Raw genomic sequence first — 72089 nt, forward strand, 5'->3', positions numbered from 1 at the left:
TACAAACATAAACATTAGGGTTGGTCAGGTTGTTTATACATATGTATTAATAAGTTTTTTTTTTTTTTTTAATATTGTAATGTGTTGGTATACTTGATTGAATTGACAGTTTAATATTTGAGGGTAGTTAATGAATATAATTAAGCTTGACATCAAGTTAATTAATCATCCATTATTGGTTGTATTGGTGGTTAGATTGTTCCTTCCTTTGGGTACTATAGTGTTGGTGCTATCTTTTCAATTGCTTTTGACTCTCTTGGTTTTTTTTCATTGGATAGTGACATTCATCCAAACATACACTTAATCCTTGATTAAGGATTCTTTATCTTTTAATTTCTTTAATTATGCGCTTACTTAATTTTTTTTATCATTGATATATATTTTTTTATTGTTAGTATGATAAAAACCCACACTTTGACCATGGATGGTGAAGCAAACAAATTATGGATTTTTTTTATAGGGGCCTCTTTTGTCATAAGTGGAATATATTATTATAGTCGATTGATTTTAGGATTGTTTGATGGAGATTTTTATCTTCTCAATTAAATAATAAACATTCTCTGTCATTATTATGATAAGTTAAATTAATGTTTTGGTTTAAAAGATTATAGTGATTCTTTTTCAAAATAAATCAATACTTGATAATTTAACATTTAACTTACTTTCTACCTTCATCGATAAAATTCAATTAATTAAGACATATACATGTCATTAACAAAATATGATACTTACTTGATTATTGAACTAAAAAATATCATATTTATTATTTTAGAAGTTTTAATTAAATTTAGAAAAAAAAACGTTTTTACCTGAAAATTGACATTTAAACCAACTTTAAATCTTATCATTTTTAAACTTTAAATTTGATAGATTGTATCAATTTTAATCTAATAAGACTTAATTGAATGTGAAAATTGATACAATTATTTCAATTTGAGACTTAAATTGATAAAATTTAAAATTTAAAATTAAAATTGATACAATCTATGGATGAAATTAAAAGTTAAAAGGTTAAAAATGATATGATATATCAAGTTTTGGGTTAAAAAAATGAGGTTGTTCCATAAAATTTTATACGAAGTTCATAAATTCTCCCTCTCCCAAATCTCCTAAATTGTGCGGTTGTTATGAGAAGTGGTTAGCACATTATTAAAATTAATTAACATTACCAAATTTTAATGGATATAAAAATGAGGTAATATGGTTAAGGCATGGCAATTAATTTGTGTTAAATATTGAAGAGGTTGGGAGTGGGAGAGGGTCAAACGGTGCGTTTGAGAGTTGTTGAGTGCCGACGGCCGACGCTGTCAACTTCGGATAGTAAAAGCAAGAACGAGGGGGGGATCCCTACGGGGTTCACGAAACGAAACGTGGCCGCTTGCTTTGACACGTGTAAAATCTCTTCATTACCTACCTTTCTCTCACCCAGCCCAGCCCAGCCCAGTTAATTTTATTATTATGATTGTTTTTTTTTTTTTTAATTTTTAAAGTAATTTGTAAATTAGAGAAAGAAAATAAATTTTAAAAAAAAAAAAGTGGTGGGAGGTGGTCCCCTATGGGCAGTGAAACGTGTGGGTGAAGTGGGGACCACTGTGTCCGCTTTTTCATCTCATCGGATGCGCTGCTCCTCCACTATACAAATGCAAATGCGAAGGAGTGTGTTTGATGGGGTTGTGGGCCCCTATCCCAAACTCCACAACGCTCCCTTTGCCCCCACCATCGTTCCCACGCACTCACTTCCATCCCAATTATCCTACGCCCTCCCTACCATTTTTCTTTTAAAGTAAAAATAAATACATTTTTTGTTTCGGATTTTTAGTCTAATTTTTATTTCGCATCTTTTTAATACTACATTTTTATCCTTAAATTTTGAGTTTAAATTTATATTTTTTAATTAAATTTCAATAGCTTCCATCCTTTAAAATTTAAGTTTCATTTCAATTTATTCTCTTCAACTTCAAGATTTACACTTTTAATATATTTTTAATTTAATATTCACTTTCAGTATCTTATATTAAGGCTTATTATTATTTAATTTAAATAGTTAAATTAATTATAATTAAATTAGTCTTCACCAATATTGTTATTATTATTGTTATTATTAAGGCTTAGTATTATATAATTAAATTATTATTATTATTATTGTTTCTCTAGATCGTGTTAAAGCGCAATTTGTTACTAAAGAATGGATTCTCAAATTTAGGAAGAGCTTAAATTCATGAAGTGGAGTGGTCTTCATTTGAAGTGCAAAGATAGAAGTCGAGAGGGAGTTTCACATTTAGAATGAGCCTAAATGATTGTTCACCAATACTCTTACACTTAGCGAGATCATAAGTGATAATTCAAGAAGTTAAATTATCCGCGTGTCACTGTATTTATTATGTTTTTACATATAAGTACAACGTTGTAATTATTTGACATTATATTGATCAAAATATCGTTGTACGGGTACACTGTTCCCTAGACGTAGGTGGTATTGTATTGAATTGAGTTACTAAACTCCGTTTCTTTTCTGTTTTTAGTTTTATGTGCTTATCTTTGATGTCTCTGAAATTGTTGTAACATTTTGTGTAACAAATTGTGTCGTGTGTCATATGACTTTTATTACCATTGTTATAAAATAAAATTAAAAAAAAATCACATCATGATTATTTTGTATTAGTTAATTGACATCAAATATCAAAATGAGCATCAGTAAAACTCCAAGATAGAAGGTAAAATATTGAAACCTATAGATTAAGTGGAAACTATATTAAAAACTCAATAATAAACGTCTAAGCCTAGGAAGCAAATGAAAATCTTACTTAAATTTTAAAGAAAAAAAAAAAAGATAACATTTTAAGCTCATAAATCAAATAAAAATTAAATTCAAAACACCGTAAAATTTATTGCCCTCTTTTCACTTTCAATCCAACGCACACCAACTCCCAACATAGGTTGTATCTTCTCTCGAACCCATTTCCATTATAACTTCTACGGAAGTATTATACTTCTTTGGTTCATATTATAAATTTTTCTTCTTAAATATTTGCCAACCCCACATTAACGTCAGTGGGTCTTATCCTATTTTTAAAAACGTGTTGATGTGACATATAATTAGTGGAAGTAGTATGGATATTATCATAGTATAGGAAAGTTTTCCCATATTATGTTTGTTCAATTAACCTCCTAAAATTAATTTTAAATACAAAATTGAAAGTTAAGTACCTATTTCACACAATTAAAATTTCAAGACTAAAAATGAAAATTACAATTGTATTTGTTGGGGTTTGTGCCCTAAAGTCTCGTGTCATGTAGTTTGTAAACAACTTTGTACAACACTTGTGATGTATAGTATATATGATATTTACCTCACTTTTTGACTTTGCACATTTAGATATTTTTTATTTTACCACAAACCAATAAACTTAATATCCCTGAATGTATTTATGTAACTTAAGCATTTATGTAGTGACATACAAGTAGATCATGTCTTAAGTGACAACCAAAATAGTCTGTATTATATGGATATAGGAGGGAAACCTTATCTTGGTAATACTATGGATGCGGCCCGCTTTGTGGAATTGTTACAAGTCTTGTGACTTGTTACAGATGGTTTGATCCTGATCATTCGTGTAGTGGACATGCGAGTGGAGGCGTCCTATACAAAGAGTTTGTATAAGACCTAACCTCGAAGTGTTAATGTCTCGTCATATAACTCCGTTCATGACTGAGAGTTCACTTCACTAGAATGATCATAGGTAACATGACCTCAATCCTGAGTGAGGTGGGAACTCTTGCCATTGGGGGCAGTCCTTTGATTTGCATGGGTACGAGTGGCCAGAGCGCCGACTCAAACCTACCACTTTGGGGATTCGTCTGATTTGGAAACTAGGAACTTATCTTCATAAGATGAAGTTCACTCTTTCCCCAAAGCGGGGATAAGTAGATAGATTGTTCTCTTAAATGTTGATCCCGGGGCTTGAACGATGTGGCGTCATACACCTTCTCATGGCCGAGAGGTGTTCATACATAGTAGGACTATGTTGTATTGTTCATTAGAGGGATCAGTGGCACTTAAGGAGGAAGATGTAACTACATGAACAAAACGGTAAATTGATCTACTGTAATTACGAGCATCTGTGAATGATCGTCGTACTGATGATTGGTTATATCCAATGGACATAGAAATGTATCTATGACAAGAAGAGTTCAACTGTCAGTCTTTAGTGGAATGCCTGACAGTTAACGGATGGTGGATATCGTGACTAAAGAGTTTAGTCAACTATTCACGTACCGTTGGAGCTTTGAGCCATAGGTTCATAAGATCCCCTTGGTAGCTTGGATACAAGTTGTGAGTCAGTTTTTGGTCAGTTTAAAATGTTCAAATTGACAAGTGAGAGTTCGATTATATATGATATAATTGAATTAGTTAATTATATATGATATAATTAACTTTATGTATGAGATACATTAATTTGGAGGAAATTTGATATAATATGATTTATATCTAGTGGAGGAAAATACTATAATCAATACATGATATTAATTCATATGTTATAAATATGATATGATCACATTCATTGGACGGTTAAAAGGGAAATGAACGGCGTCTCTTCTGTTTTAATAACGGATGAGTAAGTTGGAAGATCACTTTGAGACGCATAAATAGCTCACGATGTGTCAAGCATGAGATGTGCGGACATTGTATTAAAAAGTGTGTCATCGCTTAGAAAATTTGTGCATATACGATAGTGTCTGCACGACCGCTTATCTATACGATAGTGCTAAGCGATCGCTTAACGATTACACCCGCGCATGCTATTTACTAAACGATTGTTTGTCTTTTCCTAAGCGATCGTTTAGCTTCTAATATTTACTAAACGATTGTATAGATGATCGCTTAGTTTTTCTACATGATCGTTTAGACGATCACTACCTTTTCCTACACGATCGTTTAGACGATCGCTTACCTTTTTCCTACATGATCGTAGATTTCACTTAAACAATCAAGCATTTTGTCTATACGATAGACGAGCTTATCTCCCACTTGCTTGGTCGTTATATACGATCTCTCTTCCTCTTTCCCTCTACCAAATCCGAACAAAGCGACCATTTGGATTCTCACTCCAATAATACTGAGGGCTCTGAGTGGTGTTGTCATCTCCGTTTCATTTTGTTCGTGTGGAGAATGTTGGAGGTAGACGATTGGGTCTTAGATTTGCTGTGAAGAAGAAGTCTTCAATTGGTATGATCTTTTGATCTCTTTAGCATTATGAATGCATTTTAGTATGTTTGAATGTATATGTGGAATTTCTGTCACAATGAATTAGAAAGATTCGCTTCCGCTCGTAGGTACTCTTGAATAAGAGTTCCTTCAGTATTTTATTTTCTAAATAACTAGACTTGTGTTTTAAACTAAGTCAAAACTGTTGTGATGTATGCCCTAAAGCCTCGTAGCTAATCTGTTATTTGAAATAATGGTTGATTATTTTATATATGCAATTATCCATATGAAACTTGAACAATATATGGTAGATACAAAGGTGGATCATGTTCAAGTAATAACCTAAATAGTTTACAATATATGCATAAGGTTGGGTGTCTTGTCATGTGACACTACGGATACGGTCCACTTTGTAATTGTTACCAGAGTTGTAAAGTGTTACGAATAATTTGATCATAATCAGTCATGTGGAGACATGTGAGTGAGGTATCCTATACAAAGAGTTTGTATAATACTGGATCGCAAAATGATTAATCTCTCTCTATAACACCTGTAACTTAGATTAACATTTCACAAGATGACCATGGATGACTCAACTTTAATCATGAGTGAGTTATGAACTCATGTCTTTGAAGACAATCATCTGATCTGTATGGGTGAGAGTGTCCAAATTTTCCGACTCAATATGCCTAACATTTTGGGGATTTGTCTAAGTAGGGAGCTAAGAACATAGCTACACAAGATAAAATTCCCTTATTCCCGTTTTTAGAGTAAGTAGATAAATTGCTTCATTAAGTGTTAACTCCGAATTTTAAACAATGGGACCCCTCTCTCTCACTGGCCCAAGAGGATTTTGTTTATAGTAGAACTATAAACAGGTTGCTGTTCATTATAGGATCAATGAGGCTTAAGGAGTTAGATATAACTACAGAGGTGAAGGTGAAACGATAATTTTGACCTAGCCGTAATACGAGCAATTCGTGAAAGGTTGGCTTACTGCTGATTGGTTATATCAATGGACACAGAAATATATCTACGGTGCAAAGAGTGCAGCTATGGATCTTTAGTGAAGTGACCTAGAATTAATGAATGTTGATTAATTTAATTAAAAAGTTCAATTAATTAATCTCGTATCATTAGAGCTTCTAATTTGTAGGTTTATTAGGTCCTATTGCTAGCTCATTAAAAGTAAAAGAAGAATCGTCTAAATTTGGATTAATTTGAAATGGCCAAATTAAATAAAAGAATTGACTATATGAGATACAATTAATATAATGTATATAGATACATTATGATATAAAGTTAATTTTGAATGAGATTTAAAATTATACTTTATTTTATGAGAGAGATAAATATTTGAATAATATTCAAATATTATTTATATGAATGAGATTCATATAAAACTATATGTTAAATTTAATATGAATGAGATTCATATTAAAACTATAAGTTATATGAGGTAAGTAAATATTTGAATAAAATTCAAATATTATTTATAAGAATGAGATTCATATAAATATATAGGTTAAAATTAATACGGATGAGATTCATATTAAAACTATAAGTTATTGCGAGAATATTATCTGGATATGATTCAAATGAAATTAAATATATGATATTTAATTAATTTATTAATTAATATTTATTTAACTATATATATATATATATATAAGGGAGCTATTCTCCATATTGGTGGTTGGGAGCTGTTTAACTCATTTTCCAACAATTTCTTTCTCACCCTCACATCAAGAAAACTTCATGTTCTTCCCAAGTTTTCTTTCATCTAGATAAGAATCCCACCATCATCGATATTTGTCCAAATAATAGCAAGAAAACCAAGTGGTGCATCTCACTCAGTGTTCGTGATTGATCGTGGGATTTGAAAGAAGTATTGAGTACGTATCTATTGGTGAGGTCGACGCAAAGAGAGGGATTATGTCGAAGACGGTCTTCAAGAGGTATCCTTCCCATTCCCTAAAAACATGTTGTAGAATTAATGCTTATCATGTATACGTTCTATGTATTTTATTTGTTTTTCAAGTTTTCCAACATAAATTTCACTGGCACATACATGCGTTTATGCGCTTTTGCCGAGGAATTCGATTCCTTCAAAAACTCTATTTTTTATTACTATACTTTAACTTCTATTCATTTTTTCTCTTTGTATTTTCAATTGTATACTTTTAATTCATATACTTTCAATAAATTTAGTCTCTATACTATCGTCAATCTTAAATCTAGTCATTTAAGTTTAACACTTGTCAATTTTGATTAAATAAAAAACTAATTTCATGTAAAATTAAAGGTATTATGTGAATATATTTGTACAATATATAAAATAAATGTTATCTCGAAAGCAAGATTCAAAATATTGAAGTCGATGGAAATATCAAGGTCCCGATTTTATCGAAATATCGATATAAATTTCAGAAAACTTTTATAGAAATTGATGAAAATTGTTACAATTAGTCGGTGAAACTTTGATTATCGTCGAATTAGACTGTAATTGATCACTTTTAATCATCATTTCTATAAATTAAGGCAACATTTAGATTTACGTTGTAAAATATTTGTGTAAATGTTGATGCGATAATATAATATTTTTTTTAAAAAAAAAAAAAAGAAAAAATAATTATAAAGTAATATCAAATATTGGGAATCAATTACAAAGTTAAAGAACATGAAATATTTTTATATAAAATAATTGTATATTATTTATTAGAAAATGAAGTGGATATAAAAAAAAAATCGTACATTAAACTAACACAATATAACAAAATAATAATAAAAATAGTAACATTAAATATAATAAAGATATAAAAAGCATAATATTAAACATAACACAATATAATGGAAAAGAAAGAAGAAAAAGAAAAATCTACAAATAGATAGACGGGGCTTGAGAGAAAATGGGATGAATATTAGATAACTTATATTAATTCAAGTATGAGGTGAAATGATGTGAAAAATCAATGAAAAATATTTGAATGAAAATATATGATTTTTTGAAAATAAAGATTTTGTATGATAAAAGAGAAAAAACTTCCCTTAAACTAAGATAGAAGACAAACAAAACCTTTGAAATTTTAATTTCTTAATGGAAATATCAATGAAAATTTTAAAATTTAGAGGAAAATCGAAATTTCATTCTTACCGAAATTGAAAATCTGAACTATATTGAAAAATATGATAACCAAATTGAAACAAAATAGAAGTGTGGGAAAAAATGTATTAAATATATATATATAAGTATTGTAATTAAGATGTGGAGTAAGAAAAACGAATCTTAAACTACAAAATTGATAATAATAAATACTATGTTAGTTGAGCTACTCTGTATTTAATATATTAGTGTATATTATAGTAGTTGTTATTATTATTATTATTATTATTATTATTTGGAATGGTTTGGTGAAGGAGAGGCATGGAGTTGTCAAGGCTGTTATAGGTCGAGCTGTCGATTCAACTGACATGCTTTGTTTCAGAACAAATCACATTCACGTCGCCCACAATACTCATTTTCGATTCCCTCAAATTACACAAATTTATTACTCTCTTTCCACACACACACGCCCATCTAGATTGATGGATACCAAATTATCCTTTACTTGTCATGCAAAATGGTTTTGAATAACACAAAAATCCTTCATCTTTCATGATTAACACCCTTTTAAATAACGATTTTAATAATCGAATAAAATTTTCATTCATTTTTTTTTTATAAATCCAAATCATCGATTTTTTGGACTTTCTTTTTATAAATCCAAATCCCCAAATTCAATAGGTGAATCTCACTACAACTTTAAGTAATTTTTCTATTTTAATATTCCAACTAATCGTACATAGTATTTCCAGATATTTTGCAGATAATCTTCTTAAACTTTCTTATTTCAATTTTCATTCAAATATAATTGTATGTGTATAACATAAACAGAGTTGATTGGACATTAAAATATGACTCGAAGAAAAATTATGTAAGATTTGAGAATATTTGCAGTTCGTCCCAGTCTTCATCCTGGTCGAGACTTTACTAAAAAAAATAATAAATCACTGAAGTCAATGCTTAGTAAAAAAATATTAACATTTTCTTTTCAATCATGGTTGAAGTGCATTAGGATGAGTCACTACAACAATTAGTAAAAACAATATGCTACTTGTTAATGATGATAGATCATAGATAAAAATAGGGAAAATTAAAATGATATTGCCCTTTTATAAATTATTTAGGAAAATATTATTGTTTTAAAACTATTTGTAAAAATATTGTTGTTTTTTTTTTTAATAACAGGTCGAATTTTGAACCCTCGACCTTGCCCTTTCACTTTTCATTTGTAGGTCGAACTTTGAACCCTCGACCTTGCCATTTCTTTAACATTATTATTTTGAGTCTGTTTCATTATCATTCCAGAGACCTTCCTCTATCAAAAGATCGTATTTCTAAATTTTTATAAGTTCCCCTGGAATTCCTTCCAAAGCTTGTTGAATAATTTTTATGGATTTTGTCATCTCAACAAGTCTGACTAAATAACGAGCTAATGAATCTCCTTCTTTTTGCCACTGAACTTCACAATCAAATTCGTCATAACACTCATAATTATTTGATGTGTTAAAAATAATTTTATATTAGGAGAGAGTAAGAAAGAGGAAGGGTAAGAGAGAGAGCGAGATTTTGAGAAAGAGAGATTATGAGAGAGCGAGAGTACACTTCAATTTTTGGGTCATCCGTACAAATTTCCTTTTTTTTTTCTTTTTTAATTATTACATATTCCACCTTCTTCTTTCTTCCTTTTTTTTCAATTTTCCATTTTATAAAAACAATATCTAAAAATATTTTATTATTTTATTTAAACTCTAAAAATAATAAATTAAAAAAAATAATATCTCATAAAAATTTTAAAAAATGTAAATTAAATATCTCATTTATATAAAAATAATTACAAAAATCGATGTGTCCCACAAGGCGGATGTCGTCGATTTTGAGCTGGTTGTCGTCGTCGACTTCGAACTTGAGGTTGCTTGGGTTCTTCTTGATGTTGCTCTGGTACCTCTGCAGGCGCTTCATAATATAAATATTCATTATGCTCTCCACGACCCCGACCATGTCCATGCATGTATGAAGACGAAGGACCAGCCTTTGAGTCATAATGTCCTGAACCAAATGCTGGCATCATCATCATCGGACTAACATAATCAGTTTGATTCTGCGCCTGCATCATAGGGGGCAACTCTTCCACATTATGTGCAACCTCATCAAACTCATCCTCTTCCCGAATAGGTTCTCTACGTCTAAGAGCTGGTGGAGGAACAATAGGTATATCGTACATATAATGAATTTTCTCCATATAGCTTTGGTTGTCACTACATATAGCAAGAACCTGGTTCGGATCATTCACAACCTCACGGAGTCTATTGTTGTTCGATCTCTGTGAATTATAAAACAATTAGACAATATTTAAAATAAATTTAAATTAAAAATAATTAGATAATATTCATTCATTTATCAAATGACCCACAACTGCTTCCGGACGAGTGACGTAGCACCTTGTGATATTATTATACCAATGAATATATTCTGGAGTGACATCTGTGTCAAACTATTCAAGAGAAACCCCCACTGATTAACCCCACCCATCATTTGTAGTATATATGCTTGCACATATCTTATGACGATTTCCTCGTCTGTATCATCTGTGAGCTCACGAAATTGTGTTTCTAACCATATTAAACTTAATCTTGATCCTTTAATCTTGTCGCCAGTTGGGGTCGCACCGAGGTACAGTTGACAAATTTCTGACCAGTCATCGTACATCACTCCGGTGACTGGCTCACTGTCAACAGGTAACCCCAACAACACTTCTATGTCTTGTAGAGTGATAGTGCACTCTCCAACAGACATATGAAATGTATGCGTCTCGGGCCTCCATCTCTCGACCAAGGTTGTGATCAGATGTCAGTTCAACTGAATAAATCCTAATATGGCAACCCCATAGAATCCAGATGTGCGCAGTAGCGGTAGTATTCAAGGGTGGAGCATGATAGTACGTTGGAGAATTGTCTCTCGATGCCTGCAAGATATTTCTCCAGTAGTACGATCTCGCCATACAACAGATGATCGATGAATGGCCTGGTCGTACAAAACATCAAGATCAACAGGTTTTGGGTTTAAAGCCATGATCTGAAAAAAATATATATATATATTTATTTCTCAATTAAAAAAAAATTGTTTCTCAATTAGAAGAATAATGTACAAATTAATTAAAATAATAATGTACAACTTAATTAAAAAAACAATGCACAACTTAATTAGAAGAATAATGTACCACTTAATTAAAAGAATAATGTACAACTTAATTAAAAGAATATTTTAATAATGTTCTTTTGAGGCTAGTAAATTCCACACTGTTAAGTAAATTCTTTTGAGGCTAGTAAATTCCACAACTTAATTAAAATAATATTTTAATAAAGGAAATTGAATATACAATAAAAAAAGGAGGATCTCGCTCATGAGCAGGACCTTACTCATGAGCGAGATTTCCTTCACCTACTTATCTTTTATTGTATATTCAATTTTTTTATTATAAAGTTATACATTATTCTTTTAATTAACTTGTACATTATTCTTTTAATTAATTAATATATTTAATATATATGTGTGTATATATATATACTATTCTTTTAATTGACTATAATTGAATAAGTCTGAAAAAATATGGTCAACCTTGATTTTATTATCAAGTAAATTAAAAAAAGGTGAAATAAGTAAATAGAATAATAGAGAAAAGTGAGGGTAAATTCACTCAGAATATGCAGTGTGCGGGTAAAGAATAATGTAAAGTGTTATTGATTACAATAAAAAAATTGAATATACAATAAATTATAATAAAAAAATTGAATATACAATAAAATGAATATATAATAAAAAAAATATTTATTTTTCAATCCCTAACTATTTGGAGCCCGTTTTAGTAACGAAAGATACTTCCTTCGATTATGTCCTGACTGATTACAAAATCCACATCGTTGTCAAGTAGCTGGTTCGTTCCAATCCATCTCGTTGTGATAACGTGAACTTTCAGTCTACCAGGTTTTCTCAACAACGATGGATCATGATGTAAGACGGGCATATTAGGGTGCGTGATCCAGTAATCTTCATGCGATACAGGTTGAAATTAAGGAGAGTAACATTCAGCATACGTTGACAATTTGTAATAGTCCTCAATAAAATCTTCGTAGTTCATGCTAAAATGTGAGTAAACGACCATAAAATGCGAGCATGGAATGCCAAATGCTTGCCACTTGTTACATGAATAGTACCGCTCAGACCCGTTTAGCCTCAATATTTGAACGTTTTCTCCTTTGGCATTGAGATTATGACGTCCGGTCTTCACATGAAACACACCTTCATACCGATCGTATGATTGTACTTCATGTTTATTAGATCGTGCAGCCCATTTATTTATTTTCTCGTGTGCGTACATGGATTTTTACTCCACTTAGTATTATAAAATATGTTTGAAATAAATTATTAATAAAATATATATATATATAAAATAATATTACCGGGTGTATTTATCTTGACGTTGCAATGCATCCTTTATTTATTCTCTTCTTTTCTCGAAATAGTTCACGTATTTGAAGAATGTTATCTGAGCAAGAGCATTTATAGACAACATTCTAGCTCCTTTGAGGACTTCATTTATGCACTCTGATAGATTTGTCGTCATCCACCCATATCTTAATCCTCCATTATGTGCTCGAGTCTATTGCTCTTAACTAATATTGTAAAAAAAACTCAGACAACTCCGATTTATTTCTTTGATATCTTCAATTGCTTTGTTAAACTTTCGAATTTGAAACTGATACCCGACACGATAAACATAATTTTTCAATGAATTAAATTTATATTTTTTTATTGAAGTTGCTGACGATATGTCGTAAGCATAAACGATGGTGACATTTCGGTCCTGTCCAACCATTTGTTGGGTTGTTCACTACTGTGATTATATCAGCATGTCGACCTGAAATTAAACACACCTCTTCGTGTGTTACAATTTCTCTCAGGTGCTTTAGGAACCATCCCCATGAGTCTGCGGACTCTTCATCAGCAACGGTAATTGCAAGTGGAAGAAAATGGTCATTCGAGTCAACTGATGTAGCAATGAACAGTTTCCCTCTATATTTGCCATACAAGTGTGTACCATCTATCTGAATTATCGGCCGACATTTATTGTATTTAGTAAGCGTTTATTTAACTCTCCATTCTACATGTGTTCCGGGATTGGTCTGCTTAATCATATATAACCACCCAGGCAACAATTTATAAGACTCATCCCAATCACCGAACATGTTAGCCAACGCTTTTTTTTTTCCCTCCCATTCCCTATGGTAAGGAACATGATATCCAAACTTTTATTTGATGTCGGACTACAGTTGTGCCACACTGATAAATGGTTTTTCTCTTACGACGTCACAAAACTCCAGTGCAATCATCGATGAATCCAATTGCACGTGACTTTGACTTAGTTCTGAATAAAAACATGTATGCTGCTCGTCATACTTAGTGATCTCGAATAAGCCATGCGATTTTTTATTTATTGCACGAAGTCTCCACTTGCAACCTTCCTCCCACTTCTTACACCGAATTGTCCAAATCGTCGGTGTAGATTCAACAACCTCGTATGGTGCGTGACACTTTATTGCAAAACATTTGACCACGTGTTGTAGCATTTTCCTGTCTTGACAAATCATCCCTTTATACAATTGCGTATTGTCAACATCCACAAGAGTTACAATTGGGTCATGTTCCCGAATGCTATCCAGTACATTTATATCCAAAGCATTGAAAATATCTGAAAGCATCTCATGTTCACAACCATCGAAATCCAACTCTTCAAATTCGTCAGTCGTTTTTGTTCTGAAGTCTCTGTACAGGTTGTTAGCTGCCATATCTTCATTATCACATGGTGATGCAACTGACTCTGGATCAGGATCGATACATTAAGTTGGATCTTCAAACTGGTTAAATGACGTATCAGGATCCATCCCTATCCTATTTACATTTACATACAAATGCACTACATTCGGCACTGGCATTGCCATTGAGAATATCAAGTTCATAGCTTGTGCATTCGAAATAGGAAATGGCATAAACCTTATTGATCCTGATGGTTCTAGATTGGGATGTTTATATATTATTTCTATCTGATTTGCTCCCATATCTACACTAAGTAACATCCCAACTATTTGAATGAATTGTTCAAATACAATTCCACTCCCACTTGGTGGTTGGTCATACTCAACTCCATCAATCATATTACCATTTGTAAACAATAAAAATCCCAAGCATTTGCCTACCATTTTCTAAAAAAAAAAAAAAAAAAAAGACAAACATCAATTTTTTGTATTATACTTTTTATAATAAGTATATTAAAAAATATTAAATTTTTTAGTTTATAAACATAAACTTTTTAAGTTTTATGAACATCAATTTTTTAAACATAACAATAGATTAAACTCTTTATAACTATTTTTAAACATAACAATAAATTAAAATTTTTATAACTATTTTTTAAAAATAACAACAAATTAAACTTTTCAAATTAAAATGTGGTAAACTATTTAAACTATATTTTCAAAGTTAATACTAGAAAATATCAACTTATCACAATAAACATAACAACAATATTTTTCATATGAATAAACTAAAATTTTCAAACTATATTAAACTTTTGAAACTATACCAAACTTGTTAACTATCACAATAATTTTGTATTAAACTATAAATATCAACTTCTTAAACATAACAATAAACTAAACATTTTAACACTATAAACATCAAAGTTAATACTATATAAATCAAATATCATAAGAATAAACTAAACTTTTCAAATATCATGAGCTCAACACACAGATTCGACGGTAGTTCTCTTTTTTCTTTCAAAAAGTGACAACGTTCACCATTTTTTCCTGTTATTTGTTATATGACAACAACTACAAAAAAAAAAAAAAAAAAAAAATAGAATCTATAAAAAAAATAATATAAGAACAAAAATAAAATTTATAATTATTCTTAAAAAATAAAAATTTAGTAGAGTAACGAACCAGTATAGTTGTGTGAGAATAATTTGTATTAAACGAAATACAAGAAGAGAAATGGATATGGAAATGGGAGGAGAGGAAGATGATTTCGAAGGCTTATTTTCGAAGGCAATGAGGGGGCAGTGAGCTATAAAAGGACAGCGAGCAAATCAAGGGGAGAGAAGTGAGCAAAACCAAGGGCAGTGAGCTAAAAATTATCGAGGGAGTGAGTGAGCAAAAATGAAGAGGATGGTGGTTTAAAAGGATGTAGGTCGAGTGTTGAACACTCGACCCACGTGTTTGGGGTGGTTGAAGAGGCATTAAGGCAATGGCAAAAGGGCATGAATGCGTCAATGAATGCAGGGAATCGGAGCAGAAGAATCAGATCAGTCAGTCAATGAATGTAGGGGAATCGGAGCAGGGGCAACATGGTGATAGGACCTCACACATTTTTTCAGACTTATTCAATTATAGTCAATTTTAATATATGCACTTTCATTAAACTTATTCAACTATAGTTATTAGTTGTAACAAAATTTTGTTATTGTTGTTATTTTTTCATTAATGATTATTAGCTTTTTTTCTCATTGGTCATGTATATATATATATATATATTTCTATGGAAAGTAAATAAAGTAAAGACAATTATGAGCGAGATCCTCGAGCATTTCTTTAACAAACTGTCTTCCCTCACGAGATTCAGCCCACACTTCTAGCAAGATTCCCTTATAGAGCGAGATCCCCATCACAAAATTAGCAAGATTTCCTTCTAGAGCGAGATTCTCAAGCATTTCTTTAACAAACTGTCTTTTTAGCGAAGCTCACGAGATTTAGCCCACATTTCTAGCGAGATTCCCTTTTAGAGCGAGATCCCCATCACAAAATTAGCGAAATTTCCTTCTAGAGCGAGATCCTCAAGCATTTCTTTAATAAACTGTCTTCCTAGCGATGCTCACGAGATTCAGCCCACATTTCTAGCGAGATTCCCTTATAGAGCGAGATCCCCATCACAAAATTAGCGAGATTTCCTTCTAGAGCGAGATTCTCAAGCATTTCTTTAACAAACTGTCTTCTTAGCGAAGCTCACGAGATTTAGCCCACATTTCTAGCGAGATTCCCTTTTAAAGCGAGATCCCCATCACAAAATTAGCGAAATTTCCTTCTAGAGCGAGATCCTCAAGCATTTCTTTAATAAACTGTCTTCCTAGCGATGCTCACGAGATTCAGCCCACATTTCTAGCGAGATTCCCTTATAGAGCGAGATCCCCATCACAAAATTAGCGAGATTTCCTTCTAGAGCGAGATTCTCAAGCATTTCTTTAACAAACTGTCTTCTTAGCGAAGCTCACGAGATTTAGCCCACATTTCTAGCGAGATTCCCTTTTAAAGCGAGATCCCCATCACAAAATTAGCGAAATTTCCTTCTAGAGCGAGATCCTCAAGCATTTCTTTAATAAACTGTCTTCCTAGCGATGCTCACGAGATTCAGCCCCACATTTCTAGCGAGATTCCTTCTAGAGCGAGATCCCCATCACAAAATTAGCGAGATTTCCTTGTAGAGCGAGATCCTCATCAAAAAAAGTTTCATCCACTTATCTTTCCTTGTCGATGGTTGAAGTTTCAATTTACGTATCAAAACTTCAACTTTCGACAACTTAATATACAAAATTAGCGAGATTCCCTTCTAGAGCGAGATCCTCATCACAAAATTAGCGAGATTTCCTTTTCCTTGTCGAGGGTTGAAGTTTCGACATACATAAGTCGAAACTTCAACCCTTGACAACCCTAATATACATATTGTTTCCAAGTTTTTCTTTGTTTGTCGAGTTCTCAACGTTCGACCTCTATATTAATCGAATTCTCAACCCTCAACTTCTAGTCTCGAACTCCCAAAACAACAATATTTTTCTAATAAATTTTGAAAACAACAATATTAATATTAAATGTCCGATAAAAGTAATATAAGTGGATTTGAATTATATATCACTACTTACAAGTTTGCTTAGCTCAACAAGGTAAATATTATTTTTTCAGTGTTTTTTCACGAATATAATATAAACTAAATTTGTAATGAAAAGACAAGAAAGAAGTCACATCTTATATGTCGTACTACCTATCGTGAAGGACCTTTAGTAACTCTTATTTGAACAATGACATGACTAAATTGGATTTTTGGCTTATCAAAAGTATTTACCTTTAGCTTATCAATATCATATGCCTTTACGATACAAATGTACTATTATCGTCTATGTCATACATGGTGGCAATGATGAAATAATCCATTTTCATTACCGTGATTATTTAAAGAGGAAAGGACATTTGAAAACGCTATTGAAATAAATTCAAGCACACTAAACTTTTCAACTTTGTGTTAAACACAATCAAATTATCTAAGCCAAATTTTAATCAAATTAATTATTAATTTTCAAAACTTGACGTGCATTTTTTAAATTAGCTAAAAATAAACAAAATTAATAGTCAATTCTCTCTCCCTCCAACCATCCCTTTAAATTTAATATCATAGATAGTTGCTTATCCATTTTAGCATTGGATTTTTGGCTTCTGTAGCTGATATAACCTAGCCTTTTCAAGAAAATATACCCTACTCCCACAAATAAATATAACTAAAAAAGAAAAAAAAAAAAACAAGAGAAATATATTAAAAAAGATTAATAATTTGCGATACAATTATTTGTTGAATAGACGAACTGATAAGGAATGTTTATAATTGAAAATTTCAGTTGAACAATAATTTCAACACTGTTGACAAAATCTATTTTTTATTTTTCAATGACAGATTTAAACCAATAATTTGAAGAAAATATCTAATATTATATATATAATAAACTATGAGGAAAAACATCTTGAAATTTCTATTTTTTTTCTTACAAAAATTCATAATTTTTATTTTGTTGGATTTCAATAATTTTTTAAACAAAAAAATTTCGACATTGAGATTATTACATGTTTTATTAATAGAGATGTGTTTGAATGAATAATCATATAATTTAATTTTTAAAGTTACCAATAATTTTATTTTATATAAGATTAAGTAGGAAAATAAAACTATTGAAATAGTGTATGTAAATAAAATTTGTCCAGATGGAGCAGATGTCTCGAGTGTCGAGGCCTTTAAATCCTCACTCTGTTGCCGTACAGTGCCATGCAGGTTTTGACTTTATACCATATATATCCTCTCTTTCTTCAAACACCAAAACGCCGCCGTATTTGCATTTGCAACGATTGGGAAATAAACTGACCGTTTCATCCATTCGCCAGCTGATGAATATGTTAATAGAATAATTTTTAAACTTTCGTTGAATTGATTCACCCTGAAAATAAACCCAATGTTTGATCAAATTAAGTAAAAAATAAATTTAAATAAAAATCTGATTTGTGCAGCAATAAATTAAATTGGGTTTTATTTATTTATTTAATTTTTAACCTGTAGTGGAAAACGACAGGGGTTTCCTCTTCTTGGATACCCTTATGGATTCTGTTCCCCAGAAATTTGTGTCTCTATTTTCAACACAATCCAAATTTACTGTCTTTTCTCTCTGTAAATTTATTTATGAATGAGTGTGACAACCTAAGCTATTCCCTCTTTTGTCCTTTGGATTCGTCTTCTATTTATTGTTTATTACAAATCTCTTTCTTTCTATCCATTGTCACACTTGCTGTATAAAGTGATGAAACAATTCTTTTATTATTATTAAAGGTATTTGGCAAAATGGGGTTAATTAGAGTGTTTATTCAACCACCATTTAAAAAAGTAAGTTAATTTAATTGGCTGTTACATAAATATATAAATTCAACTGGGGCTAGTGGTCCTCATGCTAATTCAGAATGCAAACCTTAGAGTTGGTGCAAACCAAACAGCCACCATGAGAATTAAAAAAAAATAAAAAAAAAATAGAAAAAGTATTACGTCAGCATTTCCTCTCCATTAATGTTTATAGTTCAAGGAAAAGCTTCTACTTTCTTTCTCACATTAATTTCAAAGACGGATTCCAAATACGTATTTCCCCACTTTATATATATATACACCACTCCATATAAATTTATTGAATGGGGCATCCATCCCCAAACTGTCATTTAATAATTGTTTGACGTAGTTTTGAAATATATGTATTGATTTTAAAATATAAAATAAAAAACTTAATAATTATCTATTTTAAGAATCTTCATTGAAGTGCTTTGTAATTTAAATTTACCAAGTCAAAATGTTCCAAATATGTTACAATAATTTGGCAACTTTATAGCCACCCTTGAAAAGAGAGGAATTGAAGTTGTATAACGTGTAAGAGAAGCATTGGTCAAAATTTGGGGGATATAGAGAGGCAAAAGAAAGAAAAACTACATGCTACCAACTGTTTATAGAAAAAAGGGAGACAAAAGAAGAGAGGAAAAGAAAGAGGTTGAGTTGTGGCATTGTGGGTGTGATATCAATCTTTAATCTTTTAATTATAAAAAATCAAACTTTAGCAATGGATTCCTTGCTTCAAACGCTCTCATTTACATTGACATAGCCTATTATAACAATGTGGTCATCGATAGTTTTTTTTTTACTACTATGGAATACCATACATTCTTTTTGTTTATATTATAATTTTGTCTATATAAATATTTGTAGATTTCATCTTAATGTTAGTAGGCCTCATCATATTTTTTAAAGTTCATTAATGTGATACACAATAAATGGAGGTAGTATAATTTTTTCCTCATTATAGGAAAAATTTTCAAGGTAGTCTCTTAATAAATGTTAGACGTGAATTTAAAAACTTATCGAGATTTAAATTGAAACGACCTCTAAAATTGAAGGGCATGAACTGATATTTTCTCTAAAATTAAACCAGTTAAAAAAAAGTTTTTTTTTTTTTTTTTTTAAAAAAAAAAATCCATTAACACCAACCAATATGTTATACCTTTTTCGGTCTCATGTTTTGAAACGTTACACATTTAACATTTTAAGTTTTGAGTTTGGTTTTAATTTGGTCACTTAGTTTTAGAACGTTACAAATTTACTATTGAGATTTAAGTCTTATTTCAATTTGATACCTATAGTTCAAGATTTTTGCACTTTTAAACTATGTCTGTTAATTCATTTATAACAATCATAATTAATCAAGTTTCATTATTTTTCATTAATATTAAAATTTCATTTCATAATTATTTTAAAACAAATTGAAATCAAGATGGAAAATGAGTAGTTAATGAAAAATTGAATTTAGAAGTGTAAAATATTGAAATTTGGAGACTAAATCAAAACAAAATTCAAATTTCAAAGATAAAAATATAATATTTATAAGACGTACAAATTAAATTGTAACTAAAATTAAATTTTACGAATGTATAACCTTTTGAAATTCAAAAATTAAATTGAAATTATACCCAAAATAGGATAAAAGTATTTCCCCTAATTCTTTCATATATTCAATTATATAAAACTTTTAAACACGTTGTGACTACTTTTGATATAATTTAACCATAAGGGAAAAAAAAAAAAAAAAAAAAAAAGTAAGAAGAGAAGAAGCATGTGGTTGATAGGCTGGAGTGGAACAGAAGTTTATTCAAACATTCAATTGCGTTTGTCAGAAGTTTATTAAACCACTTCCAAATCGCACCCTCTTCCTATTCCCCACTTGCTTTTATTTCTTTCTTTATCATTTCCTTATTTTTCATTTTATGTTTATCTCAATTTATTTTCTTTACTTTTTAATTTTCATTATCATTATCATTTTTTTGTTTTTGTTTTTTATTCTAAAAAATGTATACACCTTTTTGAAAAATGTATTCCACTCTTCTCCATTTTCCAAAGACACGATAAACAGTTTCACAAGTGAATTCAAATTAATTTTCTGGCACCCTATTAAAAGCTTCCCAATGTTTAAACAAAAATGACAATGTGTACAATCAAAAGAGAGAACACGTGAACATGGAAATTATAATTTTTTTTAATATCACTTCTAATTAATTAGTTGATATTTGGTGCTAAGTTTGTTTTCAAATTATGTTTCTTTTTTATTAAATCTGAAAAAAATAGAAAATACCAATACTAGAAAAATAAGGAAGTTTAAATCTCAAAGCAACTACTGTTAACCGTTTTTTTAGATATTTTTTGCTCGAATTGTCCTTTATTTGTCTATTAAGAAAAATCTCCCCATTTTCCTATAAGTCTATCTCAAAATATTAATAAATAAAATATGAATTTCGAATACCCTAACAGACACATTTTTTCTCCAACGCATACACTAACATTTATTTCAGCGAACAGTTTCAGAAATTTTAAAAGCTTTATATTTAGTCTTAAAATGACAACAAACAGATAAAAGATTAAAATGAAAAATACTTTATGGGTCTTTAGATTTTAGTACTAATTTCTATTTAGTCTCTAAATTTCAATACACTATGTATCCTTAATTTTGGAGTTTGTTAGGTTTTAAAATGTTGCAATTTTATTTTTCATATTTGAGTTTTGTTTCAATTTGGTCCCACATCAAAACTTTTTTTTTTTAGTAAATATTCTCTTAGTTAAATGTCTATACAACTTCATTTTTCTTGCTGATTTTGAATTACTTCAAAAGATTGATCGACCCGTTCAATAGAATTTCAAAAGACCGAATCAAGTCCATTTTCGAATGGTCAATCCTATTGTTTACTTGAATTGCCTCGTGAGATGTTTCTTGGATCTAAAAGAGAGTACTTGAATTTTTTCAATAACTAAAAATTAATTTAAAAGAATTAAAAGACTTACAATTAATTGAGTTTCATTGTTTTTTCATTATTATTAAAATTAATTTTGAAATTTCATTTCACAATTATCTTCAATCAATTAATATAAAGTAAAAAATCAAAATTAAAAGTGTGAATCTTGAAATAAGTGGATCAAATAAAAATTAAATACAAAATTCGGAGACAAAAATGTGCTTTTTTAAGGATAAAATAAAATTAAAATTTCCTGTTATCTGATATATTTTCTATAACATAATGACTAATTCATGTTGAAATTACAAATCAAATCATACAAAAGTGTGCTGTGAAAAAAAAAAAGAATAAAAAAGGTAAAATCAAGTAAAGCGTGAGTAAGCCTTCCCGGTTTAAATTCATACATTAAAAAACAAAACAACTTGATTATAGTTTAACGTCACATCCAACTTTTCTTGATTGAATTTCAACCATAACAAAAAATTGTTATAAAGAATTAGATTAAGATTTTAAAAACATAAAAGAATTATTTGGAAAATTGCTACAAAAGTAAAGATGAAGTATTAGATTTTACATTTAAAGAAACAGAATTTATGGTTAAAAAAAATAGCCGAAGCAAAAATATGAAACAGTAGAATAATCAACTAAGAATGCAATAAAAACAAAAGAGGAGAGAGGAAAAAAAGAAAAAAAAAAGAAAAAAGAAAAACCGGCCGACAATAATATTAAACTTAGACAAGGATTAAGTTCAAAATTTGGAAGCATAAAAATGATAAAAAAAAAAAAAAGGATCTAATATCTTAAACGAAAAAATTCTAGATGAAAATTTGTGGAATTAATCACCCTCTTGTGAAAAATTAATATTCATATCTACAAATCCAATTACCGAAATAAAAAGAAATCAATCCGAAATGAAAATAAAATATAAATTAAATTTCCTGCAAATCAGTTTATTTATAAAAATTAAGATGCTTAATCAACCCACATTAATCATTACAACTATGCAAAAAGCACGAAGGCGTTAATTAATTAAAGCAAAATTTGGATTATGTACACGATACATCTCACGCAGCTTTTAATCGCAGCCGTATGTTGGTAACTAAAAGATCAGAGAGCAGAAATTTAATGTTAAGGTGGGCCAGGCGGGGAAGGAAAATAGGGGATGGGTTTGACTTAGGAGAAATGGACGGTTGTGATGGTGGGGATGTAGAGTAAAAGCGGTGTAGAGGAGTGTAGCCGAAATGACGGGAAAATAACAAAGAGATGAGCTGTAGAGAAGGAGTGACGGTGGTCCATAGTGGCAGCGTAATGTAAATACTAACAAATCGAACTTTCTAAACTATCGGGTACAGCTAAGGTGTAGCTTCTTCAGCAAAACAGGCGCGGGGACTGGGAGGGACTCATCCGTCATTATTCCTTTTATCCCATGGTCAAATCTGTCCAACTAAATCTCTCTCTCTCTCTCTTTTAATTTAATTTTCTTTTTCGACTGTCTCTCATTAAGAATATTAAAATTTAAAATTCTTCTAAATATTATTTTGATATAAAAAGGAAATTTTAATTTCAAATAAGTCGAGGAAAAAAATTTAAAAAGGAGATGGTTTTGGAGCTTTTCCAACGTCCTGGCTTTTTTTAGTGGACACACCGAGTCCGAATATTTTCATTTTTTCACCTCTCTCACCCACCCTCCCGCTCCTGCTCCACTACCGTCGTCGCCGTTGTTGTCGCTGTCGTCCTCGCCACCGTCACTTTTCCTTCGCAGCCGCTGCCTGCCGATCAACGAATCCTCGCTTTGGATCTTCATTGCTGGAATTTCAACTGCTTCGCTTTCTTTACTTTCACGCTTTCACTATTCCTTCTCTCTAAACCGAGTGTTTCCTCTTTTCTACCTCATATCTGATACCTCCTCCTCCAAGCTGCATTTCTATTTGTAAGTCGATTTCGAGTTCTTTTGCGTTCTCTTTTCTTCTTGAGCTTTTGCTTGTGTTTGTTGCCGCTTCCGAATTCGGAGGACGCTGCGAGCGTCTGTTTGGTTATGAAATTGTTCTGTTCTCGCAATCGCTATGTTTTTCATTTCTGAGTTTTTTTTCCCTTTCTCTAATTTGATGTGGATTCTTATTTTTTTTTTCTTTGGTGGAAATATCTTCTTCTGTTCTGTCGGTAATTGCTTCCACTTTTTCTTCTAATTAAATTTGGTTTTCAAGTGTAGAGCGATTTTAATTTCAACTTGGAATTCGGATAACCGTCTTTTTCATGGTGTGGTATCAGTGCATTTTTTCGCCGCGTTTATTGTAAATCACTACTGTTAGTCTTAAACTACTTTGGACCATTTTCTAATTAATTTGGATCTCGCTTTGCCTGAGAACATTATTGATTCTTTCTTGTGTTTGTGAATTATGTTTACTCTTATCTTCTGTTTTTTAATAAAAGAATTGTACATTATCTCCAAGAGACGCCAATTGTCTCCTGGACTTGATGATCTTCGTCTAGCAATGGTTCTCTGCTTAGATCTCGATGGTTCCTTTACTAAATAGATAGTAAAGACATCGTTAACATGCAAGCCTATTTGAATCGTTTTTAGTCATTCGACTTATTTCTGAATCATTCCACTAAATTTCTCCTCTGAAATTATGAGTTAGCTTTCTGGAGATGAGTGGTGGAGTTTCTAACTGCCATCCTTTAAATTTCTTCCTGTTCTGGTGTATCTATGTAGCTACTTTTTATCCTGGTGTTGTTTGTGTCTCATAAATAGCATTTACACGGCGTTTGGATGTGGTCTGTTTTGTTGCTAAAAATGTGGGCTTAAAGAATTGAATTTCCATTTTTGGAACCTTACACTTTCATCACTCCATTCCTGCAAAAAGTTGCGCAGTTACTTCCCCTAATCTGTGCCCACTGGCCACTACCCTTATTTGACCTTGTTGATTTGGGCTTTCCATTTTCTGGAAACTGTGAGGTTTTCTTTTTCTTATAAATTCCTTTCACGTTTCATACGCAATAGATACAATGTGTCATAGAAAACATCAAGTATCACTTCAGATAAATAAGAACCAAGTAATACCTCTGGCAGCATCCACTAAGCGATGATGCCATTAGAAGTTTGGGACTCTAATTTTGACGGAATCTTGGTTTAGAGCTTCAGAGTAGTCTATTCTTTCCCTTTTCTACTTGATCAATTTACCATATGTTACTGCAATTTATGCAGCCTGGAATGGACCGACGAGGTTGGCCCTGGAAGAAGAAATCATCTGAGAAGACAGCAGAGAAGGCTAATGCATCAGAGTCGGCTGGAAGTCAGGGTGATCAGGTAATTAGCAAAACTAACATCCCCTCCCCATCTATTAAATCATTACTGTTCACTGGGGTTGTTCAGTAGTACTGTTATTACAATAATTCTCTTTCTTCCCCACAGTAATTTTAGATAATGGTGGTGGGATTTGTTTTTGTAATAGCAATTTATTTTGTATTAAACTTGAACGAATTTTCTTAACACTTTTCGTTCTTTCTTTGTACAGGATGGCTTTAAAAAGCCAAGTTATGTACAAATCTCTGTTGAGTCGTATTCACATCTTACTGGTTTGGAGGATCAAGTAAAAACACGCGATCAACAAATCCAGACACTGGAGGATGAGATTAAAGAGCTCAATGAGAAACTGTCAGCTGCACAGTCAGAGATGACTACAAAGGACAACCTAGTGAAACAGCATGCTAAAGTTGCTGAAGAAGCTGTTTCAGGTATTATAGTTAGCTGGTATATTGAGAGAGAAGACATTTATCGTAAACTTGAGGTAATTGGAATTTTCTGCTTATTCTGTATGGTTCGTTACAAACCAATGCCTTCTCTACAGGTTGGGAGAAAGCTGAAGCAGAAGCTCTGGCATTAAAAAACCATTTAGAGACTGTGACACTGTCCAAGCTCACTGCTGAAGATCGGGCATCACATTTGGATGGTGCTCTGAAGGAATGCATGAGACAGATAAGAAATTTGAAAGAAGAACATGAACATAAATTGCAAGACGTTATTTTCACCAAGACTAAGCAGTGGGACAAAGTTAAACTTGAGTTGGAATCGAAAATGGCAGACTTAGACCAAGAACTTCTTAGGTCTGCTGCTGAGAGTGCTGCACTTTCAAGGTCATTACAAGAACGTTCCAACATGCTTATTAAAATAAGTGAAGAAAAGTCACAAGCTGAGGCTGAGATTGAGTTGCTGAAGGGCAACATTGAATCTTGTGAAAGAGAAATAAATTCACTTAAATATGAATTACATATAGTTTCCAAGGAGCTAGAAATTCGTAATGAAGAAAAGAATATGAGTATGAGGTCTGCTGAAGCAGTCAACAAGCAACACCTGGAAGGTGTCAAGAAAATAACAAAACTGGAAGCAGAATGTCAAAGATTACGCGGTCTTGTCCGGAAGAAATTGCCCGGTCCTGCTGCACTTGCTCAAATGAAGCTAGAGGTTGAAAGTTTAGGCAGGGAATATGGAGACACTCGAGTAAGGAAGTCACCTAGTAGGCCTCCAACTCCACATATGTTATCTGTGCCTGACTTTTCCCTTGATAATGCACTAAAATTCCAAAAGGAGAATGAGTTCCTCACAGAACGAATGTTAGCCATGGAGGAGGAAACAAAGATGCTTAAAGAGGCTTTGGCAAAGCGTAATAGTGAATTGCAGACTTCCAGGAGTATGTGTGCCAAGACAGCTAGTAAGCTTCAAAATTTGGAGGCACAACTCCAAAATGGCAATCACCAAAGAAGCTCCCCAAAGTCTGTTGTTCAGTACACTGCCGATGGCTTTTCATGCCAAAACACCAGCCATCCTCCCAGCTTGACTTCTATGTCTGAAGATGGAAATGAGGATGGCCAGAGTTGTGCAGATTCTTTATCCATAGCGGCAACCTCTGACATTTCCCAATTCAGGGAGAAGAGAAATGAGAAATTAAGTAAAACTGAAAGTGGAAGTCACTTGGGGCTCATGGATGATTTTCTGGAAATGGAAAAATTGGCATGCCAATCAAATGAGCCAAACGAAGCCATCCTTGCTTCAGATAGTTCAAACTTTAAGGCCTCTGAAGTTGTGCACCAGGAGTCCAATGGTATCCAGTCGGAACAGCTTCTAGTTTCAAGTCCATCTACAGATGTTGTATCTTCTAGTGTCGATCTGTCAACAGAGTGCACTGATTCCGATGGATTGCCTCTGTTGAAACTCCGATCAAGAATATCTATGATTTTTGAGTCTATTTCAAAGGATGCGGATACTGGGAAAATTTTGGAGGATATTAAATGCATTGTGCAGGATGCTCATGATGCACTTCAGCAACCCACAATCAGTTGTTTGAGTTGTGTTTCTGAAGTGCAATCCCCTGATACGACATGTGACAGGCAAGCCAATCCTGATGATGCTGGGTTAGGAGTAGAAAGAGAAATTGCTTTATCCAAGCTTGCTACACACAATCAGCCTATGAGCCAAGAGCTGGAAGCTGCCATCACACAAATTCATGAATTCGTTATGTTCCTTGGGAAAGAAGCTTCCAGAGTTCATGATACAGTATCTCCAGATGGGAATGGACTGGGTCAAAAAGTTGAGGAATTCTCAGCCACTTTTAGTAAAATTGTGCATGCAAACACTAGTTTGGTGGACTTTGTTATTATTCTGTCTCATGTTTTATCTGAAGCCAGTGAGCTCAGATTTAGTTTCATTGGATGCAAGGATTCTGATGGAGATACTAATAGTCCTGATTGCATTGATAAGGTTGCTTTACCAGAGCACAAGGTTGTCCAAAATGACTCACTGGACGAAAGATATACAAACGGTTGTTCCCATATTTCTAGTCCAACTTCTGATCTAGAAGTTCCTTATGATGGAAATCTAGTCTCCAGCTATGAATCAAATTCCAGATTACCCAAAATCTCATCAGAGGACATTGAAGAGCTAAAATTAGCCAAGGAGAACCTGTCAAAGGACCTAGCAAGATCTACGGAGGATCTTGAGGCAACAAAACGTAAACTGCAGGAAACAGAGCAGCTGCTAGCAGAATCTAGATCACAGTTGGCTTTTGCTCAAAAGTCAAACAGCTTATCCGAAACACAGCTGAAATGTATGGCAGAGTCATACAGGTCACTTGAAGCACGTGCAGAGGATTTGGAAACTGAACTAAATCTTTTACGAGCTAAATCTGAAGCTTTGGAGAATGATCTTCAAGATGAGAAGAGGAATCATCACGAAGCTTTGTCCAAGTGCCAGGAGCTGCAAGAGCAACTAGAAAGGTTAGTCTTGTACTTATATCTCTGTTGCGCTCAAACAGCATAACGGCCGCCTATATAAATTATATTTATGCAAAACGTTAGATGATGGACATTTATATGACTGGTCCTAAATATCACCATCCAATTCCTCCCCGTCATGTCTGATTTTGTTAGATGGACCTTCTGTTTTCTTTTTTCATTTTAGTTTGTTTCCAAATCTAATTTTCATCTCCTCTGTCTCGCATTGCAGGAATGAGGTTTGCGCTATGTGTTCTTCAGCTATTGATGCTGATCCCCAGAAGAGCCAGGTAAAGTTGAATACTTTTTCCTTTTTTAAATTGCTTTAATCTCCAGAAACGCTCTAGAATTATCATCATTACATATTCAGGAACGAATGAGCCCCCCCCCTCGGAAACGCCACTGCAATGTTTATTGAACTTGGTAATTCTCTTGTAATATTAGGAGATAGAGTTGACTGCTGCTGCAGAGAAGTTGGCAGAATGTCAAGAAACAATTTTTCTTCTTAGCAAGCAGTTGAAATCTCTGCGACCCCAACCGGATTTTGCTGGATCTCCATTCAGCGAGAGAAGTCATAGAGGTGAAGAGTTTACGGAGGATGAACCATCTAAAAGTGGCACCAATCTTCTGGACCTCGATCGGTCTGAAATGGATACTGCCACTTCTACGATGACGCCCATTATTGGTGCAGAATCCCCTTGTAGTGCTTCTGATGGCGAAGGAGGAAGCTTCTTGAGATCACCTATCAATTCAAAACAACCAAAACACAGACCAACCAAGTCAAGCTCCTCTTCCTCCTCCTCTGCTCCAACTCCAGAGAAACAAACTCGAGGCTTTAGTCGATTCTTCTCCTCGAAAGGAAAGAACAGTCATTAGGCGTGCTACTCTCTTGCATGATGATATGATTCTGTTTAAAATATTTCATTCAATAATATAAATAGATTAAAAAAAAAAAAAAACCAAACATAGACATCTAAGATTTTTAGATGGGAAGTCAGTTTTGGGAGCTCTATGTCGTAAAAGTTAGCACATAAAATGATGCTTTCAAAGGCCTCTTCTAGCTTCTGTATGTACCTAATGCTGTACATTATATTCACATCTGTTAAAATTTTCTTTCTTTTCTTCTTCTTTGTGTTTCTCTCCCCCTTCAGCGTGGTTTTTTTTGAACTGGAACACATGTAATGCAAATATATTCTTACTTTTAACAATGATTCTTAGGTGCGATTTGGACTGGACTTTTATAAATCAAATTATGGATTCAATTGGGTCTTGGTTTTATTGGATTTTTGGGTATGTAATTGCAGGGATAAACAAGGCACATGAAGTATAGGAGCATAGGCAGTACCATGTGGGGTAATTTAATCACATGGTTCAGTTCAACCAAATCAATGACAGCTAAAACTGTTGGTCCGTAGTTGAAGTATGCTGTACAAAAACAGTACACTGTATATTTATACAGTTCTTCAATCCATAACCATGCAAGTATCTTGCTTCAATTATTATTAACCGCCTTCCATTAATTAAAAGGCCCTTTGACTTTATGATCAAACTAGCTCAGAGTGGGTGAAATGTAGCAATGTCACTCGATCATTATCTAGATAAATTTCCATTTTTTTCCCCAACAGAATGCTTTCCATTTTTAACAAGTTCTGCACGAACTACATTATAACTTGTTTCAACCAATTCATAAAGAGTCCATAAGATAAAAAAAATCGTAATAATAATTTTCCTCATTTATGTTTTGGACCTTTGGTCATAAAGATAAAAATAAATATTTCATTTAATAATGGATAAAAAAAATCAAATTATTATGTACGTTTGATGATATGAATCGTCCAGAGCATCATATTGTTATTTATGTTTTATTTCATAACTTTGATGTAATTTTAGTATTTTTCAATTTTATCATTTTTATGACATAGTAAGTAGGGATATTTTTGTATTTTTGTTATGATTAATGACGTGTCATTAGAATTTCACTGGGAAGCTATATAAAATCTTGCCATTAAGTTGTGTTACAAAGTTTTACGATAAATCAAATTTCGTCTTTGTGCTTCTTTCAAGTTAGCGAGAAGAGCCTTTTGAATTTTGTAATTCATGTACTGAGTTGAATGCCAAGAACATTCAAATGAGATTGATCGTTCAAATCTTGGGTAATGAATTTTCAAGAGTTTTGATCTTAAAAAAATTGTCTAATCTAATCCTTAGGGTTGAAATCATATTGATTGGGAACTTTTAGTGATTAAGAATTAAGAGTTCTCATATCTAAAAGTTTCTAATTCCAATTTGCTAGGGTTGGTTAGAGATTCAAATCTCTTACTCCACTTATCCTATTCAATTCAATTCTATCAAGTTTAGTTGGACATTTGGATCCAACACAACTAGTTAGATATCAAAAAGACTTATCCCATACATATAATCTTAATAAGGCCAATGTTCTTAATTTCTGTTTAGTTATACACTTATACAAGCTAAGCAATGATGGAGATTGAATGGTATAATATATGATCAATATGTCGGTTGGATGCATAATAGACAAAAATTAGTTTCAAATTGCAAATATATCAAGAATTATTTGAAATCTATTGAGTAATGAAGTGGAGTAGAAGAAGACACGAGGAATTGTATTATTTTCTTCAATGATGATCCTTAGAATCGCTATTGCAATTGTTATATGTACGGATTAAGTTGAAAGAGCATTAAAAGGCCCCCTTTCAAGTGCATTAATATTATTTCAATACATATATGTTTGTGATGAAGAGACAGAGCAGTAAATATCAAGCAAAGCCCCTTCCTAATTAATAATTGGTATTCAAAACTAGAAATTATAATGTTTCCCATACAAATTAATACCCATATGATTATATAAAAATAATAATGTTTCCCTCCACCATTTTCGATGAGATTTATCTCCTCATAAAACCATTTTCAAGACTTTCATATAATATTATTAATTTAACTTCCGTAAATTTATACTAATAATGGAGATTACCTTTAATATAATCTACGTTGAATCTATCCACGTGGGAATATTAAAGATTTAAGATTTAATGTATGAAATTATGGGTGGCAAAACAATCAAACATAAGGGCTGAAATCCGGCAAGGGATACCCCTACAACCCACCCAACTTCCCGACATGTGACACTTTTCTTATTCCTACCCTTATTTCTTCTACTTAAACACCAAACATTTTCAAAACCGACCCGACTCGATATTAATATAATACAGATGCCATTCATTTAATAAAGCAAAGAAAAAACTTTGTGAGGGCCAATTTCCAAAACCCATCTTCTCATATTTTGAACAAATAATAATCCCATTTCATATGAAAAGACACATTAATTTCTCAGAAATTGAATCCTAAATTAATTTTGTGGTTGTATTTATAATGCTATAACCTATCTATATCTTTTCTCAATTAATATGGTTTTGTTTTTATATGTCTAAAGTTTAATCTATAGTGTGGGATATTATTTATGTGTGTATATATATATTTCTTTTTCTAAAAGTTGTGGATTAGTAGACAACATGTTGTTTTGTTTTTATTGAATTTAAATTTAGACCCATAAGTTTAAAAAGAAAGAATTAAATTAGTAAATTCATAAAGTGACATGGGAGCTACTTGATTTGATGCAATCACGAGCGTTGGTCTGTGGTTGATGATAATCCCAATTGTTTTTTTTTTCTTTTTTCTTTTTTATTAGATAAAAAGAATATGTATATTCTATGTTTGTTCAGTGAACTATATATTAATAATTAAGGGTTCATATACTCATAATCTTAACCACTCTGTCCTTTCTACATCTTTAAAATCTTATTTTCCCCTTTTTATTCTTATGTCAAATTTAATTTATTTATTATATTTCTTTTTTGCCCATCCTCCAAATTTTCTCTTTAATAAGAGATGCAATAATGTTAAAGAAATGCATTAATTTCAGGATTAACACTAAGAGTGAATCAGTGATTAAGACTTGAATTGCCTTTCTTCACTCTCCTTTATTATTTATTCAATAAGAGATCCCATTCGTTGTATTAGTTAATTAATTAATTCAAAGCATTGGGCATGGTTTCATGCCTTCAAATTCTTTAAAGTAAATTTAATTGGGACTAAGAGATTCTGAGAGTAATGAACATTTAAACATGAGAAATTTAATAAGTGGAGTTCTCCCCATTGAAAATCTTAGTTATATCTAAACAAAAATAGGGCTAAACTACAACCAAAGGAAAAAAAACCCCTAAATTATACTCTTTGTTTAAAAAATGTTTATCTCCTCTTGATATTATTAGTTCACCTTCTATAAATGTTTCAAAACTATCTTTACAATGAGATGAAATGGCGTGGAAGACTCTTAAAAGGAATTGAAATCCGAACATCATGATATCGTTTTCTTAAGTCATCGTCACACCATTCATGTCTCAATTTCTATGAAAAATTTTAAAAAATTTATATTTTGAAGATAGTCTTGAAAAATTAAGAAAAGGTTTAGGGTAACAAAGAGCATTTTCAAAACGATCGATAAAGTTCAGAAATATTCTTAAATAAAAAAGAAAAAAGGGAAAGAAGTATAAATCCCACGCGTTTTAGAATAATTCCAACTTGAGGTGAAGCATAATATAATATATTAGTTGTCAAATTAATGTACATGAATGCTTGCTATGTATGAAATATGACAAAATTTTCAACTTATATGAAATTAGAAATTTGAAAATGGGAGATTACTATTTAGAGAGAGAATCTTGGGAAGAGAACAAGGAAATCTTGCATGAATGTGGAAGTAACAGTGAGAGATTGGATGGGACAATGAAAGGAGCAAAATAAGAAAAACTAGAAACTAAACAATGTTATCTTATCCAAGTATAAAAAATTTAAAATATCCTTTTCGATATTAAAATTTCAATTTTACAAGATGAAAGATATATCAATAACATATCGATATGGACTGAAAGTTTGTTAAATAGGGGTGTACATGAGTTGGATTGAAAGTGTTTTTTAGGATCAACCCAAAAATTCATGTTGGTTGGGTTGACAACCCAAATAACCCAAATAAAATCTTCAACCCAACCCTTAAAAGTCGGGCTGGGTTGTCGGGTTATAACTTATTTTTTTCTTTTTAATTTAAAATATGTAAATTTATATACAACACATGACTAATAACTAAAATTTCATAAAACTCAAATGTTAAATACCACATATCTATGATATTTATTGGAAACTTTCAACAAAGACAAAGATCATAACAATTTTTGAAAAAATATTGAAAATTCAAAAATTAATCAATACAAAGTAATCAAACTTTAAACAAAGAAAAATATATATTATTAATATATATAAAATTCGGGTTGGGTTGGGTCAATCCAAATTTTTTTAGCCAACTCACGACCCAATCCAACCCAACAAAAATAGAAAAAGTTTAACCCAACCCAACCCAAGAACAAAACTAACCCAACTAAACCCTTATATTTTGGATTGGGTAGTCCGGGTTATTCGAGTTGTCGGGTTATTTGAATACCCCATTGTTAAGTTTTATCATGTATCTATAAAAGATATAAAAAATATCTATTAATTCTTAATATTGACGTTGAATCCTTTAAATATGGAGATATTAACATCGAGACAAATATTTCAATCATTTATCTTATCTCAAATATATTAATATTAATATATTATAATTCCACTGCCTGCATATCTAAAAAATTCTCTCATTCATATTATTTTTAAATAATGTAAAAAATTGCCTTTTGTTGTGAAAATGAGGAGCATGACGAGAAAAATGATCAATGTACATTATGTTAAGATCCATCAAATGCCACATTTATTGACAAATTGACAAGTAGAATGTGAACTTACATGGACACCAACATGAATTATTACAAGGCACATGGACAATATGAAAAATGACATATAGCTTTTAGGACACTAAGCATTGGACATCTATTTTATAATATAATACTCCCCTTTAGATTCCCATATATGTATATGAAATATGTCTCGTTAAAACCTTACTAGGAAAAATCCAATAAGAAAAAAACCATAATGAAGGAAAAAGAGTATATATTTCAAATAATACATACTCCTAAAAGAATACAATATATTTACTCTCTCTCATGAAAATATTACTTAAGATCTTTGAGTTGCCGCATTCCAATGTTATGCACCAATTTTTCAAAAGTTACGGTTGGTAATGCCTTTGTAAATAAATCTGCCAGGTTATCCTTCAAACAAATTTGTTGTACAGTAATGTCGCCATTTTCTTAAAGATCATGAGTGTAGAAAAACTTTGATGAAATATGCTTTGTTTTATCTCCTTTAATATATCCTCCTTTGATTTGGGTTATGCAAGTTGTGTTGTCTTTTTATAATATTGTTGGAAGCTTTTTATTAGAAGACAAGTCACACGTTTCATGAATGTGTTGAGTCATTGACCTTAGCTGTACACATTCTCGACTAGCCTTGTGAATTGCAAGAATTTCAACATGATTTGAGGAAGTGGCCATTGTGATCTGTTTCACCGATCGCCATGATATAACAGTTCCTCCACATGTGAACAGATAACCTGTTTGAGATCTAGCTTTGTGTAAATCATATAAATATCCAAAATCTGCATAACCAATTAGAACAAATTTTTATTTATTTGAATAAAACAAACCCATATTGATTGTTCCTCAGAGATAATGGAGTATAAGCTTAATTCCGTTCCAATGTCTTTTTATAGGAGAAGAACTATATCTAACTAATAAATTTACTGAAATGCAATATATGGTCTTGTATTATTAGAAATAAGTGCACCAATTGCATTAAGATATGGTACTTCAGGACCAATAAGTTCTTCATTATCTTCTCAAGGTCGAAATATATCTTTCTTTATATCCAATGAACGGACTTCCACTGGAATACTTAATGGATGTGCTTTGTTCATATAAAATCTTTTCAAAATTTTTCTTGTATAAATTGACTGATGAATAAATATTCCATTTGCTAAATGCTCAAATTGCAAACCAAGGAAAAGTTTTGTTTTTCTGAGATCTTTCATCTCAAATTCTTTCTTAAGATATTCTATTGCCTTTGAAAGCTCTTCAGGAGTTTTAATTATATTCAAGTCATCAACATATACATTTATAATAGCAAATTATGATTATGATTTCTTTATAAAAACACACAGACATATTGGATTATTTTGATATCATTTTTTCAATAAATATCCACTTAGACGATTGTACCACATCCTTCCTGATTGTTTCAATCCATATAGTGATCTCTGTAACTTTATTGGATACCATTTCCGGGAATTTGATGTATATGTTTCAACTATCTTAGATCCTTCTGGGATTCTCATATAAATATCATTATCGAGAGAACCATATAAATATGCTGTGACTACATCCATAAGATGCATACCCAAACTTTTATACACAATCAATATCTTAGTGTAATTGCATCCACTACTGGAGAATATGTCTTCTCATAATCAATACCAGATCTTTGTGAAAAACCTTGTACAACTAGTGTTGCTTTGTATCTTGTGGCCTCCTTATTTTCATTTCTTTGTCTTACAAATACCTATTTGTATCCCACAGATTTGACACCTTTTGGTATTCAGACTAATGGTCCAAAAAACTTGATGTTTTGAAAGTGAGTTTAATTCTTCTTCAATTGCTTCTTTCCATTGAAGCCAATCTTTTTTATGTCGATATTCTTCAACAGATTTTGATTCAGTATCCTCATTTTCAGATATAATATCAAAAGCAACATTATACGCAAAAATGTTGTCAATAACTACATTAGTTCGATTCCATCTTTTTTCTGTCATGACATAATTTATTCAAATCTCATTATTATCTTTAGGTATTTCACCTTCCTCACTAGTCATGTCGATGATTTCTTCATGGGTCTTGACATTCTCAACCAAGTCTTTTTCACTATTAATTATTTTTTGTTTTCGAGGATTTTTATCTTTGGAACCCACTGGTCTACCACGCTTCTGGCGTGTTCTAGACTCATTTGCGACAACTTGTTGTGTTGGGATATTAATTTTTGATGCAACATTTTCAACTGGTATATGTGACTTAGTCTAGCATCTATAAATTCATTTGGTAATTGATTTGCTATAGTTTGCAAATGAATTATTTTATGCATTTCAAGTTCACATTGATACAGGGATTTAAATGAGACAATAACCACGTAATTTCTTTTTCCAATTTCTTAATTCCTCCCTTTAATCTCGAAAATTTTATCTCATTAAAATGACAATAAGCAAATCGCAGTAAATACATCACCCGTCAGGGGTTCAAGATATTTGATAATTGATGGGGAATCATATCTAACATATATTCCTAACCTCCTCTGAGGACCCATCTTAGTGCATTGTGGTGGAGCAATTAAAACATATACTGTACATCAAAAAATTCTCATATGGGAAATATTTGGCTCATGTCCATAAGCCAATTGTAATGACAAGTACTTATGATAAGCTACTGCCCTAATGCATACAAGTGACTCTGCATGCAAAATAGCATGTCCCTATACATATGAAGGAAGCTTAGCTTTCATAAGTAATGGTCTCGCAATTAATTGCAAACGTTTTATAAATGATCATGCTAAACCATTTTGTATATGAACATGAGCTGCAAGATGTTCAACACTTATCCCAATTGACAGATAATAGTTATCAAAAGTTGGGATGTAAATTCACCAGTATTATCGAGACAAATGGTCTTAATTGTATAATCAAGAAATTGTGCTCTTAACTTAATTATTTGAGCAAGTAATCTTGCAAATGCAAGATTTCGACTTGATAATAAGCACACATGTGACCATCTACTGGATGCATCTATTAATACCATAAAATATCTAATTGGTCTACTTGGTGGATTAATAGATCCACATATATCAACATGAATTCGTTCTAAAAATGCAAGTGATTTAGTCCCCACTTTAGCTGGTGATGGTCTAATTATCAATTTTCCCCGAGAGCAAGCATCACATGATAATTCATTAGATTGAAGAATTTTCTGGCTCTTCAATGGATATCCATTTGAATTCTCAATAATTCTCCTCATCATTATAGATCCTAGATGACCCAATCGGTCATGCTAAATTGTAAATATATATGGATTCATGAGCTTTAGGTTCATTGTTGCATATGTTTCAATTACTCGTATATGAGTATAATACAATCCAGAAGATGAAGTAAACAACTCTTCCAATATACGTTTTTCATTTGAGACAGTGGATACGATATACAAATATTCCACATTACTTTTACTATCAGTCTCAATATGATAACCATTGCAACATATATCTTTAAAACTTAGAAGATTTCTCTTTGATTGACTAGAGAACAATGCATTGTCAATTGTAAATTTTGTTCCTCTAGGCAAAATAATATTTGATTTTCCAAAACCTTCGATAAGATTTGCAGAACTTGATATCATATTGACTTTTGCTTCCAGCATTGTCAGTTTTGAAAAGTATTTTTTACTTGTAAGTATTGTATGTATAGTTGCAATGTCTGCTAGACATAAATCTTTTTTGCTCATTTTTGAAACACCCAACATATGAAAATGATCCATGTTTCTTCATTGAAAGAAAATAATTACAATAAGAAAAACAACACTTAAAATATACAAAAGTTACTAAAAAAAAAAATGAAGATAGATAAAAGAAAACGACAACATTAAGTCTAGATATTCTCAAAGTCAAAAGAAACACTTGGTGTTCCACCAACTGTGCCAAGCTTCTCTTCAGGAGATTCAAAAAAGTCCGCCACATCTAAATTTGTCATGTGGGATGGGTCAAATATGTCATTATCCTGGTATGCAAAATTTTCTTCCACATTTTTCTCTTTTTCCTTCAGGAAGATTTGATAGAGGTCAACTAAGTATTTTTGACATACGACATGTACGCGATCAATGTCCAGTCATTTCACATCGTAGGTATTTCCTATACCACGGTCATTGGAACATGTACCTTTTGAACTTTTATCTTGTGGAGCTTTTCCTATGTGATTATCGTTTTGTGTGGTTCTTTTGAAATTTAAATGATTAGAGTGACCACCACGAAAATAATAATAATTTCTTCCTCTACCACGGTCATGACCTTGACCACGACCACAACCACGACCTCGACTATGACTATTAACATTCACATTATTCACTTCAGGGAATGGTGTCGTTCTGGTTGGCCGAGATTCATGATTTTTCATCAATAACTCAATATTTTGTTCGGCCATGAGAAGACATGAAATTAATTTAGAATACTGTTTAAAACCTTTCTCTTGATATTACTGTTGCAGGAGCACATTCGAGACATGAAATGTAGAAAATATCTTCTCTAACATATCAACATCAGTAATTTTCTCTCTGGATAATAACAATCTCGAATTAATTTTAAATAATGCGAATTTGTAATCACTTACTGATTTGAAATCTTGTAGCCTCAAGTGCATCTGCTCATAACAAGCTTTGTTATCATGTTAGAAATTTAATAGATATTAAATATGCAAAATAATATTAAATCTATTAATTATAACGAAGAGAGAAAAAATGAAATACCTTTAGGACCTACCTTTAGCGGGAAAAAAATGACAGGAGCTCGTGCTGATAACATGTTGTGAAAATGAGGAGCATGACGGGCACACGGATCAATGTGCATTCTATTGTGATCCATAAAATGTTACTATTTACAGGTTAAGTGGCAAGTAGGATGTGGACTTACATGGACACCAAGCATGAATTATTACAAGGCACATAGACAATATAAAAAATGATACATGGCTTTTAGGACACTATGCATTGGGCATCTATTTTATGATATTTATAATATCTTTCTGTTTCTTCTTTTAAGTTTTTACTTTTTGAACTAATCAAATTGCCTCCTTTTCAATCTTCTGCAAACCTCTCTCTTTAAGATGAAAAAAAAGCCCAATAAAATAAGAAAAGAGGAGAAAATTATTTCTACAAAGTACACATTTGGCATTGGTGAGCATAATATGCCAATATCTTTTTTTACAACATTGTAGGATTTTTTTTTACAATATTGTAGGACAAGAAGATCAAATCTCAAACCTCAAAGTGAATAACAAAGATTCGTGTAGTTGAATTATTGGTAGCCAATATTCGATAACTAGCCAATCATTCTTTTAGGGGTGACAACACATATATAGTTGAAATCCCTACTTTTTTTAAAAAAAAAATAAAAAAAAATGACTTAAACGTTTTTAAATATTGCAAATAAAAATATCCAATTCCATGGTCACTACAAGGAAAAAAGGTCTCTCTCAGTGCTAAAAAGACCTTGTTAGAGGTTAGATGGTTGGGAGATAGGCATTTTCCAGACAATATGTAGCACCCATCGGGAGTAATTACTAACTCCCAACGCCATATAGTACTCGCCGAGAGTTAGTACCTATCTTTCGACTGCTTATAATAGACGTCAGGAGTTATGTACTAACTCACGACAGATACTATATATCGTCGAAAATTAGTAACTCTAAAAATTTGATATTAGATCTAAAATCTGATCAATCATTCTTCTTCTCTAATTTGATCTCTTCTGCTGCTCGTCGAATGCCGCTTTGCTCCGCCCCGTCGAACGCCACATTGTTTCTTCTAGGGGTGATCATTGAAATCGCTAAAATTGAACCGAATCGAAACCGAATTAATATGGTTCGGTTTAGTTTGATAATTATTGCGGTTCGGTTCGGTTTCAAATCTGAAAATTGATTTGAAACTAAACCGAACCACTTTTTAATAAATATATTAAAAATAAAAAATATAAATATAAATAAAAGTTATTTCATTTTATGTTATTGTTTGTAGAATAAGAACTTTTATATTTATAGTATCTATATTTTTGGGCTTTGGAATAAGTTTTAAGTTTGTTGTTGAACTTGTAGTGTTATTAATAATCTAGACTAGTAGTACCAAATAATGCCTAATTGTAATTGTTATTATTAAACATTAAATATTTTAATTTTTATTGTTTTTAAATTTCAAAATTAACCATCAAAACTATATTTTTAAATACACTATTTCAAATCATAGAAATTTAGAAAATATGAAAAACATAAAAATTTTTAAAAAACAAAACAAAAAAAAAAGTGAAACCGAACCGAATCAAACATGTGGTTTGGTTCGATTTCAGAAAATACACTTTTTAAAATTTGCTGTTCGATTTGGTTTGAGTCCCAAAATGAACCGAACCGATTCGTGAACACCCCTAGTTTCTTCCACTGCGCCTACACCCTTTTCATCTCAGGTAATCTCTCTCTCTTTCTTTAACTTTTGTTCTCAAGCTTTAAATTGTTCCCATGTCACATTTCTCTACTCCTTTAGGCTTTGGCTTTAGCTTTTGAGTCTTGTTGGATATTAATTTTTAGGGTTGAGGGCGGCTCTGATAGGGAAAATGTGACAACCTTATTTGTATATTGCCTATTGTTTTATTATCAAAAGGAAAAAAAAAAAGCAGAATTTTTAAGTGTTGTGGATAGACAGTGTACTTTGTTTTCTCTAGTTTCATAAAATGGTTGGTTATTGGTTGTATTCGATCATTTATATGTCTTTGGTTCTCTTTTTGGTTTAAATTTAAGTTCATAATTAAGAACTACCGTTTGTTCATACAAAGAAAATCCCTATTGTTATGTTGGTCGGGCATCCATATTTCTTTTGTTACTAAAGACTCTTGTTTATGCAAACTGATAGTGTATTTTTCTTTCCTCTTGATGGCTGTGCTGTTGGGGTTGGTGTCCTAATTTTCCCAGAGTCTCGTAGTTTGTAATCTATACACATTGTTATGAATAAAATAAGAATTATTTTATCTGGCATTTACTCATCTCTAATAAACAAAGCTCCATGGTTATTGTATGTAAACTTAAGCATGTATATGAGATATATAAGTGGATCATGCCTTAAGTGATAACCTAAATAGGTATGTAGTATAAGGATTAAGGAGGGATACTTGATCCTTGTACACTACAAATACGGCTCGCTTTGTAAAGGTTTGTAAATGTTGTGAACTACTATAGATGGTAGATCCTAACCATTCATGTGGAGACATGTGAGCGGGGGTGTCCTATACAAAGAGTTTGTATAAGACCGGACCATGAGATGAATAGTCTCTATATATAACGCCGTTGATACTGAAGACTTACATCTCACCTAAACGACCATATATGACATGACCTCAATCCTGAGTGTTTTAGGAACTCTTGCCTTTGAGGATGGTCCTTTGATTAGTATGGGTGAGAGTGGCTAGATTGCCAATTCAACAGACCTACATTTTTGGAGATTTATCTGATTTGGGAGCTGGGAACTTAGTTACACAAGATGGAATTCACTTCTTCCCTGAAGCAGGGGTAAGTAGATAGATCGCTCCCTTAAGGGCTGATTTCGAGTCTTAAGCATAGTGGCCATAACGTCTCTTTGGAAATAAGACTCAGTCATAATAGAACTATGACTTATGTTCATTGGAGGGATCAATGGTAGTGAAGGAGTTAGATGTAACTATAGGGGCATAACGGTTATTGACCCAGCTGTACTTATGAGTAATTTGTTAAGGGTAATCACACTGTTGATTGGTGATATGGACACATAAGGAGAATTCAGCTGTCGAACTTTAGTGAAGTGTCTGGCAGTTAACGGATGGTGGATCCCGTGACTAAAGAGTTTAGTCAGTTATTCATGTACTGTTGGAGCTTTGAGTTACAGGTTCATAAGGTCCTCTTGGTAGCTCAATGGATTCAAGTTGAGAATCAGTTCTTGGTGTTGATTTGAAATGTTCAAATTGACAAGAGGTAATTCGATTATATATGATATGATCTGTGTGATGTATGAGATACATCAAGTGGAGGATTAATGTAAATGAGATTTACATTAAGTACCGTGAAATAGAAAAAGAGCTATGGTTTATATGTTTCATGAGATGAAATATTAAAACTATAGGTTATAAATATAGTATGCTAAGTTGGTTATCATATATATTTATAATAATATTAATTATTGGATAATTATATCTTTTTCTCTAATAATCAATTGAGTGGGAGGTTATTGGTAGTTTCATGGTAGCCGTGAGATAAAAGAAAAATATTTTCCTAAATTTAGTAGATTTGCTAAAGTTGTTGAAAGAGTTTCCATTCTCGAAAAATCACTCACGGAAAGGCTGTCAAGTGGATTAGATTCACTAAACGATAGCTGAAGAAAGATTAAACGATCGTGGAGTGACTCTATATGATAGTTCGCTCAGCTGGGCGATAGCTAAACAATCGCAGAGCTTTTGCTAAGTGATCGAATAACATTTGTTAAACGATTGGGCATCGTCTATATGATAGACCAATGTCTTCTCCCACTTGCTCAATCATTTACACGATTGTTCTTCCTCCGGTCTCTTCCTCTAACCGGTCTCTTCTGGATTCTCACACCGAGAATACCAAGGTATCCATTGTGGTGGTTTCGTACTCAACTCGACATAGTTCGAGGTTTTTGGAGGCTGTTCGCTGTGTTCATGATCTTGGAGATCGCTGAGTTCGTGATTGTTGTCTTGCTGATTGTTCGAGCGTTCGTGATCAAGGGAATTTAAAGATGAGTCTTCAAAGGTATGTTTTATTTTATCCCTTGATCTTGTAGAAAAGCATGTTGTAATTTCGTAGGTTGCATGACCAGTTAGTTTCCGTTTCTTGATTGTAATTGTGTATGTTCAAATACGAATGAAATTTTGAATGATCATTCCGCTGCTCATGGAAATCCTCATGTCCGATTTCCTTCATGTGCTTGGTTGTATTTTGAAATCTGGTTCTTCTTGTCTCATAATTAGAATAGGATGAAAAAGAGTTGAATTGACGGCTTATTGGAAAGAAAACGAGTCAATTCATTTAAACGGTGAATGTATACGAAAAAGGATAAGGTTGATGATAAGGAATATTTATAAAAAAAAAAAACTTTGAAATTTGTTGAAATCTCGTTGGTGAGTCTCGACGATAGCCTAAATTACATCTTTTATTCATTCTCAATTCCTCAGGTTCATTAGATTTATGAAAAAGCTCAACCATAAATAATTTGGTTTGTTATTCAAGTGTAATGACTTTTTTAAACAATTAACCACAACTCATTGTCTAAATAATACAAGTTCTAATTTATTTTGGACTACAAGTTGGTCAGAAAAGGTTTAACTTTAAGGATGAATAAAGAATAGATCAAACTTAGAAATAAATTATTGGCCGAGTATAGAGAAGGAGTATCCCAGTTTTTAGATGTGGCAAAATTTCATGTTAATGATTCTGGACGAACAAGATGTCCCTGCAAGAATTATATGAATTTAATGTGGGAAACATTTGATGGTGTGGAGCGACATCTACTAACATATGGAATATCTCCCTCTTACTATGAATGGGTATATCATGGAGAGTCAGTCAACTTATGGGGAGGTTTTGAAAGTCATACAAGTTCCAATTGGAAATGAAGATGCAAATGAAGAAGAGATCGAGAATGAAATACCCTCTAATGGTCAATAAAGAGATACCACAAACTTATTCAAGGATTTAATGACTGAAGCACGTAATGTAATTTACCCTGGTGATTCACAATTTTCTTTTTTGAACTTTTTGGTAACAAATCGTTTGACATATTGCTCGAATTACTAAAAGCAGTGTTTACAATTAGCACCACTATACCTACTTCCTTTTATGAAGCTAAACAAAAATTACGAGACTTAGGGCGAGGTTATGGGCCCATTCATGTGTGCAAACACGATTTTGTACTAGATTGGAAAGAATTTGCAGAATGGCAATAATGTCCAGTTTGTGGTGAGTCTCAATATAAAGTTAACGATGGCAAGGGCTAAAAAAATTCCATATAAGGTTTTGCGTCATTTTCCTTTGATACCGAGGTTAAAATGATTGTTTGCAACGAAATAAAGTGTTTCTAACATGAGATGACTGATAACTTGTAGAAATACAAATTATTTTGTCTCTTTTATATGAAATAATTAGGAAAAATCTTTGAAAATACGATAACTTGATGAGAAATTTATGAAAATAATTATATCATGCGATCATACACGCATAAAGTCTCTCTATTTACAAAAGTTATAAAAATCGTGTTTTTTAGGTGCAGAAAATCTTCTTATGCGATCGCAAAAAATTCTCAACAGCAATATAGGAATCACATAGTTCGTAGTCTCATGCGATGGTGAATGATATGACGCATGGATGGTGGAAGTCAAATCAAAGACCAAGTTGGTGGCTAGCAAGAAAGCTTCACAGTAAAGCCAATGAACTTTTGACGCTGAGCAGATGGCGTACCAGGTTATAGAATTTAATGCATCTTATCAGCATAATCATTAGTAAGGGAAGAAAAGCTGTCTCTTGACGCCTATAAATACCCTACGAGACTTCCATGCAAAAAAAAAATGACATTGGGAAAAACTCGGCCCAGATTCTCACTTTAAAAGAATTTCCTCTTCGACCCTCGTGAAATCTTAAGTGAAAATCAAGATTTCTCTTTGGAAGTGATGCGTTATTTTTATGAATGAAAATATGAATGATATGTGTTGAGAGATTGCGTTGTGCACTCATGTTTCCCCAACGGAATTCAAGTGTAAATTCCTCTGAGTTTCCTGGTAAGTCTATGGTCGAACACAAGGACTTGTGAAAATAGTTGCGTTGGTAATGTTTATGAAAACTTTGTGGTAACCAAGTAAATAAATAAAGTGTTGGGTGTGTTGTTGCATTGATGAAAAAGAAGTAAATAAAGGCGGCGGATTTTAGAAAGATAGTTGAGTTGATAAATGCAATGAGTATGCGATGAATGGTTGAGAAGATCTTTAGCTAGCGTTACTGGGGAAGGCATCAAACTTTGCGATCATGTTACAACCATGCACAACAAGTCATTTCCCAATGTAAATGTGATGTTCCTTAGTCTAGGACACATGTGTTGAATGTAAAATGTCCATAGAGCTTATTCCTAAGACTCTACTCTTGTCCTATGCATTGATGCAAAATGCAGGAAAGCAAGGTGACCGCATACAATCGTATCTTATCGCTAAGATGCATGCGATGCGTTAATAACAAATAGTGCTCATTCCTAAGCGCCTATCTCCCGTTTATGCGTTCTAATCTGGTTCTTCCAAACCTAGATTCTAACCTGACCTTCCCAAGTCTAGATCCTGTCCTTAGACTACCCTCCCGAGTATCTTTAATAGACGAATGAATCATACATAAACAAGATAATCGCAACGAATGAAGGTTCCCTAGTTGTGCTAGCTAAATGCTTCTCAACCCATTCAACCAATTTAGCTACTCATGCGTGAATTACAGAGAGTGAACAGATATAGAGAAAGACATTCCATTCTTATAACTGAGTTGAGTACAAAATGATAATGGAAAATAAAGGTAGAGAGCATGGTAGCAATTCCTTGCTGATCGAGGTTTTTTTACACTGAATCTCTATTCTGATCTACAAATATTCCTGCTTCTGCAGGCGTTGGCCCTCTCTCTGTCTTGGAGCTTCCGGTGCTTTCCCAAGCTTGTTAGAACGATCTATCGATACACCTTCTTCCTTGTATCCGCCTTAAAATGAAAGAAGATTATGAACAGAGAAGTGAACTTTTTAAGTGATGAAGTAATCGACTGCTTAACCCCTTCTCTGAAGAATGCACTTGGTATTTATAGAGTTTCCATGGTGAGAGGCGGCTTCTCTCTCCCGGTTGTACATATGGGATAGCTTTAATTCTTGACTGATGTGCCGGATAATTGTCACCGATAAAGCTGAATGTACTTCGTGACCGTTATCGGCTGTCAGCTTAATTTGGATCCGACTGCCGTCAGCTTTCTGTCCCATCGCTCTTAATTGTCCTTTCACCCGGATGTGCCCACCATGTTGCACTGACCAAGTTGCGGTAATTCTTCTTGGGCGAATGTTTGCGAGCACGATCAATGCAAAGTCTTGCGGTGAAGTTGCGCTCGACCAATGTATTCCTATGATCGCAATTTCTGCATTACGTTAACGTATATTTTGTACAAAAAATATAAAGATCAACTTGGACGCATGCGACTGCAATATTATAAAATTTATGCTTAATGGACGCAGTTTCACATATTTCATCAACACAATCCAATATTGTTTAAGAACTTAGTATTTTGATAACGTGCATTTCTGCCCGTTATCAGGAAGCAGAAAGGGAAATTCATCTCTAACACTCTTCTTGAAGCAGTCATCTACAGAGTCGGAGGAAGCAAGGAATTGCATACCACACTATCTCTTTTCTTCCATAGTTGCATTTGTATTGTGTAAATATTGAAAGACTTCTTTTTCTCAATATGAATGCATCTTCATTCTATCTTTTATCCATCCCCTCAACTTTTATCATGAGCAACTAATTTCTTTATAGGTTGTGAAACATTACAGCTAACATGAATTAAGTAAAGCTTAGTTATGCGTTCAACTTGTTCTATGCATGTTTATAAACCACTTGAATGAGTCGAGAGATTATTCTAAGTGGATCGAAATCTAGGTTTGAAAAGGCCAAAGACTTAGACCTCATAAAATAAGAAGAGAGCATCTTTAGAAATAAAAAAATATCTTTTGTATGAAATACTCATCGCATGCATCCTAGAAATAGGATATTGTGGCTGAATACACTGAGAAATGTAGGTTGTCATTTGAGTAAGTTGCTTGAATGCTTGATTTATGCATTTACTTAAGAATGTTAGTGAATATTTTTCTCAACCTTATTTGTATTCTTTCAAATTTTGCATTGCTTGTATAGACTGTTTCATTCAAGGGTGTAATTTCCATCGCATATATCACCTTCTTTTAGTATTAGATAAAAAAACCATTGGATATTTAGTAAAAACTCGCGTCAAGATCGAAACAATACCTGCCAACGCATATATAAAACACAGTCCCTGAGTTCGACCATGGACTCACCAAGACTCTAGTTAGGCTTATACTTGGGTTTAACTAGAAAAAGTAATGTGCTAACAAGATTTCACATAGCACTCAGTTCATTGCATAATTAAAATGCATCAAGTTTTTGGTACCGTTGCTTGGGATTGCGGTAACTAAGTGCAATAAGATTATTTTTTCTGATTTTTGCAGGTTTTGGTTTTTGGCATATTATACCTTTATCTGCGAAAAAAGTGCAAACATTTTATAAGCGAAGGATCTACACCTGAGTTTGTATACGACCCAGAGATCGAGAGGAACTTTCGCAGAAGAAGAAGAGCAAATAAAAAAAAGGAGACAAAGGAATAGAGCTTAGAGGATGGTAGATCAATTAGGTATTCCAGAAGAGCCACATGCAGTAAACGATAATAATGTGAATGCTCTCATCAATCTCGTTCTTCTATCTAATGATCGCAATATACCTATCAGGGACTATGCTTCACCAATTCTATATGTTTTCTCACCTGGGATCATGCGACCAGTGTTTGAAAGTTCTAGGTTTGAAATGAAACCTTTGATGCTCCAAATGATTCAGATAGCTAGTCAATTTGGAGGAAGAGGAGGTGAAGATCCTCATGCTCATTTGAGGTGTTTCATCGAAATCTGCAACACATTTGTATTTCCCTACATCACTTTTGAAGAAGTTAGGCTCACATTGTTTCCATTTTCATTATGTGACAACGCCAAAAAGTGGACATATTCACTTGAACCTGATGAAATCACATCATGGAAACAAATCGTGGAGAAGTTTATGAAGAAATACTTCCCACGTACTGAAAAAGCAAAAAGGAGAAGGGCGATCACGAATTTTCAGCAAGAAGAAAACGAAATACTAAGCGATGTGTGGGCAAGGTTCAAAAGTCTAGTAAGAGATTGCCCACATAATGGACTCCCTGATTGTTTACAAAGGGAGAATTTCTATTATGGCTTGAATTTAGCATCTCAAATAGCTGTAGGCAGTTTTTTGGACAAAACCTATGTTGAAGCTAAAAACATCATTGATCGCATCTAAAAAACCATGAGGATTCTAAGGAAAACGAATATGGTTCAAGATCAAATGACAGAGGACAGAGCAAAGATGCTATTGCATCACTTCAAACACAGGTGATTGCGATCATTAGTCTGTTGCAAGCGATGACCATGACAAAAACCAGCATCATAAATGGACAAGTGAATGCGGTCACCCAGATGGCCAACGAGAATTGCATTCTTTGTTAAGAACCTCACATATTCGAGGTATGCCCACGTAACCCAAATTCGGTTTACTTTGTTAAAAATAATTCATTTTCAAATACCTAAACCCTGGTTGGCAAAACCACCCAAATTTTTCGTGGGAAGGAAATTAGTAGGGGCAAGCCAACCATCACAGTGCTCTTAGAGATGGACCATCTGGGTTCCATCAAAGACAAAATGGGCACCAACAAGCATCAAGCTCATCGCGACAACCAACAACTTCACTTTTAGAAATTTGTTAACAAAATACATATAAAAAAATGAAGTGGTTCTACAAAATCAAGCGACATCCACCCAAAATCTGGAAATTCAAATGGGGCTGATCGCTGGAGAGTTGAAAAATAAACTATTAGGCTCACTACCAAGCAACACTGAAATTCCACACAATTTGGGAAATTCAGGTAAGGAACAATGTCACATAGTGACATTGAGAAGTGGTCGCATCATGAAAGAAGATTCGAAGGAAAAATCAAGCAAGGTTACTGATGAGGCACATAAATATTCTCTTAATGAACACACTAACACACAACCAATGCAGGAACCAAAAAATACCATCAGATGAAAACCAAGAAAAACATAGAGACTCATTGGTGATAGTTTCTATTTCAAAGGTATCACATGAGGTGCAACTACCTCCATACCCACAAAGATTGAGAAAGAAAAATGATGAAGACCAATTCCAACGCTTTCTAGGGATGTTAAAACAATTGCATATTAACCTTCCATTCATTGAGGCATTGGAGCAGATGTCATCTTATGCCAAATTCTTAAAAGATATCATATCAAAGAAAAGGAAGATGGGGAATTACGAGATTGTTGCATTAACACAAGATTGTAGCACCATTATTCCACAAAAAATGTGAGATTTAGGGAGTTTCACCATTCTCTGTTCCATTGGAGGAGTTTATATTGGACAAACCCTATAAGCGTCAAGGAAGGGCCCCTTGGAAATATGTTCACAGCATTCGAACAAAAAAAGGTGAAAAAACAAGACGGAGGCTCAATGCGTTAACTTCTTGGATGAAGAAGAAAAGTCATTTGGACGAAAGAACACGAAGAAAGGCAGGAATGAGGAAGAAGTGGTAACCCTGCCTGCATCTGTTACTGAGTGACTGGTGGAAAAATTGACTGTTAAAATCAAGAAGGTTAAGGAAGGCGTTTAGAAGCTGAGAAAGAAAGCCAACATCCTCAACGTCGCAACAGAATTTCATTATGGGTTATGGGATGAGGATCTTGAGAGAGTTGGTGCCTCGTCACAAGCAAGGCTGGATGAGTAGATGGATAGTGCGGAGCGTGCTGCAGTAGAATTTGAAAAAGAATGGAGGGAGGAAAGCGATGAGGAAAAGAGAGTCCACAGGGAGAAGGCTCAGGGCTTCAAATGCAATTCGAAGATTCAAGAAAAAAAAAGGGTATTGAGGGAGGAGGAACAAAAGAAAAAGGCGATGGACAAGAAGAAGCAACTTGACAAGAAAGGGACAAAAGCCTCGAAGAAAGAAGCAGCGTCGAGAAAAGTGGCATCTAGGAGGGAAGAAATAGGTATGGCGCCCATGATGAAAGATGAAAGAGTGCCAAAGAAGAGGGCGTAAACCTTGATCGAGATGCGATTTTCCCAGAGAATGCACCACTGCCCACCTTCATCACAGACGTTGTAGATGCGATGGGGTGGAGAGATTTTTATAAGGGCGCTAGAATAGTTAAGCCGATAGTGGTTCGTGCGTTCCATGAAGGGATGCTGCATGAGAAAGATATAGAATAGACATTGTGATGAAACAATCGGATTCGGCGTTAAGAAAATTAACGATATATATAATTTGGAAGATATCCCTAACGCTGAGGGACATCGAATCATTGAAGAGCCAACTGCTGAAGAACAGAAGAAAGCGTTGAAAATGGTCACCCAACTAGGGACCAAATGGTTCACATCTGCTAAGGGAGTAAAGACACTATCACCACATAACCTAACACCTGAGGAAAATGTATGGCTCTACTTTGTAAAGAGAAACCTGCTCCCAATGACGTATGACCACTCAGTTTCAAGAGATCCATGATGGCGATTTATTTCATAATGCGGTGAATTTCGATCAACGTTGGTTGCATTATTAACGGATGAATATGGACTTCATTCTCGAAGTCGAGGGGGCAACTATTCTTCCCATCGTTGATTATGAAGCTATGTGTTGCGCAAGGATGGTTTAAAGAAGAAGAGGACGTGGAAGTACACTCAAGAGTAATTCTTTCTGCCACCTTATGAGATTACCAACACAACAAGTTGAGAATCTGTCTAAGCATCCAACGAAGTGGCAACCCAAACAGTCCCAAACTCTTATAGAGCTTCCTCAACATAAAAAGCGAAAGGTGGTTATTTCGCCAAATGTTGAAGAAAAGGTGATCGCATCACCTCAAATTGAGACGCCTCCCTCCTGCCGAAGCCAAACCTTCACACCTAAACCTAGTACAGACTCTCCCCCGCATCCAGACGACTTTGATGATTTACTAGAAGTGTTTCCTATTAGGTTTTATGTCCTAAAACTTGTGGTTTGTAAACGATAAACTTATTCTTTTAATCAATAAAGTTGTTATTGAAGTTTGATTCAATAAAGTTGTTATAGAATATATGAATTGCTTATTTCGTTTTAGTAATAAATCTAGTAAACTAAAAAAATCCATGGAAATTTCATGAGTACTTGAACCTTATGTGGGGAGATAAGAGTAGATTAGGTTCGAGTAAATGACCAAATTATCTATAGTATACAAATAAGGTTGGATGCCTTATTATGGTAACACTAATGGATGCGACCCACTCTATAGTCCTTACAATTTGTTGTAAAGTGCTATAAATGAAGTGATCATGATTTGTTCATGTAATGACATGAGGAGTGGGGGTATCTTGTGCAATGAGTTTGTATAAGATCAGACCAAGAAAAAGTCACTCTTACTTTATAATGTTGTTTACTGTTTAAGACTGACTTTTTCAAGACGATGACCCAGGTAAGATAACCTTAATCCTGAGCTAAATATGAACTCCTGTTTATTCGGAATTATCTTTAGATTTGCATGGGTGAGGGTTGGCTTAATAGTGTTGGCTCAATAAGCCTCCTATTTCAGGCATAAGACCGGGTAGATAGCTGGGGACATAGGGTGTAAAATGGAATTCCCTCCTACCCGCTTTTAGGGTTAATAGAGAGGATGTTCTCTTACGTGCTGACTCTAGGTCTTGTACAAGAGGCCCCACCCTCTCATTGGCCCGAGAGGGACTCGGTTTGATGATTGAATCACAAACCAATTGTTCTTAGAAGATTAGTGGAACTTAAGGAACAAGAGGTAATTTCGGGTGTAAAACAACTATTGAACCAGTCGTTATTACGAATAACTTATGAAGGGTTAACTTACTAATCACGGTTACATCGAGTGGACACAATATATCTGCAGTGAGGGGAGTGCAACTACTGGGCTTTAGTGGAGTAACCCGATAGTTAACGAATGAGGGTTAATTCAGTTTAAAGAGTTTAGCCAATTTATCTCCGATCGTTGGAGCCCATGATCTGTAGGTCTATTAGATCCCCTACTAGTTCACAAATGGAATAAACCTTAGAATAACATGATAAGTTAATTTGAAGTGTTCAAATTCGAATTAAGGGAATTAGTAATTATATGTGATATAATCACACATTTAATTATGGAATTAAACAAACTTGAAGAACCGATTAATATTTAAATGTGATTTGAGTATTAATTTCTGAATATGGATTCATGGTGGTGAAATTGGTATTAAATTAATTTAATATTTGATATTAAATTAATAGAATTAATTAAATTATTTAATAAATTATTAATTTTAGAAAAATTAATTAATTGAATTAATTTTTGGTAAAATTAATGATTTTAGTTTGGTTCAAGAATTAAAACTTAAAATTAAAATTTTTATTTTGAAAATAGTTTTCAAAATTAAAAAAAAAAATAGAATTTGAAAAATCTCAAAAGTGAGATTTTCTCACTTTGAGAACAAACACCTTAGTTACATTCCATTTACTAAATTTAATCTCAAACTGAAGTAAGAGCTATGTGTTGTTGAGGCAATCTGATTGCATGAAGTTCATGCATAAAACACACTTTATTTCTGCTGAAAAGGGCATGCAAAATAGTTGATTCTGCTGGAAAAACCTTGGTTATGAAAAGTTCTCCAATTGTTGTTAACCAGTCCACTTATCCTCACCTTCTCCCTTTGATTCAGCTTGTTTTGAGTTCCACAACTCAATCTAAGGCTTCTAGAGGATAGCAGAGAAGTTCTAGTGGTGGTTCAGACTAGAAGAGGAGAAAATTGCAGCTGATTTTTGAGTTTGAAGGAGATCTTCAAAGGTATTTTCTGAAACCCTTTTATTATTTGGTGAAAATGATGAATTTAAAACTAAAATTGATGAATTAGAGTGCTTAATGATATTATTTCTTCTGCTGTATGTTTGTTGAAACTAACATCTTCTAGATTAGGGGTTAACCTAAATAAGCACCCTCTTTCCCTTGAAGATCTCCATCTCCCCATTTTTCCCATCGCAACAAAATTACCAACACCTCCACCCTCCCTCAAATCCAAACAAAGCCAACAAAGCATCCTCCCAACCATTCTCGCTGTTGATGACCCAAGTCTACCAATGCCTACACTTGAAGTAGGCGGCGGATTAGGCATTGGTGAAACTAGTGGACACCAAGCTAACGAAAGAAGCCAACGCCAAAACCCTAACGCATCTGAAAAAGAGGACCGGGAAGTTAGCAAATGGTACAGATTCCTTCACGATGACCTCCATGAACCTATCTTAGAAGGACTTGATGAATTGTCGCGACAGTAAACATGTTCGCATGTTAGATGAATGACTTGATGCGAAAACAACAAGAACTCGTTGCGCAACATAACGATTTAAGGGAATTTGTTCAACGCAAAGTTCAAGAAATCCAACGCCTATAGATCGTCACCAGAAGCTTCATTCGTCAGCAAACGCAAAGTAGCACGAGCAGTTTCACTTCATGATTCAGTTTTTTCAAGATGTCATAGCTCGCCTACTGATTGGACCACCCATTCCCCCGCATCTCCAAGCTTCTTTACAGTTCCCTGAATAAAACGTACCACAGAACAAGATAATAATGATGTGAGTAAAATTTAAATTTGGGGGGTGTTTGCTTTTCAATTTTTGTTATCTTCTATCCGTCAGCACAAAAATTTGTAATTAATCTATGAATTCCATCTTAAGTGCCAACTTCTCTTTGCCTTTTCTTTTAATTTATCTTTTGCAAATCTTTCTTGATCGCTAATGGTCTTTTGTGTTTTGTCGCGTTCCACAAATGACCTCAATGATGATAAAGTGTTATCAACACAATGATTAGTATGACAAGTGTTAGTACTAAGTTTTAAGATTTTTCTTTAGGAATCACTTCTTTAAATTAGTATGCATGCAAGCTATATCTCAAATCTCTTTTGCAATATCTTTTTAAGGTCATCGCATAATTCAATTTTCAGCAATGAGAGCCTTACTACCCTCTAAATTTGTTAGTGGAAGGTTTAAGCTAAATGCGTTCAAATTAAGTTATTTTCTCATGAAATCTGCTTGTTATCTTTTATTAAAAAAAGGAAAAAAAAGAATGGTGTTGAGATCGAAACTTGCTCGTAGTTGGATGTCTGCATGACACCCGTGGGGGCAAGCCAAAACGAAGGTGGGAATTGTGATCAATACAGGAAATAATTGATCGCAATTTTGAAAAGAGCGCCTTGCTCGTAGTTGGATATCCGCATGACACTCGTAGGGGTAAGCCAAAACGAAGGTGAGATGCTCGGATCAGTACATGATCAAATCTAAATAAGTGCACAAGGGAACTTTCTTTTCACTAAATTTTAAAGACCAAAAGCTCATTCCTGAAAACGGAATATAAGATAGCTTTGGAAATGAGCAAGGGATTTTTTGCAAAATAAGCTTGCCACATCTAAAGGCCAGAAATATTTCCATAGGTAGAAGAATAAAACTAAAGAAAACATTGGTCTAGAAAATCTAGAGTTGAAGGCACTTTGAGTGGTCTAGGCAATGCGTCAAAACATTCAAGATTCAAGGACTCTAAATATATGCTTGAGGACAAACATTGTTTCAAATTTGGGGGTGTGATAACTTGTAGAAATACAATTTATTTTGCCTATTTTATCTGAAACAATTAGGAAAAAGCTTTGAGAATGCGATAGCTTGATGAGAAATTTTTGAAAATAATTATATCATGCGGTCACACACGCATGATATCTCTCTATTTACAAAAGTTATAAAAATCGTGCTTTTTTGGGTGCAACAAATCTTCTTATGCGATTGCAAGAAATTCTCATTGCCAATATAGGAATCGCATAGTTGGTAGCCTCATGTGATGGGGAATGACATGACAGATGGGCGGTGGAAGTCAAATCAAAGACCAAGTTGGTGGCTTACAAGAAAGCTTCACAGTAGAGTCAATGAACTTCTGACGTGGAGCAGACGGTTCACCAGGGTATGAAATTTAATGCATCTTATCAGCATAATCATTAGTAAGTGAAAAAAAGCTGTCCCTTGATGCCTATAAATACGCTTCGAGACTTCCATGGAAAAGAAAAAACGAAGACATCGGGAAAAAATCTACCCAAATTCATACTTAAGAAAGCATTTCCTCTTCGAGCCTGATAACTTGTAGAAATACAAGTTATTTATACTGCCTTATCTAGATATTGCGGCCGAAAGATAGTGAATATGCGTCAATTGTATGAAAATTAGCTTTGAAATACAATAATTATGAATTATCGCAATTACACCCACTAACATCTTTAAGATGGAAGAAAAGGAGATTTTACTCTATTTTGCAGGAAACCAAGTCACCACTTGCGCTCAAGGCTCAAGAAGAACTGATCAACGCATCTTTGTCACATTGCGCCCGTCAATAAACAATGAAGAGAGGATTAACGCAATGATGACACAATGAGATATTCGATCTAGAGCCGACTTTCAACTACATGCGGTAATAAAAACAACACCGCATGCTAACACTCGATCGAAAGATACAGCTGAGCAACGTAAAAGCGGAGGATTGAGACACGTGTACAACTAATGGTTGTGCAGAATTGACGATCTGATTGCATAACAGAAGAAATAATATCCCTCCATCTTTGGAATTTCCATAACAACAAGTGGGGACCATAAGGCCGGAGTCAAAGATCCTCACCTATAAATACCCCATAGATTTCATAGAAAGCTTATGCTACTGGATATGAGGCTAATTGCTACTAAGTGTTGAGAGAAAAGGCTGAGCTGAGTGCTTAACTGAAGAAATCCAGGAAGAAGACGAGACAAGGCCGAGAGGTGAGTCTCGGTTCCATTCTGCCGAATACCCGCCGAGAAGCTCTGTGCTGAGAACCCTGCTACCGGTTGAGCAAGCCTGAGAGGGAAGCTCATCCATGCATCTGATCCATCCAATCTGGCAAGCAGATCTCCACCCTAATCGGTGCCAAGACGTTGGCGCTTGTTTGTATCTATTTTCTCTTTTCATCATTGTATTTCACTTTCTTTATCTCTTCATTCACACACCATGTATCAAACGCTTGATAGATATATTAAATGTTTCGATTGCTTTCATATTCCATTTTCTACCTACTTCCGTTCTTCCGTGAATCACTTTCTTCATGATGTCTTCTTAATCCCCTTGTAGTTAATATGAATTAAACAAGTACTTATCTTGTGTTAAAGAGATAACTGCATTTAGCTAAAGCATGCTGGACGACATCTTCACCTGTGAGAGTAGAAGTGAAGATGCCATTCTGATCTATCGAGAAAAGGTTGGAAGAATGCGTTAACTAAAGCGAGTAGTACTTCCAGACATGGAAGCAACCTTGCGTTCATTACGTTCGTCTCTGATTCACCACAGACATGTGGGAGCGCGGTCGATCACTGAGAGGTGTACACCAAGAGAAAAGCGGAGCCGTACTTATAACTTTAACGCAATTAAGAAACTTGCGCTATTTATATTAGTTATCTTTCTCTTTCTGTTTGTACATAGGACTTGTTGCCGCATTCCATGCTCTTTGCATAACCTTCACAGCCAGCCTGGACCCCAGCATCTTGTATCAGGAAACCTGTATCTTGTATCATCTAGCTTAGGTTTACTGCACTTATTTTATTATCGCATTTTACTGCTTTCCTTTACTTTACCGCAATTTTATATACTTGTACAAAACATTCTTTAAAGATTGAAAACCCTGGTCGTATATACCACGAACATACCACAATAACCTCAAACAGTCTCTGTGTTCAACCTCGAATCACATTGAGAAACTTGCAATGGAATTACACTTGGTTCCAACGTAAGGAAACTTGTGACAACGTAAGGCATACTACAAGAACATTCATAATTGACGCATATCTAGAAGTAATATCGCAGAGCCCTCGTGAAATCTTAAGTGAAAACTTAAGATTTCTCTTTGGAAGTAGAAAGAGAACTTCACCTCCAACACTTTTCTTGAAGCAGTCATCTACAAAGTCGGAGGAAACAAGGAATTGCATACCTGTTGGGAATGTCCTAAATCTCGCAGTTCGTATTTACTAAACATATTCTATTTTTGCAATAAGCATTATTGAGATTTCATTCAATAAAAATAAGCATTATTGAGATTTCATTCAATAAAAGTGTTATTGAAATTGCAAACTATTGTAAAATTCAATAAACAAACCCATGGCTGTAGTATGAATACTTTAACTTATGTTGAGACATAAAAAGATCAAGTTTTAGTATATAGCCAAAAAGGTCTATAAGTATATGGATGAGATCGGGTACCTCATCTTGGGGACACTATGCATGTGACCCACTTTGTATATTGATACAAATGATGTGATCCAGAAATCGTTCATGTGGAGACATGCGAGTGGAGGCATCCTATGTAAAAGATGTTTGCATAAGACCGAACCGTAAAATAGTCACTTTTCTTTATAACAACCGTTGACTGTTAAAGCAAGACGAAATTTGTAAAAGGAAAATGTTTCCATTGCAACGTTGACGAGCATTGGAAACGCAATTGCCCTAAGTATCTTGCAGAAAAGAAAGCTGAGAAGGCAAAGCAAGGCAAATTCGATTTACTTGTAATAGAAACATATTTAGTGGAAAACTCTCACTTAACCTGGATATTGGATTCTGGCGCCGCTAATCATATTTGCACTTTCTTACAGGAAACTAGTTCCTGGAAGCAGCTATCAGAAAATGAAATGACTTTTAAAGTGGGAACAAATGAAGTCATTTCAGCAGAAGCAATGAGAGATATTAAGTTATTTTTTTTGGATATTTTTACATTTTATTTGAAAATGTATATTATGTACCTAAAATGAAGGAAAACTTAATCTCTGTATCTTGTTTGCTGGAATATATGTATAAAGTCACTTTTGATATAAATGAAATGTTCGTTAGTTCAAAAGATGTTCAAATGTGTACAACTAAACTTGAAAATAACTTGTATGTGTTAAAACAGTATGAGGAAAAAGTTATTTTAAATATAAAGATGTTTAAAATGGCAGAAGCTCAAAATAAGAAAAAAAAGATTTCTCCTAATGCCTATCTTTGGCACCTAAAACTCTATCATATAAATATTAATAGGATTGAGAGATTAGTAAAGAATGGTCATTTAAACCAGTTAGAAGACAAATCTTTACCTCCATGTGAATCATGTCTTGAGGGAAAAATGACTAAAAGATCTTTTTCAGTAAAAGGTCTTAGAGCCAAAGAACCTCTAGAACTGATAGATTTAGACCTTTGTGTTCCGATGAATGTAAAAGCTCGGGAAGGATCTGAATTTTATGTCAGTTTTGTTGATGATTATTCCAAATATATCTATGTTTACCTAATGCACCAAAAGTCAGAAACTCTTGAAAAGTTCAATGAATATAAGACTGTGGTTGAAAACCTATTAGGTAAAAGGATAAAAACATTTCGATCAGATTGATGTGGTGAGTATATGGATTTATAATTTTAGAACTATTTAGTAGAACATGGAATTCAATCTCAACTTATATCACCTGATACACTACAGCAGAATGATGTAGCAAAAAGGAGAAATCGAACCCTGTTAGACATGGTTCGTTCAATGATGAGTTACGCTCAGTTACCGCAATAATTTTGGGGGTATGCAGTACAGTTGCTGTATATATACTAAACGTGGTTCCTTAAAGAAGTGTTTCAGAAACACCGTATGAGTTATGGAGAGGACATAAAGGCAGTTTACGTCACTTTAAAATTTGGGGACGCCTAGCACACGTGTTGGTGCAAAACCCTAAAAATTTGGAACGACATTAAAAAATATGCCTATTTTTAGGATACCTTGAAGGAAAAAAATGTGGGTTATTTTATGATCCTCAAGAAGATAGGATATTTGTATCGACAAATGCTACATTCTTAGAAGAGGATCATATAAGAAATCATCAACCTCGCATTAAACTAGTATTGGATGAGATGACAAAAGAAACTAAAGATAAATAAACAAGAGTTGTTGATCAAGCTGATCCTTCAACAAGGATTGTTGCTGTATCACATCGTTCTTATGAGATGAGAATGCCTCGACGTAGTGGGAGGGTTGTTCAATAGCTTGATCGCTATATGGGTTTAATAGAAACTCATGTCATTATACCTGATGATGGTAAAGAGGATCCATTAACCTTCAATAGGCAATGGAAGATGTAGATAGAGATCGATGGACTGAAGCCATTGACCTAAAAATGGAGTTGATGTACTTCAATTCTGTTTGGGAACTTGTAGATCAACCAGATGGGGTTAAATCTATTGGTTGCAAGTGAATCTACAAGCGAAAATGTGACCAAACTGGTAAGGTACAAACCTAGAAAGCCAGACTCGTGGCAAAAAGTTTTACTCAAAGAAAGGGGGTAGACTATGAAGAAACCTTTTTTCCGGTTTCCACGATTAAATCGATTAGAATACTTTTATCCATTGCTGCTTTTTATGATTATGAAATTTGGGAAATGGATGTCAATACTGCCTTTTTGATTTTTCATCTTGACGAAAGTATTTTCATGTCTCAACCATAAAAGTTTACATAACAGGTTCAAGAGAAGTCCATTTATGGATTGAAACAAGCATCTTGATCCTGGAATATAAGGTTCAATACTGCGATCAAATCTTATGACTTTGAATAGAATGTTAACGAACCTTGTGTTTATAAGAAGATAATCAACAAGACTGTAGCTTTCTTGGTCCTTTATGTTGATGATATTCTACGAATTAGGAATGAGACAAAATTCCTTGCTGACGTAAAGAGATGGCTAGCATCAAAATTTTAAATGAAAGATTTGGGAGATGTACAATATGTTATTGGAATCCAAATTGTTCGTAATTGCAAAAATAGAACGCTAGCATTATCTAAAGCTTCTTATATTGACAAGATGTTATCAATATATAACATGCAAAATTCCAAAAAGGGTACTATACCTTTTAGACACGAAATTCATTTGTCTAAAGAATAGTATCCTAAGACACCTCAAGAAGTTGAGGAAATGAAAAGAATTCCTTATGCATTAGCAGTAGGGAGCTTGACGTAAACTATGTTATGTACTCATCCTGACATATGCTTTGCAGTTGGAATTGTCAGTAGGTTTCAGTCCAATCCTGGAATAACCATTGGACTGTTGTTAAGAACATTCTTAAGTATCTTCGAAAAATGAGGAACTATATGCTCGTGTATGGACCTAAGGATTTGATCCTTACAGAATACACTGATTTTTATTTTCATACTGATGTAGATTCTAGGAAATTTACGCTAGGATCAGTATTCACTCTTAACGGAGGAACAATAGTGTGGAGAAGCATTAAACAAAGTTGTATTGCTGATTCCACAATGGAGGTTGAATACAAAGCTGCATGTGAAATAGCTAAAGAAGCAGTATGACTCAGAAAGTTCCTGATAGATTTGAAAGTTGTTCCAACTATGCATTTGTCGATCACCCTATATTGTGATAACAGTGAAGCAGTTGCTAGCTCAAAGGAATCGATGAGCCACAAATACAGGTAACACATTGAGAGAAAGTACCATCTCATTCGGGAGATAGTACATAGAGAAGACATGATAGTCATGCATATAGCCTCTGAAGATAATCTTGCCGATCCATTTACGAAGGCCCTCTCGGCTAAAAAGTTCGAGGGTCACCTGGTCGCACTGGGACTATGAGCTTCATAAATTAGGGCAAGTGGGAGAATGTCAAGGGTATTTAGATGCCTTAGTTTATTGTATTTTCTCTACTCTCAACAATATATATTTGTATATATTAGTAATCCACTAAAATTTTAGTCCACGTGGGAGTTTGTTGGGAATGTCCTAAAACTCATAGTTCGTAAATCATGAAAACATATTCTATTTATCAATAAAAATATTGTTGAAGTTTTTATTCAATAAAAGTGTTATTGAAATTGTATTATGTAAATCCAATAAACAAATCCATGGCTATTACATGAATACTGTAACTTTATGTAGAGACATAAAAGAGGATCAAGTTATAGTATATAACCAAAAAGATCTATAAGTATATGGATGAGATTGGGTATCTCATCTTGGAGATACTATGGATGTGGCCTACTTTATATAACGATACAAATGATGTGATCCTAGAATCGTGTGTGGAGACATGCAAGTAGGGGCATTCTATGCAAAAGAGTTTTGCATGAGACAAGATCATGGAATAGTCATTTTTTTTCTTTATAACGACCGTTAACTGTTAAAACTAAACATCAAGCCTCCCATTTTGGGGATATGACCGGATAGATAGTTGGGGACATAGTCCTATAAGATGGAATTCACTCCTACCCGTTTTAGGGTTAGCAAATAGGTTGGTCCCTTAAGTGCTGATTCCTAGTCTTGAATAAAGGGGCCCCACCCTCTCATAACCGAGAGGGACATGGTTTATTAGTTGGACTATAAACCAACTGTTCAATATAGGATCTGTGGGAGCCTAAAGAACGAGATGTATTTACATGGGTAAAACGGTAATTTTAACCCAACTGTAAATACGAACAACTTGTAAAGGATCGACTTACAAATTATGGTTAAATCAAGTGGATAGAAATATATCTACAGTAAGGAGAGTGCAACCATCGAGCTATAGTGGTATGTCTTGGTGGTATATTGATTGACTAAGGTTAAAGAGTTTAACCGATTAATCTCAAATCGTTGAAGCTCATGATCTATAGGTCCATAAGGTCCTTCTACTTGCTCGTAAAACATTAACACCTTGGATTAGAAAAATTAAGCAAGTTTTGAAGTGTTCAAAATTCGAAATGGAGAGTTTAAAATATTTAAATATTAATTACATAAATATGATTCATGTTTAAATTATGTATTTTTATTAATTTAATATTTGATATTAAATTATTGTTAATTAATTAATTAATTATTTAAATAAAATAAATTTTAGAAATTGAATTTATTATTTAAAATTAATTTTGATTAATTTAAATAAAATTTGAATTTTAAACAAGATAGTGGAAAAATCCCACATATCTTGAGTTTTAGTGGAATTTTCCATTTCTTGATACCTAGGCCACCCACTTAGTGCATTTTGAGGTGTCACTTTGCTCAATGAGTGAGTCCTTGCATGATTAAGCTTAATAAAAGCTTGGTTATCTGATTATTTTCACTTGATGCAACAAATCTTGAGTGAATTTTTCTGAAATTTGATTTCACTTTTAACTCTCCTTCAAACCTTTTCAATCCTAACTTAATTGACAGTTTCTACCACTCAATTCAAGGTTGAGAATAGTAGAAACCCAAGGTTGAGAATAGTAGAGAAGACTCCTTTGGTAGTTTACCACTGATTTAAAGATCAAATTCATGGGATTCAACAAGGATTTGAAGAGTTTCAACAAATGTATACTTCTTTTGAAACCCTCATTTTGAGATTATGTCTTTGTATGCTTTTAAACTCAAATTAAATGTAATTAGAGTGCTTATTGATTTTGTTAACTTTCACTATTTTCATATTTATTCCATCATACTGTTGATTAAATACTTGAAAATTAATCAGTTTTGGACACGAAATTAAAATTTTGAAAAATCTTTTGCTGGAAAAAAAAGAGTTTTTCTGTCAAGCCCTACAAATCACTCTAAATCTCCTCTCAATTGGAGTTCCACCACTCAATCCAAGGTTGAGATTAGTAGAAAAGATACTCTTGGTGGTTTACTGAAAAAATTGAAGGTCAATTTTGTAGAAATATCAAGGAGCAAGTGGAAATCATTAAAGGTATCCAAAATAAACCCTATTGTTTGAAAAACTTATTTTTTTAGCATGCTTGTTACTCAAACTAATGTAATTAGAGTGCTTAATGATTAGGTTAGCTTCCATATTTTGCATGTTTACTCTAACAATACCACGACTTGATTTTCTGTTTCTATCTCTTTTCTTTCATAGTTGCATCTGTATTGTGTAAACATTGAAAGACTTCTTTTTCTCAATATGAATATATCTTCGGTCTATCTTTTATCCATCCCTTTAACTATTATCATGAGCAACTAATTTCTTTATGGGTTGAGAAATATTGCAGCTAACATGAACTAAGTAAAGCTTAATTATGCGTTCAACTTGTTTTTATGTATGCTTTATAAACCACTTGAATGAGTCGAAAGATTATTCTATGTGAATTGAAATCTAGGTTTGAAAAGACCAGAGATTTAGATCTCATAAAATAAGAAGAGAGCATCTTTAGAAATAAAGAAATATCTTTTGCATCAAATACTCATCGCATGCATCCTAGAGATAGGATATTGTGGCTGAATACACTGAGAAGTGTAGGTTGTAATTTGAGTAAGTTGCTTGAACGCCTAATTTATGCATTTACTTAAGAATGTTAGTGAATATTTTTCTCAACCCTACTTTTATTCATTCAAATTTCACACTGCTTGTATAGACTATTTCGTTCAAGGGTATAATTTCCATTGCATAGATCACCTTCTTTTAATATTAGATTAAAAAAATATCGCATATTTAATAACAACTTGCATCATTGAAACAATACTTGCCAATGCATATATAAAACGCAATCCCTGAGTTTGACCCTAAACTCACTAGGACTCTAGTTAAGCTTATATTTGGGTTTAATAGGTAAAATAATGCATTAACAAGATTTTACTTAGCACTCACTTCATCGCATAATTAAAACGCATCAATGATATAAAGAAGCGAGCTCAAATGGAAGATGTTTTAAGACATCTAGCTGATACAGAGGGATTAAAATATTTTAATTGCGAATTTTCTCATTTCGCTTTAGACCATCAAAATGTTCGTTTAGGATTAGTTTCAGATGGATTTAATCTATTTGCTATATAAGTGCTTCGTATAGTATGTGGCTTGTGGTGATAATCCTTTATAATTTGCCACCTTGGAAAAAATGAAAAAAATGAAAAAAATGAAAAAAAATGAAATAAATTGAAATAAATGATCGAACAAATGGTGCAATCACACAGAGAAGAACCATCAAATTAGGTATGTAATTGATATTCTAATTATAGTGAACATTGTGATATTGGCCAATATGTTGCTATCATGCAGTTATGGTAGCAAAGTAGTTAGTCATCATTAAATTAGGTATGATTAGTTGATAATGAATTGTTAGCTGTCCTGCAGTCATGGTAGCTGTGTTTATTTGTGGTTCTTGTGTTTTTGTTGGGAGGGGTGGGGGGAGGGGTTTGAAATCATATTTTTCAATAAGTTTTTTTTGTTACTATTTGGTTAGATTTTAATATTTAGTTGAGAGTTATTTATATGTTTAATCTTAATAATAATGTGTACTAATATCTCAATTCAATTAAATTGTAGGTAAATTTGATGCTTTGGAGGAGTATTTTTTAAAGTCGCGAACTCACAAGATGGTCATCACACTTTTTCCTATATATTACTGAAGATATATTTTTGTGGACCACTGTATCTGTAAACATTATTATCTAGTACACTTCTCTCTCTTTAATATAGCAAATAATACTATGGACGATTTTGTTTAATTTCAATGTATGTGAAAACTTTAGATTTCCTTAACTGGTATTGATTTGGGTTCAGTTTTAGGTTATGCAGATCAAAATTAAAAAATAACAAGAATATTAAAAGAAAAAAAGGCCTAATCTCTTGACGACAACGTCGGGAGTGGATGTATCCCTCAACGGGGTACACAGTCTTCGATCATAGGAATACATTGGTCGAGCGCAACTTCACTGCAAGACTGATCGTGCTCGTAAACATTCGCCTAAGAAAAATCACCGCAACTTGGTCAGCACAACATGGTGGGCGGATCCAAATTAAGTTGACAGCCAATAATGACCATGAAGTACATTAAGCTTTTTTGGTGACAATTATCCAGTGCATTAGTCAGGAATTAAAGTTGTCCCATCTTTACAACTGGGAGAGAGGAGCCGCCTTTCACCATGGAAACTCTATAAATACCAAGTGCATTCTTTAGAGAAGGGGTTAAGTAGTCGATTACTTCATCACTTTACAAATTCACGCCTCTGTCCATAGTTTTCTTTCATTCTAAGGCGGACACGAGGAAGAAGGTGTGCCGGTAGGTTGTTTTGGTAAGCTTGGGAAAGCACCAAAAGCTCCAAGACAAAGAGAGGGCCAACGCCTGTGGAAGCGGGAACATTTGTAGATCAGAATAAAGATTCAGTGTAAAAAGCCTCCATCAGCAAGGAATTTCTACCAGGCTCTCTATCTTTACTTTCCATTGTCATTTTGTACTCAACTCAGTTATAAGAATGGAATGTCTTTCTCTATATCTGTTCACTCTCTGTTATTTATGAATGAGTAGCTAAATTAGTTGAATGGGTTGAGAAGTAGTAACTAGCATAATGAGGGAATCTTCATCTTTGTGATTATCTTGTTTATGTATGCTTCATTCGTCTATTAGAGATACTCGGGAGGGTAGTCTAAAGACAAGATCTAGACTTGGGAAGGTCAGGTCAGAATCTAGGTTTGGAAGAACCAGATTAGAACGCATAAACGGGAGATAGGCGCTTAGGAATGAGCACTATTTGTTATTAATGCATCACATGCATCTTGGCAATAAGATATGATTGTATAAGGTCACCTTGCTTTCATGCATTTTGCATCAATTCATAGGACAAGAGTAGAGACTTAGGGATAAGCTCTATGGACATTTTGCATTGAGCACATGCGTCCTAGACTTAGGAGCATCGCATTTACATTGGGAAATGACTTGCTGTGCATGGTTGTAACATGATCGCAAAGTTTAACGCATTCTTGAGTAACGCTAGCTAAAGATCTTCTCAACCCGTTCATCGCATACTCATTGCATCTATCAACACAACTATCTTTCTCAAATTCGCCGCCTTATTTACTTTTTTTTTCATCAAGGCAACAACACAACCCACACTTTATTTATTTACTTGGTTACCACAAAGTTTTCATAAACATTACCAACGCAACTATTTTCATAAGTCCCTGTGTTCGACCCTTGACTTATCAGGAAACTCAGAAGAATTTACATTTGAATTCTGCTGGGGAAACTTGAGTGCACAACACAATCCACCAACGCATATCATCCATATTTTCATTCATAAAAATAACGCATCAGATACATGAGCATGCTTTCTTGTAATTTCATCATGACATTTACTATATTATAACACTTATAATATATGATGACTTATAATATATGATGCATGAATAAATTGCATAACCTAAGGTGGGTTTTAAATCTATATGTCATACATTATGGCATATAAAAAAACATATATCTCATGTACATTAAGTAAAAGTTGATGAACCGGGATAATTAGCCTCAAATCCTCAAGAATAAAGCTAACTATTACAAAGAGCAATGAGTCTATCGGTTCAAACAGGCGAACCGGGTCTTGAACCGTCTGGTTGAAGCCGCATCTCCTTGATTGTGTAATAGCTCATTGTGATCGTCTAGCAACGCTGCATGAGCATAAACGATTTTTTAGCAACAATTAAGTACCTTTTACTATACGATGTAGCATGAAGGTCACGCGATTGTGCAGCACACATCGTGTAACGCATGCCTTAAACAATCAAGTAGATGACAATGATGTGGTGATGCATAATCGTCTAAACGATCGCTGAACAAACGTCAAGTATCGTATATCGGGTGATCGTGTAGCCAGTGACTGTGCGATGAAGCATGCTCGATTACATGATCGTTTAGTATGGGGATTAAATACTCTATGTGATCATTTACCTCAAGTGTCCACGCGATCGAGCAACCAACGCTACACGATAGAGTGAACTCTTTACCCAATCGTTTAACATTAGCGATAGGATCGTTTAGTATATACTACACGATCGGGTAGAACTTTTCTACACAATCGTTTAGCCATGTATGAATGATCGTTTAGCCTGGGCTACATGGTGTGACCAACCATTGGTCTTCTGCCTCGATGAGAACAACATCTCCATGCTTCGAAACTTCATCACGAATGACTCAAAAAACTTCAAACACTTTGAATATAGACTCGATTGCTTATTAATTATGGCAAAAAATGCAGGGGCCCTTACAAATTAACACTTTGTAAACTTAAAGAAAGCTTTAAACAGAGGCAACCATCTCGTAAACATCCATCAACACTTTGTAATTTAACTCTTAAATGCATTGTAGAAAACTTAAAACCCACCATGACTGTAAAAGAAGTTCAATACAGTAATGGAATTTGGAATATCAGAACAACTGGCTCTGATACCAATTGAAGGAAATCTAAATAGAGATCTCCATGAGCAGCGGAAGTGGATCGTTACAAATTCCATTCAGAATGAACACAAAGATTTTACAGACTTAAACGGAAACAAACAGATTATGCATAAACCGAAATTATAGCATGCCACAAGAAGATAAAAGGGATAGAGTATGCATACCTTTGATGCACTCAAACGCAACGATCAAAATAGCCAACAACACGAACAAATGGATGCCACTCAAACTCGATCGGGTCCAACTCGATCCACGAACGAATTTAGAACACCACCATAATGGTTACCTTGGTATTCTCGGTGTGAGAATCCAGGAGTTGTGGGCTCTGTATGATGTTGGATTGAGAAAGACAGAAGGTATACGATCGAGTAGACGATCGAGTAAGTAGGAGATAATGAAGATTGTTTATCGTATAGACAATGTACTCAATCGTTTAGAAGATAAAGCCTATCATATAGACTTTTGCTACTCGATTGTGTAGCAACGATCGATCGAGCAACTATCGTATAGTCAACTCTTAGCTCAATCGTGTATGCTCTCAACGCTATCGTTTAGTAAAAATACTTTTAACTTGATAGCCTTTTCGTGAGATTTTCTCAAATGAATCAACAACTAATTTTTGGAAAATAATTTTCATTTTTATCTCACGGTTACCATAAAACTTTCAATAACCTCCCACTCAATTCGGTTACTAGAGAAAAAGAATTATTCATCATATAATTAATATATTATAAATAAATATGATAACCAACTTATCATATTATATTTATAACCTATAGTTTTAATATTTCATCATATGAAACATATAAACCATAGTTCTTTTTCTATTTTATTATATTGAATATAAATCATATTTATATTAATTCCTCCAATTAATGTATCTAATACATCATATCAATTATATTACATATAATTGAAATTTATCTTGTTAATTTGAACACTTCAAATCAACCCAAAATCTGATTCTCAATTTGAACCCATTAAGTTACCAAGGGGACCTTATGGACCTGTAGCTTGAAGCTCCAACGGTACGTGAACAACTGACTAACGAACTCGTTAACTGTTGGTCACTCCATTAAAGACCGACAATTGCACTCTTCTCACTACAGATATATTTCTGTGTCCATATAACCAATCAACAGTGCGATGACCCTTCACAAATTGCTCGTAAGTACAACTGGGCCAATTTATCGTTTTGTCCCTATAGTTACATCTAACTCCTTAAGTACCACTGATTCCTCTAATGAACAATAAGACATAGTCCTACTATGACTGAGTTCTGTCTTCCAAAGACAGGGTGTGACTGCTATGTTCAAGATCCGGAATCAGGTCTTAAGGGAGCAATTTATCTACTTACCCCTGCTTTGGGGAAGGAGTGAATTCCATCTTGTGTAGCTGAGTTCCTAACTCTTTAATTAGACCAATCCACAAAAAAGTAGGCTTGTTAAGTTGGCAATCTGAGGGCTTTCACCCATACTAATTGAAGAACCGCCCTTATAGACAGGAGTTCCCAATTCACTCAGGATTAAAGTTATGTCACCTATGGTCATTTTAGTGAAATGTAAGTCTCAATTATCAACAACGTTGTATAAAAAGACTAATCATCTCGTGGTCTGGTCTTATACAAAATATTTGTATAGGATGACGTCGCTTGCATGTCTCCACATGAATGGTCAGAATCAGACAATTTGTAGCACTTTACAACATTTGAAACATCTACAAAGCGGATCGTATCCGTAGTGTCACTAGAATAAGGTATCCCTTCTTTATCCTTATACGACAGACCATTTAGGTTATTACTTAATGCATGATCCACTTGTATGTCTCACGTACATGCTTAAGTTATATGAAATAACCAAGGATCTTAGTTTATTGGATTTGAGTAAATAATGCAAATAAAATAACATTTATTTTATTAATAACAATGTGTGTACAAAATGTTTACAAACTACGAGACCACTGGGAGAATTAGGACACCAATCCCAACAACTTAAGCATAGAACCAGGGAAAAAAGTTTCCTCATAGTCAACCCCTTCCCTCTAGGTATAACCTTTTACTATAAATCTAGCTTTGAAGGTTTGTACCTTCCCAACTGCGTCTCTCTTTCTTTTATAAATTCATTTATACCCTATGGGTATAATCTTTTTAGGTAGATCTATAAGTTCTCATACTGAATTGAAGTACATAGACTCCATTTCAAGGTCCATGGCTTTGACCCATTGGTCCTTGTCTACGTCATCCATTGCCTGTTTATAGGACAATGGATCCTCAATGCCATCATCTGGTATGACAACCCGAGTTTCAGTTAAACCCAAGTAATGGTCAGATTGTGATATAATCCTCCTACTGCTTCGAGGCAATCTCAATGATTGAGAAGGACGAGACTGACCTAAGGTGATGACTTTTTCATTAACTCTTGATGAAGGACCAGTTGCATCAACAATCCCTATTGATTATTAAGTAGCTTCATTTAATACTAATTTGCACAGTGGTTTATGACCTCTCATGTGGTCTTCCTCCAAGAATGTAACGTTTGTCACTACAAACACCTTGTTTTCTTGAGGGTAGTAGAATAGATCACCTCTCATTTCCTTAGGGTAGCTAATAAATTAGTATAACCTTGAATGAGGTTCCAACTTCTTAGGCTTTGTTACTAGCACATATGTAGGAAAATCCCAGATTTCTAAGTAATGTAAACTAGGTTTACGCCCCGTCCATAACTCGAAAGGTGTTTCAAAAACACTCTTCGAGGGAACATTATTCAAAATGTGAACTGTAGTCTCTGTTGCATACCCCCAAAACGAGCTAGGAAATTGAGCATAACTCATTATAGAACGAACCATGTCCAACGAGGTTCTATTTCTTCATTTTGATACACCATTTTGCTGTGGTGTACCATACTGAAAGTTGGGATTGGATTCTATGTTCTATCATATAGTCTTGGAATGCTAAATCCATGTCCTCTCCACCCCGATTTGATCGAATTGTTTTAATCATTTTACTTAACAGGTTTTCAACTTCAGCCCTATACTCCTTGAACTTTTCAAAGGCTTCAGACGTACGTTTCATTAGGTATAAGTAACCATACCTCGAATAACCATCTATGAAAGAGATGAAGTCTTTGTACCCCTCTCGAGCTTTTAGATTCATTGGATCACAAAGATCTGAATGTATAAGTTCTAAGGGGTCTTTGGCTCTCTAACCTTTTCCATTAAAAGGTCTTTTAATTATATTTCCTTCAAGATAGGATTCACTTGAAGGTAATGAATCGTCTTTTAACTCGCTTAGAAGTCCATTCTTTACCAATCTCTCAATCCTATCGAGAATCATATGATCTAATCTTAAATGTCAAAGATGCATATTATTATTACTTGGAGAAATTCTTTGCCTTTTAGTTTGAGTATTTGCAGTTTTAAACATCTCATGATTTAAAAGTGCTTTTGATTCAGTTGGTCTTAACACATAAGCTATTTTCTAGTTTAGTTGAACAAATAGTCATGCCATTTTTCATAATGAACATTTCATTAAAGAAAAGGAAATGGAATATGATTGTTCAATTAGACAAGAAATAGATACAAGGTTCCTCTTAATTTTGGAAACTATATACAAATTGTCCAAAATTAAGTATCTATTCCTAAAAAACAACTTAGCAGCTCCTATTGCACGAGCTAAAATGACGTCTCCCATTCAAACCTTGAGCATAATTTCATCCTCCTTGAGCTACTGGAAGGAACTAATTTCCTGTAAAGAAGAACAACGCAATTAGTGGGTCCTGAATCAAATGTCCAGACATTATGGTTATTTTCTACTAAACAAGTTTCTAGAATCAGTAAATCATATTTACCTTCCTTCGTTTTCTTCTTCTCTACGAGGTACTTGAGAAAATTGTGTTTCCAGTGACCATCTATGTTGCAGTGGAAGCACTTGCCCTTGTCGGCCACCTTGTCCATGGTCTTGCCTTTCCCATCAACGAGAGTCTTTCTCTTCCATCATTTCTTTTTATGGATGTTCTTAAAAACCAGAAGATGAGGAAACAGACATAGTTCTAGAGGATGAACCCTTGGAATGGGCAACATTTGCCTCTTTTTCAATCGGTCTCTTACATTTCAGACTGATAAGTCTGTAACTCATAGGAAGGTAGTCATGGTGTACTCTAGTTTTTTCATAACTACACTGCTGCAGAATTGGAGGAAACTCTTTGGAAGTGATTCCAAAATAAAGGACGTCTGGCTCTGCTCGTTGATGACCGCGCTGTTCATTTCGACGACATTGAAGTTGACCATCAAATCGAGAACATTTCTCTAATTGATTGGCCTTCCTTCATGCACGCGTTATAAAATTACTTGAGGGCCTCGTGCCAGATCTGAGAGAATGATTGTCCAAACATCTCCTGCGGGGACTCCATAAATCTGACGTGCAATAATCATGGCCTCATATTTCTTGGTAAGAATGTCAGATAGACTTGCCAAGATATAGACTCGGGCCTTGTCATTGGCTTTCGTCCAACGGTCATATACATCCCTTACCGGTTGGGATGTATTACGAGTGGGGATTGGCAAAAACTCCTCTGTTAAGACGAATCGTAGATCATTTATAACCAGAATCGTATTCAAGTTAAAATTCCACGTCGCATAATTTTCCCCGGTTAGTTTTTTGTCCTTAAGCAAAGAAATTATTGTGGAATACATGCTAGAATGAATAACAAAAAAATTGATCGTATTAGTTACATTTGTCTTAATCCATTACAAAAAAAAAGGTACCTAATCAATTCAGCAAAAATAGACATTTAAATAACCCTAATTAACCTATTGATTTAGTTTTTGCAAGGATACTTCAGAGGTTTATAGCAACAGCCACCGAAGGGTGACCAGCTACCCCTCCCCTAAATTGAGACAATCTCAAATAATTACTAATA

The 72089-nt window shown here is 33.5% G+C and overlaps 1 protein-coding gene across 1 annotated transcript; it reads left to right on the forward strand.

The window, feature by feature from the left end:
- Positions 1-23562: 23562 nt before the first annotated feature.
- On the forward strand, positions 23563-29379 carry LOC120085555 (filament-like protein (DUF869)). Its single transcript, XM_039041584.2, has 6 exons — positions 23563-23918; positions 25194-25295; positions 25504-25723; positions 25837-28258; positions 28488-28545; positions 28700-29379. The coding sequence occupies exons 2-6, from the start codon at positions 25200-25202 to the stop codon at positions 29129-29131; spliced, it is 3228 nt and encodes a 1075-aa protein (XP_038897512.1). The 5' UTR covers positions 23563-23918; positions 25194-25199; the 3' UTR covers positions 29132-29379.
- Positions 29380-72089: the final 42710 nt, after the last annotated feature.

Source organism: Benincasa hispida, chromosome 9, assembly GCF_027475165.1.
Source record: "Benincasa hispida cultivar pf3 chromosome 9, pf3_genome.v1.1, whole genome shotgun sequence".
In the NCBI taxonomy this organism is placed as follows: Eukaryota; Viridiplantae; Streptophyta; class Magnoliopsida; order Cucurbitales; family Cucurbitaceae; genus Benincasa; species Benincasa hispida.

Excerpts from the sequence above, each read along its gene's own strand:
- LOC120085555 (XM_039041584.2), top strand. The coding sequence starts at position 25,200 with ATGGACCGACGAGGTTGGCCCTGGAAGAAGAAATCATCTGAGAAGACA. Across the intron at positions 25,296-25,503 it reads CTGGAAGTCAGGGTGATCAG|GATGGCTTTAAAAAGCCAAG; the intron begins GTAATTAGCAAA and ends TTCTTTGTACAG. Across the intron at positions 28,546-28,699 it reads CTGATCCCCAGAAGAGCCAG|GAGATAGAGTTGACTGCTGC; the intron begins GTAAAGTTGAAT and ends TTGTAATATTAG.